At 38.8% G+C, this 72,089-nt stretch overlaps 2 protein-coding genes across 2 annotated transcripts; both read left to right on the top strand.

Annotated features, from left to right (window-relative positions):
• The first annotated feature begins 44,180 nt into the window (after nucleotides 1-44,180).
• LOC138337418 (uncharacterized) lies at nucleotides 44,181-56,371 on the top strand. Its single transcript, XM_069287327.1, has 3 exons — nucleotides 44,181-44,355; nucleotides 45,117-45,595; nucleotides 55,805-56,371. Exons 1-3 carry the CDS (start codon nucleotides 44,181-44,183, stop codon nucleotides 56,369-56,371), a joined length of 1,221 nt encoding a protein of 406 aa, XP_069143428.1.
• A 3,772-nt stretch (nucleotides 56,372-60,143) lies between these two features.
• Nucleotides 60,144-61,226, top strand: LOC138337417 (uncharacterized). Its single transcript, XM_069287326.1, has 3 exons — nucleotides 60,144-60,305; nucleotides 60,413-60,709; nucleotides 61,065-61,226. The coding sequence occupies exons 1-3, from the start codon at nucleotides 60,144-60,146 to the stop codon at nucleotides 61,224-61,226; spliced, it is 621 nt and encodes a 206-aa protein (XP_069143427.1).
• The last annotated feature ends 10,863 nt before the right edge of the window (nucleotides 61,227-72,089 follow it).

Raw genomic sequence — 72,089 nt, 5'->3', positions numbered from 1 at the left:
GGAAAGAATTTTGAGAATAAAGAGGAGGATAATGGGACTTCATGTCGGCCTAGGCCTCCCATGTTGCTCCCTCAACTAGGTGATTTCTCCATAGGACTTTTATGGAGGCCACCTCTTTGTTCCTCAACTGCTTGACTTGGCAATCTAGAATTTCCACCGGAACCTATTCATAATAGAGGTTCTCCTTCAAATACAACCCTTCAATAGGGAGAATAGATATCGGGTCGCCAATACACTTCTTGAACATGGAGACATGAAATACCAGATGAACCAAAACTAGTCCACTAGGTAGTTTCAACTCATAAGCTACTTTTCCGACCCATTTCAATATATCATAAGGATCCACATACTGGGGACTAAGGTTCCCCTTCTTACCGAATCTCATCACCTCTTTCATAGGTGAAATTTCCAAGTAGACCATATAACCTACTTTAAATTTGAGATCTCTTCTTCTATTGTTGGCGCAGGAATTTTATTGAATAAAGTCTATTTTCAACCTATCTCTTATCCCCGATCTTTTTCCAAAGCTAAGATTATTTTTGGACAAATGAGTGAAGACTCACCAACCTCAAACCACCCAACGGGATAACTACATCTCCTACCATAAAGTTCTTCAAAAGGTGCTATTGAAATACTCGAATGGTAGATGTTATTATAAGATAACTCGATCAATGGTAGGTGTTTGTCCAAATTTCCTTTGAAATCTATTAGAAAAGTTCTTAACATATCTTCTAGGGTTTGAATAGTACTCTCCTCTTGACCATCTTTTTGGGGATGAAAAGTTGTGCTAAGCTTGACTTGAGTTCCCTGCCCTTTTTGAAAAGAACTCCAAATATGAGAAGTGAATTGAGAAACTCTATCTGATATGATAGAAAAAGGAATCCCATGTAAGCTCACAATCTCATTAATGTATATTCATTCATAATCCTCCACCAAATAAGTAGACTTTACAAGGATAAAGTTACAGGATTTTGTCAATCTATCCACAATAATCTAAATTGAGTCATTTTGCCTCCGGGTTCTAAGCAACGAACAACGAAGTTTATATTAATTTTTTGCCACTTCAAAGTAGGAACAATCATTACTTGGGTTAAACCACCCGGCTTTTGATGCCCGGCATTATCTTGTTGGCAATTTGAAAACCTAGCCACAAACTCCGCTATGTCCCTATTCAAACCATCCCACCAATTAACCTCTCTAAGATTTCGATATATTTTGGTGGAACCCAGATGAATAGAATATTAGGAACCATGAGCTTCTTCCAGTATTTTTCTCCTAAAATTATCAACATCCGGCACAAACAATCTCCCTTGGAACCTAAGCACACCATCCCCCCTTGGGAGAATGACTCATTGAATTTGCTAAGTACTAATTCCTTCAACTCCATCAATAGTAGATAAAGATGTTGCTCAGACTTCAACTCAACCACTAAAGATGATTTGGAGTTATGTTGAAAAATAAACCACCTTTTGGAGAATCTTCTAACTGAACACCCAACCGAGCTAATCTATGGACATCTTTCACTAGATCTTCCTTACCTTCTTCCACATGTGAAACACAACCCATGGTCATACAACTTAGAGCATCTGCAACCACATTAGCTCTGTCGGGGTGGTAGAGAACACTCATGTTGTAATCCTTCAAGAGTTCCAACCATCTTCTTTGTCGGAGATTCAACTTTTTTTGAGTTAACACATGTTGAAAACTCTTATGGTCGGTAAATACATCCACATGTACACATTATAGGTAATGTCTCCATATTTTCAAAGAAAACAATAAGGACATTAATTTAAGATCATGAGTTGGATAGTTCTTCTCATGCACCTTGAGTTGTCTAGAGGTATAGGCTACCACCTTAGCATGTTGCATAAGGAAATAACTCAAACCTACCCGGGAAGCATCACAATACACCATCAAACCCTTGTAACCTCCGGTAAGGTCAACACTGGGGCAGAGGTAAGCTTATCTTTTAATACTTGAAAGCTTCTTTCACAAGCCTCCGACCACTCAAACTTAACATTATTTTGGGTCAAGATAGTCAAAGGACAATGAATAGATGAAAACCCATCAACAAACCTCTTATAATACCAACCTAAACCCAAAAAAATTCTAATATCGGTCGGAGTCAAAGGTCTAGGCCAATTATTAATAAAATCTTCAGATCGACCTCTATACCCTAACATGAGATAATATGACCAACAAACGTCAACGATCTGAACCAAAATTCACACTTACTATACTTGTAAAAGAGTTGGTTTTCCTTGAGGACTTTAAATACAATCCTCAAATGACCCATGTCTTCACCCTCACTCTTCGAATAGACCAAGATATCATCGATGAAGACAATCAGAAAGGAATCAAGGTAATTTCGGAACACTCTATACATAAGGTCCATAAAAGCCACCGGGGCATTAGTGAGACCGAAAGACATCACTAGGAACTCATAATGACCATACCTAGTTCAGAAAGGCATTTTAGGTATATCTCCACCTCTCACCCTATGTTGTTGATATCCCAACCTCAAATAATTTTTTGAAAAGAAGCTTACCCCTTGGAGTTGATCAAATAAGTCCTCAATCCGACGGAAAGGATACTTGTTCTTCATGGTGACCTTATTGGGTTGACCGTAATCAATGCACATCCTAAAGGTACCATGTTTCTTCATTACAAACAACATTGGAGCACCCCATGGGGAAATTCTAGATTGTATGAAACCTTTGTCTAGTAAATCCTTGAGTTTATTCTTGAACTCTTTCAATTCAGTCAGAGACATCCGATAAGGAGTAATTAAAATAGGATTTGTATCTGGTAATAAGTCAATACCAAAGTCTATTTTCCGTTTGGGAGGAATTCTAGGAAAACGTATCAGGCTACACTTCTAAAAAGTAATTCACTACGGGGATCGACTCTAAAGGAGGAATGTAAGACTTAAGATCCATGACCCTAACAATGTTATAGACACCCCTTAGAGATCATCTTACAAGATTTTAAACAAAATGATACGACCTCTAGGGATTGAGTTACCCCCCCTTCCACTCTAAGATGGGTTCATTAAGAAAATTGAACTTAACTACCCTCGTTCGACAATCGATGGAAGCGAAACAAGCATTCAACCAATCCATTCTCAAAATGACATCAAAATCAACCGTATCAAGTTCTACCAAATACAACCATGTAACTCTATATAGGACAAATCCTAGAGACTCTTTTAGCCACAACGGAGTCACTCATTGGGGTAGTAACCGAAAAAGGTTCAATCAACACATCGGGTAGAACATCAAAATTTCTAGCTACTAGAGGAGTTACAAATGATAATATAGCACCAGGATCTAGTAAAGCATAAAATTCAATAGAAAAGACTTGTGACTTACCAGTGACAATATCGGTATATTTCTCTTGGTCACCCCTAGAGCAAAGAGCATAGAAGCGGTTCCTCTTTTAGGCATCAAAACTAGGACCGCTAGCTTGAGCTTGACCACTCCCTTTCTCTTGACCCCTTACATTAGGACAATCCCTCACCTTATGGCGAATCTTACCACAACCAAAGCAATTATCTATTCCCACCAAGCATTCACCTAAATGTTTCTTACCACACTTGGTACAAGTAGAATTCTCACTTGGTAAGTTTCCAGTTCTTCTCTTTTAAGACCTAGGTTCATACATAATATCCTTTATAGCCTTGGGTAAATTGGAAGGAAATTGGTTTGATACCCTTTTCTTGAACCTAGGCTTGTCTTGAATTTCAAGCCTACCCTTTGAAGTACCTCCCTAATAAGACTTGGCCTTCTTAAACTCTCTATTCTTCCTATTGAGTCTAGTCTCCTAAACTTTTTGAGCATGCACATAAAATGAGAAATGTCCTATTGTCATGAAGCATCGCCGAACGACACTCCTCAAATTGATCATCATACACTCCCATCACAAAGTGGCTCATCTCATCCCTAGGATTGGATACCAAAGAAGGAGCATACTTGGACAATTCAGTGAACTTCGAGGAGTACTTTTGCACACTCATACCTCCTTGAAGAAGGTTGATGAACTCTTTCACATTAGCCTCTCTTTTGTCCCTTGGAAAGAACCTATCAATAAAGACCCTTCTAAGCACCTCCCAAATTATAGGACCCGCTCTCAAATCCATGTTATCTCTATATTAAGTATACCAAGTTTGAGTCACGTCCTTGAGTTGATATGAGGCTAGGTCGACCTTCTCATTAAAACTAACTCCCATAGCATATAGTATCTTGGGAACTTCATCAAGAAACCGTTGGGGGTCTTCATTCACCTTAGACCCAAAGAACATTGGAGGTTCATCCTTGTGAAGACCCTCAAGCGGGAAGCCATGGTACTAGCATTTTATTGAACAGGGGGTCCAACTTCCCGGTTTGCTTGAACCGTCATTGCTTGAGCTTGAATTGCTACGGCATAAGTTTGGGTACTCATAGATTGAGCAAAACTTTTAAAAACCAACCTTATTTCTCCATCCGTCATAGGTGGGGAAATTATCGGAGCTTGGTCTTGTCGAGGAACTTGATTGCCTTGCAGAGGAGCTTGGTTTTCTTGTGGAGGAGCTCCCGCATTAGACAATTATTCCTCCACTATCATTGTGGTTGTACTTCTCGTTGTCATCGCCTATATCCACAAGAAAATGATCAAAAGTAAAAGGGACACATCGAGTTACCACTCTTGAGGCATGACTTTTGAGATTACCAAAAAGTGTAAATTCCTAAGCATCACATAGCCTCTCATTCATAAGTATGGAGTGCTTCATACCAATGGAAAAAATCTACCTAGACGTTGTTTTGTGAGGCACACAATCCTAAGATAACTTCAAATTCATGCTTTGATACCAAGTTTGTCATGATCGAGAAGCACCCCTAGATGTAATTGGTGTCTTCGTCCTCGAAGAGAACTTGGACAAGATATTAGCATTTGTCATGACATATCATAGTTCAAAAATGCAGAAAACTTAAAACTTTTACATAGTGAGTTATACATAGACCTATCACATATCATATATGGAGTTTACACAGACTCCTCACTTGTTGAAGCTTACATAGGATTCTCGTTTAGCATAAACATACGTTAAGAGTCTACCATCTCGTCTCACATATAAACCATCTAAAAAGTATTACAAAGTTAGGCATTATCCCATACACAAGTACCATATGCCATTATAGATTTACAACAATTGTCTCAAACGATAAAGGAAGAAATAAGTGTTTTTAGAGGTAACAACTTCATAACTAAAATAGAAAAATGGTAACATATCCGAACATTAAGGACCTACCAATAACTTGGGAAATTGTCCCAAGACTTCTTACAAAGTGTCCTTCTATACTTCAATGCCCCGAAGCTACATTGTTTTGGAAAAGGGAAAGAATATGGGTAAGTACAAATGACATGTACTAAGTATGGAAATATATGCACATAAAACATTTGAAATCGTGCTTAAAAGGACATTTTGTTCAAACCCATGCTAAGTCACTTTTAAAAGCCTTGCACAATCAACAACACACACAAGCCAATGATCATATATTCACTTAAGGCAAGTCCATATTCAACACAAGACCAACATCATCATAAAGTCAAGTCAACATGGATATCATCAACATAAGGTCATATCAATATGAAATATTCAACATTAATTCATAACAATTCATGTAATAGATCTCATAATATCATAACATACAAGACCCTTAACAACAACCAATCCCAACCCTACAAGTGAAATGCTCATGTGAAGCCCTATAAAGTAACCAAGGAAAGATAATATAAGTAATATCTTGCTTCATATAACATAACATAATGTGTATTCATCATCACATATAGCAATTTACACCAATAGCATATTCATAAATGAAATTTGCATCATATAGGATAACTAACATCTAATGCCAACATATGCATTTCATTCATATCATAAGTGCATAATAACAACCCCTAGGACTTCCCACAAGGCCAACTTGTGCAATATATAAATAGAGTCCCATACCCTACCTACACTATGTAGAACCCCTTAGATCACCCTAGTAAGTGTTCATTTTATTATTCAATTCATACATTTTACTTCCAAGAACAATCTCCTTAACTAAAAATAGACCATGTGAGCGAAATATGGAATCCGGTGTCATGAAACCCTAAACCGAAAGAAAGTGCTCTACTTTCCAAGGTAGACTAAAACATGAACATAGCATTCAAAGTTGATTCACTAGCGAGTATTCTTATGGAGGCAACATACTTAAGGAACTAGGAGATATGTCTTGAACCCTCTACATCCCCATTAACATTGGAGTCCTCATCTCAAGAGAACATTGATGAACCTCCCTTCCATTGGGGATTCAACACCTCTTAATGTCAAGTTCACTCAGTGCTAAGCTAAAGTTCGTTTATAAAATGTCTTTAAGCCTTTCTTAATCATCATATCTTAATATAAGCCATAGGAGACTAACCCCTTGTGTATCATGTCATTATCTAATTAGGTATTTCATGAGAATTTCCTTTCATAAAAACCCTTCATTTGTGAGATAAACACATAATAGTCATATCATATAGTAAGGCACATAAGTGACTCATATTCAACCTTGTATCATCATACCCTTAACATGATCTCACAATTCACATATTCAAGACATTTCATCATAATCATTATATCATCATTTTCTTAATATAATCACATATAACACTTCAATTAAACATCATCCTCAAGTATAAACCATCATCACTGAAGTAAAGAACTCAAGATCATAAAGTCTAACCACATAACCTTCATAAGCCTCCTTCAAGATCTTACCATTAGTCCAACCATATTCATCCATAAATTCACTTAATCACATACTACAATAGTAATATATACAAGAACTAAGTCAAATGTATCATCACTATTTAATTCAAAAACAAATCATACCTTAGGGTTAGGGTAAAAGAGTTCAATCGTGAATTCTTCCATAGAAATAGGTCAAATACTAAGAACTACATCAATTAAACCATAAATAATCATAATCTATCAATAATAGTTAAAAATCAACATCAAATCCAATTGAAAGATCATCATAAAATTGGAGCAAAACCCATCTTTTTGACATTATTGGAAACCAATTTTGAAGAGCCACTTGGGGAAAGAGATCCCAAGAGTGAATAGCTTACATACCTTAGAATTCATTCAAGTTTTATGAAGAAAATATGAATGCTTTAATCCCTAGTGAACCTTGAATCTTGGACGTTAATGGGGTATTTGAATAGAGAGAGAAAGTAGAGAGAAGTTGCAGAGAATTGGGTTTGGGAATTATAGGGGTGTAAGGTTAGTTTAATGAGGTTTAGTCTTTATATAGTCCCCAAAAAACTTAATTAACCACCCTTAATTAATTAAATAACCAACTAACAAATTAAGCAAACCTAAATAAAAAATTCTAGTTAAGTTGATCCCCAAACCACGAGACCATGTCCACTCCCCATAATCCCACGACGGCTCATCCTACAAGGGCATCGTTTGCAATAGAGAGGGTATTTTTGCCTTTTTGGGAAATTTATAAGTGTCAATTATCAATGCCATCGATGGAACATCGATCAAACGACGGCAAGTCGTTTCGCTTGTGGTTACACTCTACCCAAATGATAGTTTTGGGGTCAAATAGAAGGGTCCTCTCTAAAGACCTTTAGGGCGGTCCTTGGGAAGTTGTATCCTGACGTTTTGATCATAAACACACTCTACGACATGTTTAACACCTTTTCACCAAATTACACTAAATTTCGACTCTTAAAACCCTATGAAACATTCCAAGGCACACTAGCTCACATTTCACAATTCTCCGGACGTCATGGTCGTTTCTTGATGTTTGGACTCTAACACTTCCTAATTAGTTTCAATACATTATTTTAGGCTTAGAAATAGTGTTCCAAGTATTATTTCATGTATTGAGGCTCTATACTAAGTCATTGACTTTCAGAGTGTGACACACCTTACTAATTTTAGACTCCGAACCACACATAAAGAAATGTACAACATGCTAGGACACATCAACACATAAAAGATTAGTTTTTTAACGTCTTGGACGTCCCGTGACGTTTGACCTAAAAATTCCTTAAAGCTAACTTCAAGAGCTATTCTTTGCTATTTTAACAATTTATTAACTTATAAAACTAATGTGAAGCTCTAGTTCGTTCTCGTTCATTCTTTTAGGGTTTTACAATACTCCTCCACATGGAAAACATTCATCCTCGAATGACACTTAAATACTTAAAATAGTTTCAAGGTTATAAGACTCTAGACTAGCAGCGCACAACCATACCACACAATATAGAAATACAAAAATGCATATAACCAGGAGGAAATTCAACTTCACATATAAGATACTCAAAAAGACAACAAGAAAGTAGGAACAACATCTACGACTCATCATGCAACAAGACACCACATTTCTCATTTCGCATTGAAGGAACATCCTTCTCCTAATATCATCATGCTCATCACAACATTTCTAACCACGTCATGTCAATTTCTCCTAAAGGCACAATTATGCAATATTTTCAAGATTACATCTAATCATGCTCATAAGTAAACTCATCCAAAACATAGGAAATTTACTATAGATACACATTAACATGAGAAACCAAATCATTAAAGCTCATTTTACCAACGTAAACATAAAATCATGAAAATATGCAAAGTCATAAGGGATTATGAAAACTCACTTTTCACAAGAGACTCCCAAAACATGCAACTACTAAGAAATTCTTAATCTCAAAATAGAATAGAAGAGACAAAATCCATCAACCCAACTATTCACCATACTCCCCCACTTGGGAAAACCCCATCTACCTCACCATGAACAACATAGCAAAATCTCATCACAAAGGTAAGAAATTTTGTAACTTACCAGCACATTCGGATTTGCTTACTTATTACCTTGGAGGCAATAGACGATTCCTCTTTTGACCATCAAGATTTGAACCACTATGAGAAACTTACTTAAACTCCCTTCCTTTAGCCGCAAGAGTAGGACAATCTCTCGCCTTGTTATCATTATTTTCACAACCATAGCACCCACTAGTACCGATTAGACACTTTTTAAAGTACTTCTTCCAACAAGTAGAGCATGTAGGCTTAACAATTTGAGAACCACCACCTCCCTCATGATCAACCTTAGGAGAATTAGAGACATCTTGATTTAGAGCCCTCTTCTCAAACCTACATTGGTTTTTCTCATCAGACCTTCCTCTCTTTAAATCTATACCCAACCTCATAATCTTGGACTCATCTATAAATTGACCATACACCATGAATCTAGATATGCTCATGTCATTATAAAGAATGTATGTACCACACTCTTCTTTCACAAGGTCGGCAACACCGGCCACAAACCTCCACATCTCATCCCTAGGGTTAGACACAAAAGATTGAGCATACTTACACAAAAGGGTAGATTTCAAGGAATACTCATCCACACTCATGTTACCATGCCTAAGATTTATGAACTCTTCAACCTTCACCTCTCTTTTCTTATGGGAAACGTAGTGTCTGAATAATACTTTCTTAAAATCTTCTTATTCTATAGGATCTTATTCAACCATCCAATTATCCTTCCAATGAGTGTACAACACTGAGATACTTCCCTCAATTGGTATAAAGACAACTCTCACCTTCTCCTTATAAGTCACCCCCATAGCACTCACCACCTTATAAACGCCTTAAACCATGAAATATATGAGGACTCGTCCTCATAAATTCCCTCAAACTAGAAACCATAATACTCTCAATAGAATTCACCCTAGCCCCACATATGTATTTGCTTGATCCGTCAAGGCTCGGGCTAGGGAAATAAGAGCTCTTTTAACCTCCTCATTAGACATGTCCGGGGAAACCACCGGAACCTTATTCTCTTTGTTGACCAAAGGTACTTGTTCTCCTTGAGGAACTTGATCACCTTGGGGAGGAACTACCTTATTCACCACACCATCTTCCACTCTTCTTGTGGGCGTCCTTCTTTTATTCATATCATATTAACACAAGAGAAGAGATTAGCAAAAGACACTTATAACCTCAACTATATGGCACGATACAAGAGTAATGATGAAAGTGAAGCATTTATCGTCCTATAGCCTCTCACTCATAAATGTATCGCGAGTCATGCCAATGAATAGGACTCTACTAGAAGTGGCTTTTGAGACATTGAATCGTAAGGACCATTTCATAACCTTGATCTTATACCAATTTAGTAACAACCCGGGAGCACCCCTTAGTCATCACACAGTGTATTCGACCTTTCGCAGGTTAGACAAGCCCTTAAATTCATTCATCCCATTGTCATAAAAATAGTGCGGAATTAAAGATAAGAATATTTCCTTTTTTTTAACACAACAAAACAAGTGAACATTTATGCACTTCAAGAGACTTAAGATAATGGTCTTAGAAGACCTAGGGAACTCACTCTAGCATCTTCAAGGCCTACTCGTGCCATGAGAAGGTAGCATCCCATTCTACTACCTACACGTCATAGCACCTATCCAATAAATAGAATGCACATCCCATATGATGAGAATAGGTTTAAGGGATGTCAAGGGCTTATTTGTACTCTAGCCTCATTCTCAAATAGAACTCTTACCATAAGCATATCCGCTCGGTGCTTTGCCTTATTTCTCATAGATTAAGTTCTTTCATGCATACGTATTAAATAAGGTACCATCAGTTACCCTACCAACTACAATACCATTACTGAGAAGGGATCCACGAGGATCTGTCGATCGAGGTTCATTAGGATAGCTCATATGACTCATCTTGAAGGGGTGCCATCGCCCTGTCAGTCCAAGACTCATCCTTAAGCTTCTTTTCATATTCAAGGTTTCATATTTGCCTAGGTTTCTAGGATACCCTAGAATACCTCAATTTTCATTCATGGAAGGGCACCGACTTTAGTTCTATTGATCCTAGACTTTCATTCATTCACCCATTCAAGACAAGGGTTCCAAAGATTACCAAGTCAAGACACAACATTCATCATATCATATATGTATCAAGTAGGGACAACTAAGTCTACTATATAAACATATAAAGATTTGTTATAGTCTAACATCATCACATGTAAACATATAGAAAAAATACACATTTCATCACATCATATCCATATTATACAAGATCACTCATATAACCTATCATCCTATATTTTATACACCCATATAAGGCATAACATCATAATACTACAATTCCAATAATAATGCTAACAAGGCCACGATCATAACATCTATAACAATTAAGCACCGCCACAATAAGTTGACTTAACAATCAATAACAATCTGATATAAATTCAACATTAAATAAGGGAATTAGGTTAACTTATCACACTCCAATAGCCACAATCACCATTACTTAACATCTCCAACAATTCCACATAACAAGAGCATTTACTCATTAAAATTCCCATAAGGCTAAGACCACCAACTTATACATATATAAATAGAAATCAATATTATCAAGTAAACTATGAACAATTTCATCAATAGCAAACATATAATTCAATGACCCATAGTAATATAAACATGAATCTAAAATATTTAGGTCATGATCAATACCCCGCTTTAAATCCGAAATTGGGGATGCGAGAAATACATGAGTTCAGGGAGTCTTTCATCATGAAATTATCAATTAACATTGAATACTCCATAATTCATCAATTTAAACCATTTAATTCAAGAACCCATGCTTAGAAATCAAAATAGGATTTTTAAGATCTTTTGAACATCCTTTGAATCAAGTCCTTGAATGGGAGAAGAATCAAGGATGAAATCATCATACCTTATTGAAGATCTATCCACTAAATTTGGGTTGAAAATTTTGGAGAATTGATCTTATTCCATGGAACTTGAAGGTCCTTCAATGGAGGATTTGTGTAAAGAGTCAATTTAGAGAAAAGGAAGAGTTCTATTTTTATTTTTATTTTTTATTTCTAATTAGGTGTTGAGGTTTTTTATTGGGGACTGGGTGTAAAATGACTTAAAAACTATAAATTTTAAACCCCTAAAATACCCAAAACACCCTTACACTAGTTGGACCTTTAAATGAAGTCCAACTTGATTTTATTGACGCAGTCACAACTGGGACATGGGTGCGCGTCGCGGAGACACTTCCCATAATTACTTCTCAACAATAATTTGAGGTAGAGCGGTGCATGTCAAGCCCTCAGTGCAGAGGAAACATTTGGCCTCAATATGACAAGCGCGAGACACGGATTGGTTCCCATAAACAATTGGTCAATCTGTCCGGGCAGTTTTTTTCTTTATCATGTTTTGGGTCCTCCTAAAGGATCCTTAGGGTGGTCTTCGGTGAGTTGTACTCTAATTTTTTTACCCTAAACGATATTATTAAGGCATAGGGTCAGTTCCACTGATTTTAGAATCTAAACCACACATAAAGACATGTACAACATTCTAGGACACATCACACATAAAAGACTAGTTTTTGAACAACTTGGTCGTCCGCTGATGTTTGACCTCCAAATTAATTAAAACTCACTTCAAGAGCTATTCTTCGCTATTTAAACAATTTATTACCTCATAAAACTCATGTCATTCTCTATTATGTTCTAGTTCATTTTTAGGGTGTTACACGGTTACAAGATTCCGAAGTTTGAAAAGTTCAGCAGATCAGGAATTCTTTTCTTTCACTTGAAAATTTACTGTGAAAAGTTGATTGGTGTTGAAAACAACGAAGGTATAATAATCAATTTATTTAATCAAAATGTGACTGGAAAGGTCTTTGAGTGGTACTCTAAGCAAGATCTGACCAAATGGCGTACTTGGGATGATCTAGCAAAACCTTTTGTGGATCCCTACAAGTTTCATGTTGAAATCGATCCTGAGAGAATCTCTATTACCAAGATAAAACTAAAGTCAACTATATGCTTTCGAGAATATGACATTCGTTGGAGGGAAGAAGTTTCTAGGGTGCACCCACCTATGGTGGAATCAGAAATGATTACCTACTTCATTCAAGCTCAGGATTCAAAATACTATGAACGAATGGTGATATGAACGAATGGTGACAATAAGTGGAAAAATATTTGCTGAAGTTATAAAAGATGGAGAAATTATTTAAGACGGTCTCAAGATTGGTAGAATATTGAGTTTTACCTCATCTCAATTTGCTAATAGGGGGTATCAAACTGGATCCTTTGGAAAGAAAAAGAGAAATAAGTTATGATTTTAACGACTCGAGGATCTACCTCATATAACCATCAACCACCTCCAGGCTATCCTAATTCACAATATTATGTTTACAACAATCAAGAAACATTTATTTATCTACGACCGATGCAAAAACCTCAAATCGATGCACCTCGTCCTAATTTTGAGAAAAATCCTCCTAGAGTCTTCACTCAATTGTGTTAGACACGGACTCAACTTTGTGAGAGATTGAAAGAGGAAGGAATACTTAATCCAGTGGAATCCAAGATCGTCAATACTTCAGCTAAGTGGTATGACCTAAATAAGCGTTGTGCTTATCATTCAGGAGTTGTTGGACATGATACAGATAATTGTATCACTCTCAAATACAAGATTCAAAAGTTGATTAACAACGAAGTGATAAAACTTGCTCAAGCTCTACTCAATGTGAATAGCAATCCACTAGCCAAGCACATGGAGTAGTAATTGGCATAACCATTTGCGTGGAAGAAGCATCTTATTCTGAAAATCGCACTTAGGACATCTTTAAGTGTTGTATTTGTAGTTTGTTTGATTCATTTCCCAATAATTGCCTTTTATCACTTAGTCTCCTTTGTAATCGTTTGTTTGAATTCGATTTCCTTTCTAAGAAACTTTTGTATGTAATGAACTATATTTGACCTGAATTCTCAAGAATTAGATACGTAGGCGGCCTATGTTGGCTTTTGTCATCCCGTTATCCCTTTTTAATGTTTTCTTGTACTTGAACTACGTTCGACCTAAATTCTCAAGAATGATATATGTCGGTCTCAGTCGTTTCCTTAGTTATTCTTGTTAATTATAAAGATTTGTAGCTAAATTTCACCTGAGTCATGCTCAACGGAATACATAGGTGCCACAACGGTTCGATTATATTCCCGGAAGATTTTCATTTTTCATTATAATGGAAAATGAGGCACAATTTTGAGAGGATCTCAAAAATTGTTAGAAGAGGAATTTTTTTTTAAAAGTTAGGATCAAGGATCACTTTTAAATTCTAACTGGGGCAGAATTTTTGAGATTCGCTCAAAATTTACAAATTTATGTTATGATTTAAGTCGAGGCAGAATTTTTCATGAGGGTCCTCAAAAATTTCATTAAGCGATATTTCGAGATCGGACAAGCTTGAAAATCAGGATGGCAAGGCAAAGACAACATGAATCAGTCTCTCAAAACTAAGAATTTTTCTTTCGATGTAGGAACTATAAAGTTACAAGGCATCATTAGATCCACAAGTGCTTCATCATAACTCAGATGATTTATACTCTTACTCATATTATGAAATTTTCCTTTCGCTTTATTATGACTTACGCCTTCTCAATTTTACAAATGGAATAGCTAGTCATAATTATGTAGACCATAAAACGTTATAGAGACCAATATAAGCTCAACAACTTTAACCTTAACTAATCTTATGCTATATCATTTACTTTGATACTTTTATTTTTTCTTAATAACTCATGACTGATTTTTGCAGGTACCATTTACCAGACTTGAAGGTGAATTCTCAAAAGATCTTCTGGAATTTTGAATGATCAAATCAAACATTCACCAGAAAAAAAAGGAGTCAAGCTTCTTTAAATTTCATTATAAAGGATTCCCGACACCAAGAATCCAATGCAAAGAGCTTCCTCATATCCTCTATTTAAATTGATGAATTTTGCTTTTCTTTGTTTCTAATCTCTTGTTGTTTCTCTGATAAATCTTTCGTTCTCCTTAAATTCTTTTAATATTCCAGTTTGAACAATGTCAGACCTGATTTCTTGTTCCAGCAATATACGTAAGCAATCCGATATAAGGATTTGATCTTCCTAGTGTTTCAAACTACAAACCTTAGAGGAAACAAGGGCTTGTTTTTGAATCAGTCATTCTTCATTTCTTGTAAATTATTTCAGTTAAGTATCCTTGGACTGGAAACAGGGAAAACTTTTTGGAAATAGTTCAAAGTTTTCACAATCAACGTTTAACTTCAAGTTTCAAAGATATCATTTATCAAACCAGTCGTCTCTTTAAAGTAGAGACATGAATCATGTTTGGTCGTTAGCGCCACTTTTCAAGTTATAAGTTTTCAAAGCGTTCTTCTAGAATCTCGCAATGTATAGGGTTACCGGATTGTCATGACTCATTTATAAGTCTTGACATTTATTAATTTATGAATCCTTATCTAACAAATTTTCTATGAGCGCAGGGACGACAAAATTTTAATGACAACCAGAGATATTATCAGCTAGACAAACTACAAGGAGCTAATCAAATTACTATGTTATAGTCTTACCCCCTATTTTTAAAATTTGTTTTTTTATCATTGGGTATTATTATTGGAGCATCACTTTCTTCAATGTTACACATTATTACATTGGATCTTCACTTCCTTCAATGTGACATGTTTTTGTATTGGAGCATCACTTCCTTTAATGTGACACGTTAAATTATTATTGGAGCATCATTTTTGTCAATGTGACACCTTAAATTATTTTGCAGAGTCACTTCCTTCAACGTGACACATTATATTATTGGAGTGTTAGTTCCTTCAACCTGACACGTTATTATGTTGGAGCGTCACTTCCTTCAATGTGACACGTTAAATTATTATTGGATCATCACTTCCTTCAACGTGAAACATTAAATTATTATTGGCGCGTCACTTCCTTCAACGCGACACTTTCAATTATTATTGGAGTGTCACTTCCTTCAACGCGACACATTAAATTATCATTGGAGTGTCACTTCCTTCAACGTGACATGTCATTATTTTTTGAGAGCCACTTCCTTCAATGTAACACATTAAATTATTATTGGAGCATCACTTCTTTCAACATGACACGTTATTATATTGAAGTTTTACTTCCTTCAATGTGACACGTTAAATTATCATCGGAGCATCACTTCCTATAACGTGACACATTAAATTGTTATTGGAGTGTTACTTCCTTTAACGTGACACGTTAAACGATTATTAGAGTGTCACTTCCTTCAACGTGACACATTAAATTATTATTAGAGCATCACTCCCTTCAACGTGACACATTCAATTACTATTGGAGCACCACTTCCTTCAACGTCACACATTAAAATATTATTGAAGTATCACCTTCCTAAATGTGACACTTATATTGTATTGAATCATGATTGTCCTCAAAGTTATACATTATTATTATTTTGTGTTTTCACCTCCCAGAATATGATATGTTATATACATTGGGAAGTCATCTCCCTCAAAGTGACACGTTATTATTATTTTGGGACATCACATCCCTAAAAAGTAACAAGTTGAATCATCACATCATTCAATTTGACACACCCTTTTGATCACCACTTCCTTCAAGAGAAATACACTTGAAATTGGGTCGCCGTCTCCTTCAGTATGACATGTTAAACCAGGTTTACACAAATTATATTTGTATTTACGTTACATTTTCTACTAATAATTATTTCCCAGACTTGCAATACACTAACTGGACTATGTCAAATTGGACCCAACACACCGTGGAACTTTTTTTAAGCAGCAAACTGGAACAGTCCAAAGAGGAATATCAAACTCTTACGGCGTGAATTGAGGAGCGACTTCCACCACAATTAAACCACGTCCATATCCTAAGGTGTGTGGGTATTTCTCGGGGTTTAATAGTTCCAGTTTCGCCTTCAATGAAAATTTTAACTCTCACTGAAGGCAAATATTCAAATTCGAGTGACAATGCAACTAGATCTTTGAAGTTATGCCCATGTAAATTCTTACCTATGGGTATGAAGAGCCCTGCATTTATAGTTTAGATGTTTGCAAACCTGTTTTTCTTTGCTCCATTCTCCAGCTTTTCGGTCTCTCCATACTTGACTGATATGTAGGCGGGCTTAATGATGAAAACTCAATTATACTCCAACAATTTTTTCTTTGCTCCCTTCTCCAGCTTTTTGGTCTCTCCATACTTCAACATCGAAATGACTTTTGCATTCAATCAAAATAGTATTTAAAATCAAGCATCCTTTGAACTACAAGTGATCTGAGTTCTCATATAACCAGAGATATGTAGGAAATTCAATAGTCTATAATTCCTCAAATTTCTTACCATTTAACAATTTCGAAGATATGAACTAGTGGTCAGACAATATTGGATTCGTCAATTTTGTTTGCCTCAGATCTCTTTCATCCATCCAATCAAACGAAGGGCAGTTGTTGACACCCAATTTTTACCCTCCGTGATAGAAATTAACTTTTTGAGTTTCTTAAATTCTAAATGACATGAAATAACTGACTTTATAAAATTCAAAAAGAAATTCAAGTTATTTTAAATAGTTTTAACTTTTTTTTTAATTTTAATGTAATATATAAGTTTTATATAATTTGTATATAATTAGTATATTTTTTAGATATTTCAAACATCATCTCAAAAAAAAATTAGTAAGTATTTTATTAAATTAGTTTAGTTTTTATTACGGTTATAATTTATTTCTTTAATATTAAAAAGATCATAAATTAATTATTTCAATTCGTATTATGATCACTCGTCGAGCTTATTCTATGACCGAGCTTGGCTAAATCTTTAATTTCTAACTGCCCATAATATAAACTCATAAGGTCGAAGCCTAATTAAATTATAACCAAGCTAGTTTTTTATCCATAACCATCTTAAAACAAAAGTTTTTAGATCTCTTGTTTGGCGTTTCCAATAGCCCAAACCCGCCAGCCCACCGATTTCCAGAAATCCTTTCTAAATTGAGGCAGTCCAATTCCTAAAAATTATTTGTCCCATCCCAAAACATTGTTCACAAAAGAACCCCACGCTCTCTAACCGCTAACATTGCCAAGAAAAATGCCCATGCCGTCTCTAGTAGCGAGCAAATGACATCGATTTTGGTAGCAGTGGCGTCAAATTACACAGAGCAACTATTGATTCCAAATGGTGAAATACACAAAAATTTGCAGCACCTGTTGGCATGCAACAAAACATGTTATTCCTTTTCGTCTTGTTCCCTTCTCTCGACAAACAGTACGCCTAGTACTATTCCAGCCTTAAGGCAGCCACGTTTTTCATCCTTGTGGCCGTGACTTGTGAGATCGCTCCAAACATACACTCGAGAACAATTGATCGATTGAGACCCTTCATCTCATTCCAATCCATTCGAATTAGGAATCAATTTGGTATATTCCTCCGTCCTTGGATAGAATTTGAGTTGGAATTCAAAATTTGTGGGCTTTTCTCTGACCCGATTTCACATCTTTTTCCCTTTAAAATCAAGCCTAATTTCCTCTTATTAAAAAGGATCTTCTCTTCAGTTCTTAAGTTGGGGGAAAGGATTTCAAATCTTAAGTCACATAATAGATAGCCCTCAGCTATTTTCTCATTTCCCCTTGTTCGTGGGTTGCTAGGATTCATAGGAACTCCTAAAGCACAAACTCGGTGGTGAAGCCCTCTGTAGCTCGTCGTTGTCTTCATTCACTGCTCAGAAAGAGTCCTCATGGACTCTATTCTTGTGATTTAATATTGGGCCACGGAGGCCCAATTTTTTATTTGAGTCTGACAACCCATAAAAATCGACGAACAGGTTCCAAAATTTAAAGAATTTCTAGCATATAGGAAATTGAAAAGATCGAACCAAAGGCCCACTCTTAATTTCAGAAATTGTATTTTGTTACTTTGGGTATAAGCCGCTCTTCTCTTGCTTATTATTATTTGTTAGCTTTTAGGACAGGTACAAGATGGGCCTAAGCCCAAACAAGTCAATTTCAAGACTAGTCTAGGACAGGGACGAAGTATTGGGCCTTTGGCCCAAAATTTAAATTAGGTCCATTTGCTGATCCAGGCTGACAGAATCAGACTTGGGCCGAAATCTTCTTTCCCTACCTCATTTATTTGTTATTATGTGTTTATTTAATTTTAAGGTTTTCTTAATTTATTCCCCCGGAGATAGTCATTTCGAGATTTACTAAAGACTAAATGAATAAGTGCTTATCTTTTATACTTAAACCACTTTGAAATAGTTTTCTTTAAGTAATCCTCTTATAATATTCCCTTTCTCTTAAGAATGAATTTAAGTTTTAATATTGTTAATTTTGAATTATAGTTAAGTTTCTTATTTTCTTAAAACATCTAACCAACTAGCTAATTATCGGATAAGTGTATGTTAGCGTGCATTTCGGGTGCTATCAAACCGTTCCAAAAATGCTTATATGAACTCCAAATCCTAAAAATGTTTTTCATTAGATTTTCTATTTTAAATCTTTTGAAAAAAAGTTTTCTTTATTTTTCTTCAAAAGTTAAGTGGCAACTCTCTTAAAACATCATTATCTCCTATTTTTTTCAAATAAAACAACTTGCAGGCCTGGGAGTAGTACCTATGGATTCCACAAAAGGAGGAATAATAGTGACGAATGGAGCTGAGTCATCATTAGTGTTAGAAGTGAAATAAAGGCAAAACTAAGATCGTATTTTTCTTAAATAAAAGGCAAATGTTCTAAAGCAAAGAGTATTAGATTTTGATCAAGGGAGAGATGGTGTATTGAGGTATCAAGGTAATTTGTGTGTACCAATGGTGAATGGACTTCAAGAGAGGATCATGGAGGAATCTCATAGCTCCAGATATTCCATTCATATGGGTTCCACAAAGATGTACTGTGATTTGAGAGAGGTGTATTAGTGGAGTAGCATGAAGAAAGTCAATGCAAAATTTGTTGTTAAGTGTCCAAATTGTCAAACAAGTCAAAGTAGATCATCAAAGGCCTAGTGGTTTGGCTCTGAATATAAAACTTCTGGAATGAAAGTGGGGGATGATTAATATGGATTTCATCATAGGTTTACCAAGGTCTCGCGGGCAACATGACTCTATTTGGGTGATTGTCGATAGAATCAAAAAATCAACCCATTTTTTGTCGGTAATGACTACCTATCCAGCAGAAGATTATGACAAGTTATATATTCAGGAGGTGATAAGAATTCATGGGGTTCTAGTCTCCATCATTTCAGATAGAGGTGCACAATTCTTGAAATCTTTTCAGAAAGATTTGGGTTCGAAGGTCAAATTAAGTACTGCCTTTCGTCCTCACACAGATGGGCAATAAGAGCGTACTATTCAGAAATTAGATATATGTTGAGGTCTTGCGTGATTGATTTCAAAGGAGATTGAGATGATCACCTACCTCTCGTTGAGTTTTCTTATAACAACAATTATACCCTAGCATTCAAATGGAATCATATGAAGCTCTTTATGGATTAAAATGCAGATCTCATATTGGATAGTTTGAAGTTGGTGAAGCAGGGCTAATATGGAGAAGGTGCAGGTGATTCAAGAGAGGTTGAAAATGGTGCAGAGTCGTCAAAAGTTCTACATTGATATTAGTAGAAGGTCATTAGAGTTTGAAGAAGATGATTGAGTATATTTAAAAGTTTTACCCATGAAGGGTGTAGTGAGGTTTGGTAAGAAGGGGAAACTTAGTCCCCGGTATATTGGACCTTATCCAATAACAAGAGAATTGGCAATGTAGCGTATGAGTTGGAGCTACCACAGGTGTTACTAGTGGTCCATCCGCTGTTTCACATCTCTTTGTTGAAGAAGTGCATGGGCAATCCTTCATTGATCATTCCAACTGAAAATATTGGGATCAAGAATAGTTTGTCTTATGAGGAGATTCTTGTTCAGATTCTAGATCGTCAAGTTCACAACTTGAGGACAAATGAGGTTGCATCAGTCAAAGTTATTTTGAGAAACCAATTTTTGAAAGAAGATGCTTGGGAAGCTGAAGAAGATATTTCCACATCTCTTTGAATCCAGAGAAAATGTTGACCAAGGTACTAATTCTCTTCTTATTACTCTTTACATTATGAGAGAGCATGTTTTTATGCATTTGTTTGCAGGGTGTTTGAACTCGATGTTACCACCCTTAGCCTAGTAAGAGTAATCTCATTAAAGTAAAAATGACCCCAAGGGGGAGATATTGTAACATTTCGCAAATTGAAATAACTAGGAAGAAGCTTAAATAAGGAAATAGTCATTATTCGAAAGAATTAAAAATATTGAAATTTAGTTAAGTTAGGAATAGTGAGTTTTTAATAAACTTCAAATGACCATAACTTCTATCCCTCGATAAGGTAGTTATACTTCCAGATATGGTTGGGCGATATCGAGTTCGAATGAGTGAGTTATGCCCTTTGGAAGTTTGGCTGTTGGAATAAGGAAATTCCAATTCGTATTTTCAAAGTGTAGTTTAATATTTTATTTACCTACTTAATTTATTTATTTATGGTCATAATTTTAGGGGCTAAACTAAATGGGTTCAGTTTACGCTTTTGAAAAATAGAGTTAGGGTTTTTTTAGAAAGAATGCAAGAGAAAAGAGTAGAGGAAAAGCAAGATTCATCATTTTGAAAGGATTTGATTGAGAATTTTCTTCAAGGATTTGATCACACCACGTATGTGAGTCTCACATAGCATTGGGTTCGTTTACCCACGCGCCAAACATGTTTAATTTAGTGAAATTCGTCCTAAAAGAGTTGAAAAATTGATGTTCTTAACATATATTCTTGAATTCAAATGTTGTTATTGAATCTGGATGAAGTGAGAAGTTTATGAGATCCTTACATTGAGTTTTAGGGTTGCTTAAATTAGTTTCTTGAGTATATATGTTCGGCGTCGGGATATGAAAGGAATTTGAGAGGAATAATAAAGTTAGGACAATTGGGCCAGGAAAAGGAAGAAGGAAAAAGACGAGTACGGTTCATGAAATAATTTGGCATCACGGACTAGTCTCCCAGTGAACAAAATTTTCCTCCACGTCGTGGAGAGGAAGTGGACTCCTTATTCAAGTTAAGTAATGAGTAAAGAGTTGAGTTCATTTATCAACAGTGTATAAGGGAACTAAGTATTCCTTAAGAGTTTGTAAAGGCTTTCACATAAATAAGAAAGGAAACTGAGATTTCCAAAAGATTCATTGAGCTAGTTTTCCCGTAAAGAGGAAACTATGATTTCCATGAGAGAGAGATTTTAAGCTAAGATTGAGCAATTATCTCAAAAAAGAGAAGGAGTTGTTTTTAACAAATATTAGTGAAGTATATTTTGGTAGTAGTATTGGCCACTGATATGGGAAAGAAAGTTCATGTTAACTCAAGCCCCCACAAATATAACAACCCTAAAAATGGCTATTCTAAGTAATGCTTAATGTGTCTAAAATGCCTACGATTATATCGGGTTCACACGGATTGAAGCGCCTCTGAACCTTTGCAACAGCCAATCCAACCAACTCGCTGAGTTAGTTGAGCTAAGAAAGGTTGGGTCCAACCATCTAGGATATCCGAATATGAATATCTACCCGGGTGATTCTTAACCGGATTTAAAAAGGGGTATTCATAAGTTTGGAGGGTCTAGGGGAAAATAGTCTTTTCCAGGTTAAGGGTAGTATTGTAATTATCCTAAATATTTAATTAATTAATTAATTAACAAACATGGTGGAGGGGCAATTTGGGTAGAAAGGGCCAAAATTGGCCCTTTTAGTGAAATCTTGCTCCACCGGTGTTCGAACATAGGTGGGAGCAATGATTTAATTTGATTATTTTATTTGGTAAATTAATTTAATTAATTAATATTTAATTTCTGATTTAAGAAAAATAAAAATCATATTTGTAATTATTAATTAAAATACTTAATCCTAATTTGACTAAGTCTATCCTTAATCTCCTAATCCTAAGCTGACACACCCACATGTTTCTCACCATCTCTCTCTCACATCCACGCTCAACTCTCTGTAAAACAAGAGAACGAACAGAACCAAAAAGGAAAACATAAAGTTCATCCAGAACTTGAACGCTCAAACAAGCTTAAAAACGAAAATTAAAAATCAATTTCTCGATGGATTTTGTTTGTGGTTTCGGTGGTGGGGCATTGTCTTAGTGAGGAGATAGGAAGCACGTTGAATCAATTTTGAACAACTTCATGTATGAGTTTGCTTCCATCTTTGTCCCTTTCCGAGCTTAGATGAATCTACTCGAAAACTAGGCTTGTTCCTCGTTGCATGTCCCTAGTACTATCTCCCTATTATCTTAGGCTGATATGACTTCCGTAGATGATTTTAGGGCTGGTTGCGGTTATGTGCTTGAATGTGTATTCGGAATTATATAGCAATGAAGAAAATGTCTTCGGAAATGTGTGATATGTTGACTTGTGAGTGCACGTGTGTACTGTGACTTGGTCTCGGCTAAGAGCATGAAATTTGGCATGATTAAATTGTTGTATTTTACATGTATGAATATGTTAAAACAATGGTGTTCATATAAATTCAAGGTTGCTGAATTAAATGAAAATTCTTGATTGGAAGTAATCTTGAAAGTGCACCTAAAGATCTCCCTAAATAATACTCGAAATGTCTTAATGGTTAACATGAAAGAGGGTGACAAAATGGACTGCAAAAAGGTGATTGAATTCTTGAAAGTAACCATGAAAACTTACCTAAAGATGCACTAGATTTTACACGAAAATTTATCCTAAATCTAACATTTAAAAGTTAAAAAAAAATGAACTGCAAAGAAGGTGAACAAATTTTCAGCATTCTGCAAATTTGTTTTTTAACAGCACACTGTTAAAAAAATCACGTTCAAAAAAATATTTTTAATGCTTGAGGTCAGAGGGGATTGAACCCAAGACCTCACCCTATACATGTTATAAAAATAAAAAAAATTAAAATGTGATAAGGGGGATTTTAAATGGGGTAAAGTTTAAGTGAAAAAATTAAAGGAAAAATTGAAAGAAAATGAAGTGAGGCGTGTCGGGTTCGAACCCACAACCTCTTCGATGGATGAAGGAGAGAGGAGAAAAAAGATATAAAGAACTAATAAAAAATGAGGTATGTGGGATTCAAACCCACAACCTCTTGGCAGAATAAGGAGGTAAGGAGAAAATGCAATTAAAATAAGGTGAGGTTGTGGGGGTTCGATCCCACACCCTCTTAATCTAAGCAAATGAAGCAAGTAAATAAAGGGGAAAAAAGAATGTGGGCGTGGGTGTTCTATCTTGGGTCCCCCAGGCCGAATTGTTTAAGGCAAAAATCAAAAGAAAAAGAGAAATAAAGTGTAGGTGTGGGGAATGGATATCTGATTCCCTAGACAAAGGGTTTTTGACAACGAAAAGCATAAACAAAAATTAAGTGTTATACGAGAGATTTGAAATAGGGTTCCATTACCCAATTCCGTATTGACACATAAGTTTTACGTGATTAAATACTTAATGAATGCTTCCTATAGGAATCAAATTGAGACCTTGGCATACTTACTAGATGCATAAGTCTTATACCACATAATCTTAGGCAATATGAATCGCTTAAATGAACTATGAATGAAGCCTCATGGCTTTTGTGTGTGGACTCATAAGTCCAGCATACGTTATAAAGAGAGTGAACCTAAGATGGTACGTGATGAATGATGAGACCCCAGAAGGGTTAAGTTAGAGTGCGAAACACACTAAAAGGCCAAGTGCATTGACAAATGATGAAAAGAACATTCACGTAAAGCGGTGAGTAATTATGAATGGTTAATGTCTAAAGAGAAAGGTGAGAGGAATCTCAAATGAGCCTAAGTAAATGTTACCAAGACGTACTCACCTATAAGAGTGTAAAGTTAATGAAGAGAATAGTCTCTATAAACACTCTAATGGATGTATTGAAGTTAATGGATACTTAATACTAATGATGAGATGAGAAATCATCTCATGAGATATGATGCCCTCATGCTAGAAGCCAACTTCTATGATGTATAAGATGAATGTAATGGAACTTTATACTGAGCACCGATAGGCTAGCTATAAGTTGTGAATTCCTTCTTTCGGGAAGGCAGAGTAATTTTCATGAGATGAGAATGTCCGTCCAGACGGGTATGGGTCTCCTTATATCTCCTAGTCAATGAACCTTTATTGTCAATATAGTGTTCTAGAAGGGTTCGACTCCCTATATGCGCTAGCATATTTTGGTTCACTTTGACCGGTTATTCTACCTCTTTTCGGTGTGCAGTTAAACACAAGATTTCATGAAGCTCACATGATCTATGCCGGTTAAGGTAAAAGTTCCCAAAGAAAGAATGAGCCCAGCCTCAGATAATGCACATAATGAAATGAAGGATACCAAAGGTGTTAGGATAGGATGATCAAGAGGTGAGTTATACTTAAGTAATGACACTAGGTCATTCTTGGTCATTGCAAAGCGAACCCGATGAAATTCTTAAACTACATCCTCTGACGAATGAAAATGAAAATGAAGTACGTATGAATAAATGAAGCAGACTCTGTATTTGCTAAAGAAGGCTCCCTAGTTGAAGTCCCATATGTTGAGCCATCATTTTTGGAAGTCTTAATGTCCATGATTCCAAGGTCTCATGGCATATAAAGGAATGATATGAACTCTGTGATATGATATATGCAATATATTATGTGTAGTTTGTAAATTGATATGTATGATGATGCATGTTACTCTCATAGCATGACTTTCCTAATTGGATTTTTCCAAGTCCACTGACATGACTTTCCATAATTCATATCGTTAGGATAGATCTCTTCTTAATCATGCATGTCCTTCGTGTATTCTTGCACATACCCATACTTAGTACAAGTGTATACTAATCCCATACAACTCTCTACTTTAAGGTTCAGGTGCAACTGGACGCTAGAACTTATGAATCAATGTTGAAGTTATCTGAACGTGAAGCTTTCATCCAGATTTGGTAGGCCCTCATACATTAGAGGATGCTTACTATTTTATTCTATCATTAGACGTAGACATTAGCTAGTGGAGTATGTTCCACTAGTGTTTATTTCCAAGTTATTTTTAGGTATTGTATTGGTGCCATTTTGGCAACTCTATATTTTATACAAATATTGACTATGTCTTTCATTTGATTATCTTGATAATAGATGGTTTTTGTGAACGCTCATGAGTTTATGCAGATTGTGTTATGCGAGTCCAAAGTTTCTCACTATGAAGTCTAAGTAAACAAAAAGGCTCAAATTTTCGACAAAAATTAAGGTAGATGATGTAATGATGACGTATGTAGGCTTGTACGCCACTGGTTTTGACTAGGATCTAGACTCCTGTCATAACAAAGTTGGTATCAGAGTGTTAGGTTAAATGCCAAGGACAATAAGTTCACATCAACCACATTAGTAGTTTCGAAGTCATGGTAGTGAAGTGCACAACTATCCTAAGTTAGAGACTATATGATGAGTAGGAAAGATTCCCTTATCCTGATCTTATCGTTCCTTCGCTAATGACTAATTTCTTGGTGTTATGAGCGTATGTGACATCAATACTTATCTTTTTTAGAAAATGAACACAAGAAGGAACGCTAGTCGGGGAAGAGGAGAAGCAGTTTTTGGGGATAAACAAGTTCCACCCCAGGCTCCAACTAAAGAAGTGGCCATGCCGGTTAACCCAGCTGGGTTGACTGATGTGAAGGTGCAGACGCTTTGGCTCAGATGGCTCAAGCCATCACTATGAAGGCGCAAGCTATACCGGCCCATGCCAACAAACAGGATGTTCAGCGGGAGAACTGATATATATAGTGGTTTCACAGTGTGTCCAAAAGCCTTTTTGTGCTAATTTTTATATAAGTTTCTCCTTATTTGCAGGAAATTTGTCCAAAGATGAATGCGGAGGTTTTTGAGCAAAGAAATGCAAAAGGGACCACCTACGGAACTTGTGACGGTCCGTAGGTGGAAGCGTAGTGCAGCTGCTGAAGGAAGATGGGGAAGTCTGATCAAGTGTGGGGTTACGGAAAGCGTGACGGACCATCGTGTCCATGATGGTCCGTCCTGCAGATTCATCATGAAGTTCAGAGAAGTAGTCCAGTACCCATATTCCAAGAGTTCAAGTGTTTTGGAACAGAGACACTCGACGGACCATTGTGCCTGTTACGATCCGTCATACCTGCCGTCGAGGGTAATGAAGAGAGCACTAGAAGAAATTGCACAAGTATGGGATGACGGAGTCCATGACGGTCCGTCGTGACCACGACGATCCGTCGTGACCACGACGATCCGTCGTGACCACGACGATCCGTCGTGACCACGACGATCCGTCGTGACCACGACGATCCGTCGTGACCACGACGATCCGTCGTGACCACGACGATCCGTCGTGACCACGACGATCCGTCGTGAGGTCTTTAGATCCAGTCGCGTTTTGACAGATTTCCAGCAAATAGAATCCTTGTTTAATTAGGTTTTTATTTTCTATAAGTAGTTCTAAGAACCTCGTTTTTTAGGTTAGACTCTGGATTATTTGGTTAGGCCCTTGATTATTGTTAGAATCTTTTTTCTTCAATTAATTTTAGTGATTGATTATTGGTTATTGTTGTTGATTAATCAAGCGAACTTTCGGATTTTACTCTTTCTCATTGAAGTAAGTGCATGAATTCTTATATCATATATTTGAATATTGTGATTATGACTATGGGTAACTAAACTCCATAACTAGGGTTGTGGGAACCATAGGCAAATAATGAGGTAAAACCTAACTAAAATAACAATTCTAGAATAGTGTCTTGCATGTATTGATAATTCTTTCGCTTAGAAGTATTTTAACGGATGGCCTACGTTAGAACTCGCCTTAATGCTACTTGCCGGACCAAGGAGGTAGATAATAAAAAAAGAATTATCAACATAAATTTAGTGTATATTATCTGATAGGCTAGTATTAATTGGTACGAGGTAATAACTTAGTCAAATATCGAATATGATGCTTAATATGAGGTAAAGATAAGGGTTAGGATAGCAACATACGTAGCCGGACCAAGGTGCAGAGTGAAATTTTCTAGATGCCAGACCAAGGATTTAGAAATACATAACTTATCACTTTGCATGCAAGATACTAGGAAAGAATTGTTATAGTTAGACTTATCAAGTTATGAACCTGTGGGGAACACGTAAACCCTAGTTACTTTAGTTAATTGATTAAACTCCAACATTTGAAGCTGTTAAGTGTCTCTTTCAATTTCGCTAGTTATTTTCATTTATTTAGGAATAGAAACCCCCCTTTTTGTCATTTTTGCTTTCCAAGGAAGTAATTGACTGAACAATAGTAATAATAGATTGAAGTTAAGTCTAAACTATTTTCCTCGTGGGAACGATCCCAACCTCATTAGTTGGGTTATTTACTTGACACGACCGCTTTACTTCTTATTTGAGAAGTAAGTTTGAGCGTATCAAATTTTGGTGTCGCTGCCGGGGAAAGTAGCTTTTAGATTAACTTAAACTTATTACTATAGTTTACTTGATATTTTCTTAATTTTACTTTATTTTATTGTTTTTGATTCATGCAGAACCACCCTCCTTTTATGCCAAATACACGGAGAGGAAGAGAACCCTTATTTCCCTAAGATCAGGAATTAGAGTGTACACTATGCAACATGAGTCGTAACTTGGGAATCAATGATGATGATCAAAACTAGAACATCCTTGCTCCGGTTGATGCTCATGGTCAGTTGTTACCCGATGCCCCGGGTGAACACCAACAGAGGGGACAAAATCCCGCTTCACGTCCCCAAGCATACTACAGAGGCTATGATAACATAGCAGACTCCGATGGGCCACTTGTCTTGCCTCCTCTACCACCAGGACACACCTTTGTGGTAACTAGTGGCCTGATTCAAATTCTCACTGCCAGAGGTTTATTTTCAGGGCTATCTTCTGAGGATCCACATGCCTATATAGCTAAGGTAAGGGCAGTGTGTAAAAGTTGTGTAGGGAGGCCTGACTTGGACTTGGATGTAATAGGTCTTAGAGTATTTCGTCTCTCACTGACGGGAGAGGCTGCTATATGGTTCATTGAGCTCCCTTACAATTCCATTTTCACTTGGAACCAACTAAGGGATGTTTTCTTAGCACGCTACTATACGATCTCCAACAAACTAAACCACAAAGACAGAGTGAACAACTTTGTGGCACTACCAGGAGAGTCAGTTAGTAGTTCTTGGGAAAGATTCACCTCGTTCTTGAGAAGTGTCCCAAATCACCGTATAGATGATGAGTCACTGAAGGAATACTTCTATCGGGGACAGGATGATAATAATAATAATAAAGCGGTGTTGGACACTATAGCAGGTGGATCTTATGGGGAGTGTCCTTATACTGAGATTGCTGAAAATTTAGAGAAAATCTCCCGGAATAATAAAGCTTGAAGTACTAGGAAGTCAGATACCGGGAGAAATACCTTCGCAGTGCAGTCCACTCACAATCCAGCCACAGATGAGATTCGTGAAGAAATGGCTCAGATGAGAACTAAGCTTGGGTTGGTACTAAAACATATCACTGGGGGTGCAGAAAAGATAAATGCAGTTAACTACTTGCCTAAACCACCACCTCCTAATGATGAATGTTATTATGCAGAGGACTCTTGTGCAGTAAATGAGCAGACGGGGGGTTTTCGACCGAGTGCCCAAGGCTCAAATCAGGATAAATGGTGCCAAGATCAAGGGAGCCAAGGTCGGATCTATGGTAACTATAATCGTGAGGGTCATTATGTCCGAGATGGAAACTACAACCGCAACAACAACTTCAACAGGGGTAACTACGGTAACAGATATGATAGGAATGGGCCCTATGTCCCTCCTCAAAATCGTGAAGTTACTCCTAGGGATGATGGAGATAGTATGGCGCGAGTTGAGGATATGTTGCACAAAATGATGAGGAGGTTAGATGCTAGTGATGAGCACATTAAAGAGTTAAAAGGTGTGATTTAGCAGGTATTAGGCAAAAAGTCGATACACATTCAATATTGATTAAGCAGAACGAGTTGAAAATGGCCCAATTATCTGCGACAGTGAACACACGGCAACCGGGCACTCTTCCTAGCAACACTCTCCAAAATCCAAAAAATGATGCGCACTGTATGGCAATCAGCACTCGGGGTAGTAAGAAAACCATTGAACCACCTATGTCATCTAATGAGAAAAAGGTTAGAAAGGATGATGATAAGGTGGTAAAGGGTAGTGGTGAAGCAGAAGAGAGCATTGGAAGAGATGCAGAAGTCCCTATGAATGTAATTTCCATGCCTAGACCACCACCACCCTTCCCTCAGAGATTAGTAAAAAATACCAATGATGGTAAATATCGGCGTTTTATAACAATGCTGAAGCATCTTTCTATCAATGTCCCTTTGGTAGAAGCTCTTAAACAAATGCCCAGTTATGCCAAGTTTATGAAAGATCTGGTCACAAAGAAAAGATCGGTCACTTTTGAGGATGATGATAGACTGCAGCATTGTAGTGTTATTGCTACAAGATACCTCGTACAAAAGAAAGAAGATTCGGTTGCGTTCACTATTCCTTGTACAGTCGGGTCATTACATTTTGCGAAAGCATTATGTGATCTAGGGGAAAGCATAAATCTCATGCCCCTCTCGATTTGCAAGAAGTTGGGTTTGGGTGACCCAAAATCCAATGCAATGCGGCTACCGATGGCTGATTGAACAGTGAAAAGGCCTGTAGGGATACTCCATGATGTGCTAGTAAAAGTGGAGACATTCATATTTCTGGAAAATTTTGTTATTCTTGATTGTGAAGTCGATTTTGAAGTGCCTATTATTCTTGGGAGGTCATTCCTTGCTACAGGTAGAGCCTTAGTTGATATGGAAAAGGGGCAGATGAAATTTCGGTTGAACAATGAAGAAGCTATCTTCAACATTTGTAGGACCATGAGGCAGAGTGGTGAGCTCCAATCGGTATCCGCCATATCCCACAAAGAAAAGATGAAGAAGGAGAAAGAAAAAAATGCAGAATAAGAGTTTATGGTTGGGGATTTGGTGCTTTTAGACAGTTCTGGGTTGCCTTGTCTTCCGGGCAAGCTCAAGTCCAAACGGACCGGCCCTTACTTGATTACCCAAGTACTCCCTCATGGAGCAGTTGAGCTAAAAACCAAGGATGGAGTGCGGTTTAAGGTGAATAGAGAACGAATAAAACTCTATTTTGGGCATACTGCATCTGTGAATGAAGTGATAGAGGCATACCATCTTGATGAAGGCTGAGTAATAAAGTATCCTCAGTCGTGCCGCGACATTAAATCAGGTTCTTGTTGGGAGGCAACCCAATACTTATAGTTTATTTTCTATAGTAATTGTAGCATTTTCTACTAATGGGTTTTAAATTTGCTGGCACATCACCAGGAAATTCTGTAGAAAATTACTCTACAACAGTCACTGACGGATAAAACGACGAACCGTTGCGACTGCGATGGACTGTTGCGACTGCGACGGACCGTTGCGACTGCGACGGACCGTTGCGACTGCGACGGATCGTTGCGACTGCGACGGATCGTCGCATAAATCCTTCATGCCAGGTACGTCTTTCTGTTATTTTCAAACTAGGGCACACACGATGGAACCAACGACAGTTTGTCACAACAGAGATAGACCGTCATCGGGAAATCGTCGCGTCATTAATGAGGCGTACCCGACCCGACCCGGCTGGGGGTTTTTAAAAAAAAATCAACATTTAAAATCCCCAACCCTTCATTTCACCCCATTCCTTCACTCTTCCTCCTATTTCCCTCCTTTTTCAACTTCCAAAATCATCTCCCTCTTCAACCGATCATTTTTCCCCCAAATCCTCCAAAGTCCTAAAAGTCATCATCTTCTAGTCGGAATTGATGTTGTAGGTGTCGTCTTGATCACCAAGTACCTTTCCCTTTTGTTTTTCTCAAATTCTCAGGCATTTGTCTCTAATTTCTACTCATTTATATTGCATTTTTGTTTATCAACTAGTATTAGCCTAGTTCTTCTTGATATGTTCATTCTTTTAATAAAATTCTGTCTAACCTAGGTTAAAAATTATCGTGTTAAAACCCTAGCAATAGGTGCTTTAGCATTGCTAGTTCACTAGGTATTTGGGTTAGACAAAATGTAGGTTCAAACACTACCAATTCGATTTGGGTCATAGGGGATGAATGGGGAACCCCTAGTTCCGTTACTAAATTAAATAACGAGACCCCGATGATGGACCGTCGTTGGGTCCATTCCAACAACCCTGACACCCACTGTCCAATTTTCTCCAAGTGTCAACCAATGGCCACATGCGACGGATCGTCGTTCCTACGACGGTCCATCCTGCAAAACCATTCTGGTTGTCACAGACCCTATTCCTAAGGGTCTCTCACTTTTTTCCAAGTGTCCTCCAACGGACACATGCGACGAACCGTCATACCCACGACGGTCCGTCCTACATGACCGTTATGATGGTCAGAGACCCCTCTCCTAAAGGACTCCATAATTTTTTTCAAGGGTCCTCTAACGGACACCTACGACGGACCATCGTACCTGTGACGGTCCGTCCTGCACATACCATCATACTTGTCAGAGACTCTCCTTCAGGGTTCTCCATATGAACAAAGTCTAAGTAAGACATGACGGACCCCATGACGGTCCGTCATAGTCACGACGAGCCGTCACTTGGCCCGTCGTGTTTCACTGTTACTATAGAAATGTCATTTTATTTTAATTATTTTATTTATTTTGTGTGGTTTTGCTTGTCTAGTTTGCTCCTTCAAGTACTAATATTATTCTTTTACAGGTACTATCTACTATGGCACCAAAACAAGATCGAGTCTATGCACGCGGGCGATCGAAGTATGTCGCCCCATCTGCCCGCCTGGTCATTGGCTCTGATGATGAGTGTGACCCCGAGTACGTGCCCCCAGGCACTTCCACCCCATCCCGTGTTGCACGTGCTGCCAGAGCCACACCCAAAAAGGTGGCGTCCAGCGAAGTCACTGCCTCCTAGTCTCATGAGGAGCGCACACTGACTGGCACACCTTCTGGGTCAGCCACTAATGAAGAAGGAGTGTTTGTATCCTTAGGAGTTTCGTGGTCGTAGGAAGCCTCCGGTTCTGTTGAGGTTCCCGCACCAGCCATCGCTGCAGCGTCGGCCTCGTCTGATGAGGTTGACAGTTCGGAATCCACACCCGATTCACCAGCTCATGCTCTCACCCCGGTTACTGACCAGCCCAACCGGTGGTGTGTTTACGGACAGTTTGAAGTCTATTCCGATGTAAAGTTCCTGAATGACCAAGGAGTTATGACTCGGACACTTACATTGGAGTGGCGGGTCCTTACGGGAAGTCTCCCGACGATGCCTGAGATCCATAATCTCTTCACCAGACATCGACTGGAGTGGACAGCACGTCCGTTGGGACGTATAGTGAAGAGTTGGTCCGAGAGTTCTACGCATCCTACGTAGCGACTCTCCAATTGCAGATTGATAGGCGGGCTGCCCCCGCCAAACAGGACCCACTGGAGAAGGTCCGAGTACGTGGCGTTCCGGTTGATATCTCCCTGCCTGCTATCCGCCGGTTTCTATACAGAGAGAATGTTGATGCTAATCGGACCCCCCCCCCCACTGCCGAGTTTGACTACTGATGGCAGATTGTCAAATATGGCCAATTTCTGCGTGAGCCATCGCTGAGAGGGACCACCAAGAGGTGGATGGACCTGTACTTGTCCGTTAATGGAGAGGGTGCCGACTGGGTAACTTATCCGAAGGAGGCCATCAAGAAGGCCAACCTGACTTTTACGGTGAAGTTTTTGTGGTTGATTGTCCACTACTGCCTTTCCCCGACAGCCGCTGATAATATCGTCACATGGGATCGAGCAGTACTGATGGCGATGATGATAGCCGGGTTTGAGGTGTACTTTGTGTAGCTTCTATAGGCGGTCATGCACGAGAGGGCTTTTAAGGTCACAACTACTTACCCTTTCCCGTGCATGATATTTTCTCTCTGCAGGTCCGCAGGTGTGCCTATATGGCACGTTGATCAACTCAAGACCCCTCTGGGCACTGTTGATATCGGACTAATCAGAGATGAGGCCAATGAGTTGGCTCCACGCAGAGGGCCCCATCCATAGCTGCCCCCACTTGTTGACAATCTGGCTGATACGGTAGCACAGGCCCACACGGCTATGCAGGTGGCTTCCACTGACAGTACCCCGGTCGAGTCTATCCCAGGTAGTTGCACTACCTCGAGCTTCTCTCGCTCAACCGTTTTACTCGCTCTGGTCCCGCTTGCTAGGTTCCACAAATTAGAGGCGCAAATGGCTACACTTCTGCATCATATCCAGCCTTGGATGCAGAGTTCTTTTACCAAGGCAGAAGAGCGCCTGGAGCGGAGAATGGTCCAGCACACAGAGCGGAAGATCGTTGAGGTTCATCAGCGCTTGGACGCTTTTGAGTTACGGGTGCTAGCCCGGCCAGCTCCCCCGGTGGATGTGTCGACCCTTCAGGCTACGGTCGACAGTCTTCGTGCAGATATTGATATGATCTTAGAGGCTAGGGTGCCTGAGTATGAGACCCCTTTTGTAGAGCTTGCTGAAAACACAGTGATGGCGGCCCTATTCGCCACTTCAGAGATTCCACCATCTCCCCCTCGAGAGCATGCCAAGATGCATAGGGGTCGAGAGGAGGATGAGGCGCGAGCACGGAAGAAGGAGCGCCGTGAGATGGAGGCTGCGAGGAGAGCCTCGCTTTCATAGGAGGAGGCGCATCAGATGAGAGCAGAAGAGTTAGGTGCTGGGGCATCTAGCTCCAGAACTGTGGAGATAGGGGGAAGCACTGCTGATAGTGCTGTTGATGTTGAGTATACCACAAAGGGTGTCCAGATTACTGAGGTAGTGGGTTCCGGGGAACCGGACCCACCAGCTTGCTGATCGTCGGCGCTTTGCACCCCAGGTTTGCTTCACCTACCACTCTAATATTTCAATTTTTTTATGCATTGGGCATAATTGCATGTCTTTTTGTTGGGGGTGGGGTAAATGGAAAGTGAGTGCTAGCGTGAAGTCTCAGTATCCCAATTCACTATCCTCTTTTGGGGTTTTCTTGCCTGTGTTCTTTTTCCCTAAGAGACTGATTACTATTTTTGTAAAACCGGCATGGCTATATCTTGTGTACATAGTTTAATTCTGGAGCATAATGGCTAAAATGATATCCTGATAAAATGGAAAATGATGTATGACTAGACATAGTAATTGATAAATGTGTGGCTCTAAGCATGATGTAGAGGTACACCACTGCATGACCCAAAGTCTAAAATTCGAACTAGGTGTCTAATAATCTGGTAGAGTGATGAGATGTCAAGTGAGTGTGAAGAAGATTTGAATAGTCCACTATTTATACTGAGCTAGAACTTGCCTGGTTAGTCCTGCTAAAAGTAAGTTGTATTTGACAATTACGAAAGGATCATAGGCCCTTATTCAATAAAGCCCATTTTTAGCCTTAATAAAAGAAAATCAAATGAAATTTATCCTTCTTTGATCCAAATGATTTGAGCTTAAATTAGACCTTTCTTTTTCACCCCAACTAATCTTATCGGGAATAATGTGTTGGCCGTGGTCCCTCCTTAAACATGTGCACCTCAGCTTATGCCAAAAGCATAAGTTGACGGTGGCTAATGCAGTAAACAACCTTTTTATGGCCCTGACCCAATTGGGTATTGTGTACATTGACTCACGGCAAAGCCATGAGTTGAGGGTGTCTATTATGAGGAATGCTCTGGAAAGTAGGGTTGAAAGAACAAAGAGAGAGAAAGAACAAAAGTAAAGTGACTCAAGAATTAGTTTTAAAAAATTACAAGAAATACAAGCAACAAAAGAAGAGAGTCACTTACACAAATGAAAAATAAAAGGAAAATATCAAGGCGAAAGAATATGGGTAACTGGGCAAAATAAAATGATAGAAAATAGTATGTTTAGCCGATATGTCAAGGAGGGCAAAAGGTCACTAAAATATACCTAAATATACCCTACCTGACCCTGAGACTATGTTACAAGCTAAGAAAGTCCTATCGTGATCCTAAGGGTAGTATAGCGAACTTAAAGTAGTGAAAATAAGGGCAAGCTTATGGCAATAGATATGAATGAGTGTGAATTTGTTCTGAGAGTGAGCGTTGAAATGTAATCCTTATACACAAACTGAAATCATTGTGAGAAAAATGAGGATTTTGTTTTGAAGTGAGGACACTAGTTGCATTACCGGAAATATTAGCACCTCGGTGAGAAATTGAAGAGGATAGGTGTTAGTGCATGGTGAGTATGTGTCATGGTCTGATTCCACATAATTCAAGCCTAATAGTGATAGCATGAATAAATATGATGAGATTAATCGGGATTGATAGCCAAATGATTGCAAAGGATAAAACATGGATACTATTGTACAAAGATTGTGTATTAAGTCATAGTGTGTCGCTTGAGGACAAACAACGAATTTAAGTTGAGGGTGTTGATATACCGTTGTCTCACGGAATTATTAATACTTTTTCCTTAAGTTCAGTGTGTCCAAAAGCCTTTTTGTGCTAATTTTTATATAAGTTTATCCTTATTTGCAGGAAATCTGTCCAAAGATGAATGCAGAGGTTTTTGAGCGAAGAAATGCAGAAGAGACCACCTACGGAGCTTGTGACGGTTCGTCATGCTCGTGACAGTCCGTAGGTGGCAGCGTAGTGTAACTGCTGAAGGAAGATGGGGAAGTCTGACCAAGTGTGGGGTTACGGAAAGCGTGACGAACATTCGTGTCCATGACGGTCCATCCTGCAGATTCGTCATGAAGTTCAGAGAAGTAGTCCCAGTACCGATATTCCAAGAGTTTAAGTGTTTTGGAACGGAGACCATCGATGGACCATTGTTCCTGTGACAATCCGTCATATACCTACCGTCGAGGTAATAAAGTGAGCAGCAGAAGAAATTGCACAAGTGTGGGACGACAGAGTCCATGACGGTCCATCGTGACCACGACGATCCGTCGCGACGTCTGTAGATCCAGCCGCATTTTGACAAATTTCCTACAAATAGAATCCTTGCTTAATTAGGTTTTTATTTTCTATAAATAGTTTGAAAAACCTCGTTTTGAGGTTAGACTCTGGATTATTTGGTTAGCTCTGGATTATTAGGTTAGACTCTGGATTATTTGGTTAGGCCCTTGATTATTGTTAGAATCTTTGTTCTTCAATTAATTTTAGTGATTGATTGTTGGTGAGTTTTGTTTATTAATCAAGCGAACTTTCGGATTTTACTCTTTCTCATTGAAGTAAGTGCATGAATTCTTATATCATATATTTGAATATTTTGATTATGACTATGGGTAACTAAACTCCATAACAAGGGTTGTGGGAACCATAGGCAAATAATGAGGTAAAACCTAACTAAAATAACAATTCTAGAATAGCGTCTTGCATGTATTGATAATTCTTTCGCTTAGAAGTCTTTTTAACAGATGGCCAACGTTAGAACTCGCCTTAATGCTACTTGTCGGACCAAGGTGGTAGATAATAGGAAAAGAATTATCAACATAGATTTAGTGTATATTATCTAATAGGCTAATATTGATTGGTAAGAGGTAATAACTTAGTCAAATATCAAATATGATGCTTAATATGAGGTAAAGATAAGGGTTAGAATAGCAACATATGTAGCCGGACCAAGGTGCGGAGTGAAATATTCTAGATGTCGGACCAAGGATTTAGAAATACATAACTTATCACTTTGCATGCAAGATACTAGGAAAGAATTGTTATAGTTAGAATTATCAAGTTATGAACCTGTGGGGAACACGTAAACCCTAGTTACTTTCGTTAATTTATTAAACTCCAACATTTTAAGTTGTTAAGTGTCTCTTTTAATTTTGCTAGTTATTTTCATTTATGTAGGAATAGAAACCCCCCTTTTTTATCATTTTTGTTTTCCAAGGAAGTAATTGACTGAACAATAGTAATAATAGATTGAAGTTAAGTCTAAACTATTTTCCTTGTGGGAACGATCCCAACCTCATTAGTTGGGTTATTTACTTGACACGACCACTTTACTTCTTATTTGAGAAGTAAGTTTGAGCGTATCAAGAACCCACCAGCACGTAGCATGGCAGACAGACTACGGGACATCACGAGGATGAATCCTCTTATTTTAACAAGGTCCAAGACTTCAGAGGATCCTCAAGAGTTTATTGATTAGGTGCATAAGATTTTAGTGGCTATTGGGGCACTAGATACTGAAAAGGCTGAGCTGGCTTCCTACCAGCTCAAGAATGTTCCATAGTATTGGTACAAGATGTGGCAGGATAGCCAAGCTTTGTTAGGAGGTCCGGTCACATGGGAGTTGTTTAACACAGCCTTCCTGGATGTATTCTTCCCCGGGGATATGAAGGAGGCCAAGGTTGAGGAGCTTATCAACCTTAAACAGGGATCGATGACAGTCGGGGAGTATTCCCTGAAGTTTGTTATATTGTCCAGGTATGACACTTACCTTGTATCTAACAGCATGGATGCGAGGAGTAGGTTCCTCATAGGAATCTCAGGAGATCTGGAGGAGAAGTGTCGGCCTGCGTTGCTCCACGATAGCATGGACCTCTCAAGGTTGATGGTACATGTCAAGAAAGTAGAGGACATGAGGAGGAACTGGGGGTTGATATGCTCAAATTTACTTCTCGAAACCAAGTAAAAGAAGTTGCATCAAGTCAAGAACCCAACTAGTGAGATTGGGATCGTTTCCACGAGGAAAATGGTTCAGACTTAACTTTATTCTATTATTACTTCTATTTAGTCAATTATTTCCCGAAAACAAATAACTAATAGGGGTTTCGACTAATGAAATCAATTAGCTAAACTAAAGTAAACAAGTGACAGGTTCAAGTATTGGAGTTTAATCAAGTAATGAGAGTAACTAGGGTGTAAGTGTTCCCCACAAGCTCCTAACTCGGTAATTCTAGCTATAACAATCCTTTCCTAGTATCTAGCATGCAAAGTGATAAGTTAGGTATCTCTAAATCCTTGGTCCAACATCTAGAGAATTTCACTCTGCACCTTGTCCGGCTACATGTGTTGTTTTACTAAATCTTATTTTTACCTCATATTAAGCATCATATTCGATATTTGACAAAGTTGTTACTTCGTACCAACCGACACTAACCTATTAGATAGTATACACTAAATCTATGTTGATAATTCTTTTTATATTATCTACCTCCTTGAGCCGTCAAGAAGCAATAAGGCGATTTCTAACATTGGCCATCCATTAAAAAAACTACTAAGCGAAAGAATTATCAATACATGCAAGACACTATTCTAGAATTGTTATTTTAGCTAGATTTTACCTTGTTATTTACCCATGGTTCCCACAACCCTAGTTATGGAGTTTTGTTACCCATGCTAATAATCACACAATTCATAATAATAATGTAAGAATTCATGCACTTACTTTGATGAGAATGAACAAAATCCCAAAAGTTACTTGAATAAATCACAAAACACTAATAATCGATTCTGGAAAAGTAATATCAAATTCCAAATCGAAAGTTCAATACTAAGACAATAAAACTGAAAATTATCCAAGAGTCTAACCCCAAAACGAGGTTTTTTGGACTATTTATATGAAATAAAACCTAATAAAAGAGGGAAATCTATTTAAGGAAAGATCTGCCCAAAACACGTCTGAGTCGAAGACCCTCGTGACGAACCATCATTGACTTCCATCGCTCCATACTTAGCTCATTTTTTGCTTCTTTTCTTCATCAACTCTCTGTTACCCTTGGCGGACATGTGTGATAGATTGTTGCATGCACAACGGTCCATCAAGGGTCTTCGTTCCACGACACTTAGAATCTTCTGAAGTTAGGTATTGAGACTACTCTCTGTTAGCATTGACGAATGTGCAGGATGGACCGTTGTGGCTCTGACGGTCTATCATGAGCTTCTGTACTCCCACTCTTGGTCAGAATTCCTCAACTTTCTTCAGCAGCAATTATCTTCTCACGGCGGTTGACCCCTACAGACCGTCACAGTCACGACGGACCGTCGTGGGGTCCGTAGGTGGTCGCTCTGCAATTTCAGCTCAGAATCTTCGTGTTCTACTTTGGACATATTTCCTGGAAATAAATAAAAAACCAAATCAAAAATCAATACAAAAAGGCTTTAGGCACACACTCAACTTAAGGAAAAGGCATTGGAAGTACCGTGAAACCATGGTACATCAACATCCTCAACTTATATTCCTTGTTTTTCCTCAATTGACGCACTATGACTCACTACAAAATCTTTGTACAAGATTATCCATATTTTAGCTTTCGCAATCATTTGGCTATCAATCCTGATTATTCCTATTATGTTTTCATGCATTCTATAACTATTAGGCTTGAATTATGGGGATCGGACCATGACACAGACTCACCACAAACTGACACCTATTCTCTTCGATCTCTCACCTAGGTGCTAATTTTTTTGGCATTGCAACTAGTGTCCTCACTTCAAAATAACATCCTCATTTTTCACATAATGATTACAGTTTGAGTATAAAGATTACTTTTCAACACTTTCTCTCAGAACAACTTCACAACTAATTTACACATATTGCCATAGGCTTGCCCATATTTTTACTACTTTAAGTTTGCCATAACAACTCTTACGATCACGATAGGACTTTCTTATCTTGTAACATAGGCTCAAGGTCAAGTAGGGTATATTTAGGTATATTTTAGTGACATGTTTCCCTCCTTGACTTATCAGCTAAGCGTCCTACCTTTTTATCATTTTATTTCGCTCTATTTCTCAATTTTATTTCAACTTGCTATTTTCCCTTTCTTCTCCTTATGTGTAAGTGACTCTTTTCTTTTCGTGTGTTTATATTGTTTTTACTCTTGAGTTACTCTTGAGTTACTCTTGTTTTGTTCTTTCTTCCTCTTTATTCTTTCAACCCCACTTTCCAGAGTATTCCTCATAACAACCACCCTCAGCTTATGGCTTTGCCATGAGTCAAGGTTCACAATACCCAAGATTGCATCAGGGACACGACAAGGTTGTTTTCTACATTAGACATCCTTAACTTATTCTTTTGACATTAGCTGAGGTGCACATGTTCAAGGAGGGACCAAGGCCAACACATTGTTCCTAAAAAAGATCAGATGGGGTGAAGAAGAAAGATTTATTTTAAGGTAAAACTATTTGGATAAATAAGGGATAACTTCATTTGGTTTTTCTGTTATCTTAGGCTAAATATTGACTATTTTTAACATGGGCCTATGATCCTTTCCTAATTGTCTATTACGGCTTGCTTTTAGCAGGACTAACCAGGAAAATTCTAGCTCAGTACCAATGGTGGAATATTCAAATTTTCCTCACTCCCACTTGACATCTCATTACTCTACAAGATTGTCATACACCTAGTTCGAATCTTATATTTAGGGTCATGCCATAGTGTATCTCTATGTCATGCTTAGAGCCACACATTTATCAATTACTATGCCTAGTCATGCATCATTTTCATTACATCAGGATATTATTTGTGTTTTAGCCATCATGCTTCAAAGTTATACTATGTACAAAAGATATAGATATGTCAGTTCAACAATAAAAATAATCAGTCTCTTGGGGAAAAAGAGCACAGGCAAGAAAACCCCAAAAGAGGAACATGAGTTGGGCTACTCATACTTCACCATAGCACTCACATTCCATTTACCCCACCCCCAACAAAAAGATATGCAATTATCCCCAATTCATAAAAGAATTTAAAAAAATAGAGTTGTAGGTGAAGCAAACCTGAGGCACAAAGCTCCGGCAATCAACAAGTTGGTGGGTTCGATGTCCCGAAACCCACTCCCTCTATAGTCTGGACTCCCTCAGTAGTCTCCGTATTTCACCTTCCCCATGAATATCAGGAAATACATGGTTATGAGCATCGACCAATGGTGGAGTACACGTCATTTAACCTGAGCACGAACTAGAGCGTACTTTAAGAAGAAAGAATCAGAATTTGGGCATCCAAGGTGATGAGGTCGACCCGCAAATGCCACCATTGGTCAACACTCATGAACCTGTATTACCTTATATTCGTGGGGAAGGTGAAATAAGGAGACAACCTGCCTCTCCACGCCCTCAAGAGTACTGTAGGGGCTATGAAAATATTGCACACTCTGATGGGCCACTCGTGTTGCCCCCTCTACCACACGGCCACACTTTTGTCATAACTAGTAGTCTGATGCAAATTCTCATTGCCAGAGGTTTGTTTTCAGGGCTACCTTCTGAGGATCAACATGCCCACATCGCTAAGATAAGGGCAGTGTGCAAAAGATGTGTAGGGAGGCCCGATTTGAATATGGATGTAATCGGGCTAAGATTTTTTTCTCTCTCACTGTTGGCAGAAGCTGCTATCTGGTTTACTGAGCTCCCCTATAACTCAATCTTCACTTGGAATCAACTGAGGGATGCTTTCTCAGCACACCACTACCCGATGTCTAAGAAATTAAACCACAAATATAGAGTGAACAACTTTGTGTCACTACCGGGAGTGTTAGTTAGCTGTTCTTGGGATAGGTTTACTTCATTCTTGCAAAGTGTCCAAATCACCGCATAGATGCCGAGTCTCTGAATGAGTATTCCTATCGGGGAAAAGATGATAATAACAAAGTGGTGTTGGAGACGATTGCAGGTGGTTCTTATGGGGGTGTCCTTATTCCTAGATCGCTGAAAAGTTAGAGAATATCTATGAAAAAATAAAGCTTGAGTACTAGGAAGTCGGATACTGGGATAAACACCTTCACAGTCCAATCCGCACACAACTCAGTCGCAGATGATCTTCGTGAGGAGATGGCTCAAATGAAAACTGAGCTTGGGTTGGTGTTGAAATATGTTGTTGGGGGTGCAGAAAAGGTAAATGTCGTGAACTACTTGTCTAAACCACCACTGCCAAATAATGAATATTACTATAAGAAGGACTCCTATGCGGTGAATGATCAGACGGGGGGTTTCCGGCCAAACGCCCAAGGATCCAATCAGGTGATTCGGCGTCAAGGTCAAGGAAACCAAGGTGGTAACTATGGCAATTATAACTGCGAGGGTCATTATGTCCGAGATGGGAACTACAACCGCGACAAAAACTTCAACCGGGGTAACTATGGTAACAGAAATGATAAGAGTGGGCCCTATATTCCACCTCAAAATTGTGAAGTTGATCCTAGGGATGGCGGACATAGTATGGCGCGAGTTGAGGATATGATGCATAAAATGATGAGGAGGTTCAATGCTAGTGATGAGCACAATAAAGAGTTAAGGAATGACTTAATGGGTATAGGGCAGAAAGTTGATACACATGCAATCTCGATTAAGCATCTTGAGTTGTAAATGGCCCAATTGTCTACAACTGTGGACACACGGCAATCGGGCACTCTTCCTAGTAACACTGTCCAAAATCTGAAAAGTGATGGGCATTGTATGACAATCACTAATTAAGGTTGTAAGCAAACCATTAACCCACCTATGTCGTCTAGTGTAGAAAAGGTGATAATATATGATGATATGGTAGTGGAGGTTAGTGGTGAGTTAGAAGATAAAACGGTAAAAAGATGTTGAGCTGATTCAAAAGGTGACCCCCATGCCTAGACCACCACCTACTTTCCCACAAAGGTTAGTAAAAAAACTGAGGATGGTAAATATCGGCATTTTATAATGATGTTGAAACAACTTTCTATCAATGTCCCTTTGGTAAAAGCTCTTGAACAAATTCCCGGTTATGCAAGTTCATGAAAGATTTGGTTAAGAAAAAAGATCAATCACTTTTTAGGATGATGATAGAATGCAGCATTGTAGTGCTATTGCTACAAGATCTCTAGCGCAAATGACGAAGATCCGGTGCTTTCACTATTCCTTGTACAATCGGGTTATTACATTTTGCGAAAGCATTATGTGATCTTGGGGCAAACATAAATCTCATACCCCTCTCGATTTACAAGAAGTTGCGTTTGGGTGACCCAAAGCCCACTGCGATGCGGCTACTGATGGCCGATCGAATGGTGAAAAGTTCCATTGGTATACTCCATGATGTGTTATTAAAAGTGGAGTCGTTTATATTTTTAACCAATTTTTTATTCTTGATTTGAGGTCAATTTTGAGGTGCCTATTATTCTTCGGAGGCCATTCATTGCTACGGGTAGAGCCTTGGTTGATATGGAAAAGGGGCAGATGTAATTTCGATTGAACAATGAAGAAGTGACCTTCAACATTTCTAGGTCCATGAGGAAGAGTGGTGAGCTCCAATCGGTATCTGATATATCCTACAGAGTTGAAGAGTCATCTGAGGTACAAATTGAAAAGCGTCTGGGTGTAGAAGCATTGGCGGCAGTGATCATGAATTTTCATAGTGAGGGCATTGAAGAGTATGGTTCATTGGTCGCGGTACTTGATCGAGGTAATGTTCATTTTAAACCAAAGAAATTTGAGTTAGATATGCAACATCGCGAATCTTCATTTGCAAAACCATCTATTAAGGAGGATCCAAAATTAGTAGTTGGGTATGCCCTATTCAGTGTGTACCTAAGAAAAAGGGAATAAATGTGGTCCCCAATGAGAAAAATGAGTTTGTTCCAAAGAGATCGGTGACTTGTTGGAGGGTGTGTACGGATTACCGGAAATTAAATGCATGGACCAAAAAAGACCATTTTCCTATGCCCTTCATGGATCAGATATTGGATAGACCTGCCGAAAAGGGGTTGTACTGTTTTCTTGATGGTTATTCGGGGTATAAACAGGTTTCTTTTGCACCGGAAGATCAAGAGAAAACCACCATTACTTGTTAATATGGGACCTTTGCGTTCAAGAGAATGTTGTTTGGGTTGTGCAATGCACCCGCCATATTTCAGAGATGTATAATGTCGATATTCTCCGATATGGTGGAAGACACTACTGAGGTGTTTATGGATGATTTTTCTGTGGTTGGTGACTCCTTTGAGCGGTGTTTGAGTCATTAACTTGAGGTTCCTAAGAGATGTGAAGACTGCAATCTAGTACTAAATTAGGAAAAATGTCACTTCATGGTGAGAGAGGGTATTGTATTGGGTCATTTCATTTTAGAGAAGGTGGTAGAGGTTGATCGAGCTAAAGTCAAGGTAATAGAGAGACTTCCCCCACCTATTTCTGTAAAAGGTGTGAGAACCTTTCTTGGGCATGCAGATTTTTACCGGAGGTTCATCAAGGATTTTTCAAAAATTGTGCATCCTTTGTGCAAGTTGCTTGAGAAAGAGTGTAAATTTTATTTTGATGAATCCTGTCATAAGGCATTTGGTGAGTTGAAAGAAAAGTTTGTCTCTGAACCTATCATTATTTCGCCGAGTTGGAGCAACCCATTTGAGGTAATGTGTGATTCTAGTGCGGTTGCTTTTGGTGTGGTATTGGGGCAAAGAAGGGACAAAATCCTTCACCCCATTTACTATGCTGGTAAAGCCTTAAATGAAGCCCAAAAGAACTTCACCTTGACTGAGCAAGATCTCCTTGCAGTAGTCTTTGCTTTTGAGATATCTCAATCCTATTTGCTTGGCACTAGGGTTAGATTGCATACTAATCATTCTACTTTGAGATATTTGATGGCAAAGAAGGATGCAAAACCGAAGTTGATTCGTTGGGTATTATTATTGCAAGAATTTGACTTTGAGGTAATGATAGAAAAGGGACCAAAAATCAAGTTGTTGATCAGTTGTCCCATTTAGAATATGAAGCAATAAGATAGTTGGGAGATAAGAATGAAATCGATGATACTTTTTCCGATGAGCATGTATTGTTGCCTCTCAAGACTTGATTCCCTGGTTTGCAGATTTTGTGAATCATCTAGCTAGCGATATCGTCCCATATGACTTGTACTTTCATCAAAGGAAAAAATTCATGTATGATGTGAAAAAAATTCTATTGGGATGAGCCATATTTGTATAGGATTTGTGCCGATGGTATTATTCGGCGTTGTGTGCCAGAAGTTGAGATGTTGAGTGTTTTGGAGGCATGCCATTCTTCACTCGTAGGTGGACATCATAGTGGTATCCTGACCGCTCAACAGATCTTGCAATGTGTATACTATTGGCAAACCATCCACCAAGATTATCATGAGTTCGCTAAGGTATGTGATAGATGCCAAAGAGATGGTGGCATATCGAGAAAGCAAGAGCTCCCTTTAAATCCCATTCTTGATATTGATCTATTTGATGTGTGGGGTATTGACTTTATGGTCCCTTTTGTGAGTTCTCATGGGATTAGGTACATTCTAGTAGCGGTTGATTATATGTCTAAATGGGTGGATGCTATCGCACTCGCAAATAATGAAGGAAAGAGTGTCACCGCGTTCTTGTAAAGTGAATTTTTTTATTATTATTAATTTTTTCTTGATTCATTTCATTATTGTAGATGAATTTCTCAATCAATTTGTTTGTTGATTTAAGAAAGAGTTGTGTAGTAATTCTAGGAATATTAATGATAGATAAATATATTTTCCCGAATTTGCACCCTAAGGGCAATCATTTGTCACGACCCAAATCCGGGCCGCGACTGGCACCCACACTTACCCTCCTATGTGAGCGAACCAACCAATCTAAACCTTAACATTTCAAGGTAATATCAACATAAAGTAATGCGGAAGACTTAAACTCATTAATAAAATCAATAACTATTATTATTCCCAAAATCTGGAAGTCATCATCACAAGAACATCTATAATCAAATTACTAAACTAAGAGTATTCTAAGAAGCTAAAAATACATAAGAAGCTAGTCCATGCCGGAAGTTCAAGGTATCAAGACTTGAAGAAGAAGATCCAGTCCAAGCTAGAAGCATTAGCTCACCCTGAATTTCCGATGTAGTAAGACTGGCTTGAGTTACTGTTGAGTCGAAGGTGACGGCACGTTTGCTGCACTCCACAAATAAACAAGAAGAAAACAATAAAAGTAGGGGTCAGTACAAAACACGGGTACTGAGTAGATATCATCGGCCAACTCAAAATAGAAAACAGTATGTATTAAGCAATATCATAAAATCAACTACTATCCTTAGCATGCAGCATTTACAGTTACCATAACCCTTGGTTACAACACCAAGCACATCAATGAGGACTCACACCTCCTCATCATACTCATTTGGGAATTTAGTTCATTAGATTGGATATATTAACATATTTCAAGATTCATTATCTTTATTCCCCTCGTGTCGGTACGTGACACTCCGCTCCTCAATATACTATCCTGGTACCGGAACGTGGCACCCAATCCATATTCTATCCTGGTGTCGGAACGTGACACCCGATCCTCATATACTATCCTGGTATCGGAACGTGGCACCCGATCCATATTCTATCCTGGTGTCGAAACGTGACACCCGATCCATATTCTATCCTGGTATCGAAACGTGGCACCCGATCCATATTCTATCCTGGTGTCGGAACATGACACCCGATCCTCATATACTATCCTGGTACCGGAACGTGGCACCCGATCCATATTCTATCCTGGTGTCGGAACGTGACACCCGATCCATATTCTATCCTGGTACTGGAACGTGGCACCCGATCCATATTCTATCCTGGTGTCGGAACGTGACACCCGATCCATATTATATCCTGGTACCGGAACGTGGCACCCGATCCATATTCTATCCTGGTGTCGGAATGTGACACCCGATCCTCATATACTATCCTAGTACCGGAACGTGGTACCCGATCCCCTAATCTCACCACTTTCGTTCATCAAGCCTTCTTTTATACCAAGGTATCATCACTAACAAAGTAGATTAGGGTTTCTTTTCAAGATTTGGGATTCAATAGCTTCATCATGCTTATTTATTCACAATTACATAATCACATCATTCATGCAAGCATACAATTAAGCATATAGAAGGTTTACAATACTACTAACACATATCATTCGCTATTAAGAGTTTACTACGAATAGCATGAAAACCATAACCTACCTCCACCGAAGAATTGAAATCAAGCAAGTTAATCCTCAAAGCTTGGTGCTTTCCTCTTCTCTCGATCGTTTCTCTCTCTCCCTTCTTGTTCTTTCTGTTTTCTTATTCAAACCCTCTTTCTTTTACCCAAATTAGTATATAATTAAGAATAAAAGATGGCAATAATACCCCACTAATTAACTTAAGGTTACCTCTTTTAACCCCCAAGAATTTGAGTTATTAATATTGACCCACTAACCTTATAATTAAAGCAGGAATAGTCAAAAACGTCCCTTAAAATGTATAAAGAAATCCGATCCGGACTGGGATTGCGCAACCTGCGACGGCCCGTCGTGCCTGCGACGGCCCGTCGTGCCTGCGACGGTCCGTGCTGCAGGTCGTCGCAAGGGTCAGAGACTCAATTTCCACTGAATTATCTGTGACGGTCCGTCACGCCTGTGACGGTCCGTCCTGCCATTCCGTTACGAAGTTCAGAGAGTCGATTTTCAGTACCCAATTTCAGATTTTCTAAGTGTTTTGAAACGAGACCCTGCGACGGTCCGTCGTGCCCATGACGGTCCGTCGTTGGGTTCGTCGCCTCTGCCTGTTTTTCCAGAAATAAAATCTGCTGCTCAAAACGACTAAACAGGTCGTTACAATAGATACCAATTTACCCATCGTTCGTCCCCGAACGATCACAAGAAGGAAAACAAGGGCGAAAAGGAGTACCTGAATCTGTAAACAGATGTGGGTATTTTTCTCGCATATCCGCCTCTTTCTCCCAAGTGGCTTCTTCAACGGGTCGATTCTTCCATTGCACCTTGATGGATGCAATCTCTCTTGACCTCAACTTGCGAACTTCTCTATCTAAAATAGCAACAGGCTCTTCCTCATAAGACAAGTTCTCATCAAGCAAAACTGAATCCCAATGGATAATGTAGTTTCCATCCCCATGGTATCTTTTCAACATCGACACATGGAATACCGGATGTACTCCGGACAGCCCTGGAGGCAAGGCTAACTCATAAGCCACCTCTCCTACTCGCTTAAGTACTTCAAATGGTCCAATGTACCTTGGACTTAGTTTACCCCTTTTACCAAACCGTATCACCCCTTTCATTGGTGAAACTTTCAACAAGACTTGTTCACCCTCCATAAACTCTAAGTCTCTAACCCTTCGATCTGCATATTCTTTTTGTCTACTTTGCGCCGCTAGAAGCTTTTCTTGAATAGACTTCACTTTTTCCATCGAATCCCTCAAGAGATCAGTACCCCAAGGTCTAACCTCGAACGCATCAAACCAACCAATGGGAGACCTACATCTCCTACCATACAATGCTTCAAATGGAGCCATATCAATGCTTGAGTGATAGCTATTATTGTATGAAAACTCCGCTAAGGGTAGGAAGCTATCCCAATGACCACCAAACTCTATCACACATGCACGAAGCATATCCTCAAACACTTGAATCGTTTGCTCAGACTGACCATCGGTCTGAGGATGGAACGCAGTACTAAGGTCCAACCTAGTACCCAATTCCGCATGCAATGTTTTCCAAAACTTAGAAGTAAACTGCGTACCTCTATCTGATATGATGGATAGTGGAACCCCATGCAATCGAACGATTTTTGAGATATAGATCTTGGCTAACTTCTCAGCATTGTAAGTCACCTTAACCGGAATAAAATGAGCAGATTTAGTTAACCTATCAACAATCACCCAAATGGAGTCATACTTACCCATTGTCTTTGGAAGACCAACCACAAAGTCCATTGCAATTCTCTCCCATTTCCATTCCGGAATGGGCATTCTCTGAAGTGTTCCCCCGGGCCTTTGGTGTTCATACTTTACTTGTTGACAGTTTGGACACTTGGCAATGAAGTCAACAATATCACGCTTCATTCTACTCCACCAAAAGTGTTGCTTTAGGTCACGATACATCTTGGTTGCACCCGGGTGTATAGAATACCTTGAACTATGAGCCTCTGTCAGAATAGTGTTGATCAAATCATCGACGCGGGGTACACATACCCTTCCCTTGATTCTCAAAACACCTTCCTCATCAATTTGTGCTTCCTTAGCCTCTCCTCGCAATACCTTATCTTGAATTCTGCGCAGTTTCTCATCATCAGACTGTTTTCCCTTAATCTTGTCAAGAAAGGAAGATCTTGCCTCCACAGAAGCCAACAACCCTCCCTTCTCATTTACTTCTAATCTCATCAAGTCATTAGCTAGAGTTTGAACCTCTCTAGCCAGTGGGCGTCTAGAAGCTTGCAAGTGAGCTAGACTTCCCATGTTTCCCGCCTTTCTACTTAAAGCATCCGCTACAACATTTGCCTTCCCCGGATGATACAAAATAGTGATGTCGTAGTCCTTCAGTAGTTCCATCCATCTCCTCTGTCTCAAGTTCAAATCCTTCTGAGTAAAGACATACTGAAGGCTACGATGATCCGTGTAGACCTCACACTTAACCCCATATAAATAGTGTCTCCATTGCATTAATGCAAACACTACCGCAGCCAATTCCAAATCATGAGTTGGATAGTTACGTTCATGTACCTTTAATTGCCTTGAAGCATAAGCAATCACACTCTTCTCTTGCATTAGTACTGCACCCAAACCAGAATAGGATGCATCACAATAAACAATGAAGTTCTTACCCTCTACTGGCAAGGTAAGGATAGGTGCGGTAGTCAACAAAGTCTTGAGCTTCTGAAAGCTTTCCTCACATTCGTCTGACCATACAAATGGAACATTTTGCTTAGTCAAGTTCGTCAGTTGGGAAGCAATAGAAGAGAATCCCTTGACGAATCGGCGGTAGTAGCTAGTTAACCCAACAAAGCTCCTTATTTCTGACACATTAGTAGGTCTTACCCAATTCTTCACTGTCTCAATCTTAGAAGGGTCCACCATCACTCCATCCTTAGAAACCACGTGCCCCAAGAAGGACACTGCATCTAGCCAAAACTCACACTTAGAGAACTTGGCATAAAGCTTTTTCTCCCTCAACATTTCCAATACCATTCTCAAATGCTCTTCATGTTCCTTCTTGCTCTTTGAGTATACCAATATATCATCCACAAATACGATCACGAAGAGGTCCAAATATGGCTTAAAAATCCCGTTCATCAAGCTCATGAACGCAGCAGGGGCATTCGTAAGACCAAAAGACATCACTACAAATTCGTAATGCCCATACCTCGTTCGAAAAGCAGTCTTTGGCACATCCGTTGCCCGTATTTTCAATTGATGATAACCGGATCTCAAGTCAATCTTAGAGAAGACACAAGCACCTTGTAACTGATCGAACAAGTCATCAATGCGGGAAAGAGGATACTTGTTCTTTATAGTTACCTTGTTTAGTTGTCTGTAGTCTATACACATTCGAAAACTCCCATCCTTCTTCTTTACAAACAAAACCGGAGCACCCCAAGGGGATGCACTTGGTCTAATGAAGCCTTTGTTCAATAACTCTTGAAGTAGTGCCTTTAACTCTCTTAACTCTGCGGGAGCCATTCTATAAGGGGGTATAGAAATGGGGCGTGTGCCCGGTTCGAGATCGATACAGAAGTCAATATCCCTATCTGGTGGCATACCAGGAAGATCTGCAGGGAACACATCCAGAAACTCACGGACCACTGAAACCGACTCAATCGAAGGTACTTGGGTAGTGTCATCCTTGAGATGTGCCAAGAAAGCTAAACATCCTTTACTAATCATTTTCTTAGCACGAAGAAAGGAGATGATACGAACCGGATTGGAAGTGTAGTCACCCTCCCACACTAACGGATCTGTCCCAGGCTTGGCTAACATCACCGTTTTAGCATTACAATCCAAGATCGCAAATTGCGGAGAAAGCCAAGTCATACCCAGAATTACATCAAAATCATCCATTTCTAAGATAACCAAATCTACATAAGTGTTGCTCCCCACAAAGTTCACCAAATAAGACCTATACACCTTTTCAACTACCACAGACTCACCCACCGGAGTAGAAACACGAATAGGCATATCAAGTAATTCACAATGTAGATTTAGACCATTAGCAAATGAGGAAGATACATAAGAAAATGTGGATCCGGGATCAAACAATACAGAAGCCATGCAATCACAAACCAAAAGATTACCTGTGATGACAGCATCAGATGCCTCCGCTTCAGACCGCCCAGGGAAAGCGTAACAATGGGCCCTATCGTTCGTCTGTCCGTTGCCCCTACCTTGTTGTGATGTAGTGGCTCCAGTTTGCCCATCACCTCGGCCGTTTTGGTGACCACCATTTCCTCAACCACCACGTCCTCCAGAATAACGGCCTCTGCCATGACCACCTCTACCTCTAACATTTGGAGGTCTGTAACTCTGTTTTGGACAATATCTCTTAATATGTCCAATCTCCCCACATCCATAACACTCTCTGGGTTCATGCATAGGTCTCTCATAGAAGTGTTGACCGGTCGGAGGTGGACCCCCAACTACAGTCTGTAGTGAAGACTGAATTGGTCGGACTGAGTAACTTCCCGAGCCCTGTCCTCTAGTGTAAGCACCATTAAACTCACCTCCCTTTCGAAACCTTTTTGATGTCGATGTCGGGGTGAAGTCGTCTGGCTTCACTCCTTCCACTTCTATCACAAAGTCTACTACCTCTTGGAAGGATTTTGCCGTTGCCGCTATCTGTAAGGCCGAAATCTGCAATTCTGACCTCAACCCCTTCACGAACCGGCGAATTCGCTCTTGTGGACTGAAACACAGTTGGGTGGCATACCGGGATAATGCACGAAACTTAGCCTCATATGCATTGACCGACATCCTACCTTGCTCTAGGCTCAAGAACTCATCCCTTTTCCTATCCCTCAAAGTTCGGGGGATATACTTCTCCATAAACAAGCTAGAGAATGAGGCCCAAGTCATAGGTGGTGCCTCTGTTGGTTGACACTCAATATGTGACCGCCACCACATTTTGGCGTTCCCTTGAAACTGATAACTCATGAACTCAACACCAAACCGTTCTACTATACCCATCTTGTGTAGTAGCTCATGACAGTCAACCAGAAAATCATAAGCATCCTCAGATTGCGCACCCTTGAAGACTGGAGGTTTCAATTTCAAGAACTTACTGAAAAGTTCATGCTGATCATTTGTCATTATAGGTCCAGTAGTCAGACGTGGAAACGTGCCTATTTCCAATGGAACATCCATGCGGGGAGCCATAGTAGCCGCATGTTGTACCTCCGGAGCCTGAGGTGCTGGTGCAGAAAACATTGGGGGTGTATGGCCCTGATCAGATAACCCGCTAAGATAAGCCAAAACCTGATTGATCATCTCTGGGGTAGGTTGGGGTGGCAATCCCTCATTCTGCACTTGTTCAGTTTCCCTATCCTCCCCTTCTCTTATTACTTCCTCAGTCGGTGGAGGAGTCACTGCCCTAGTATCAGATGGGCTAGGCGCTTGTCCTCTTCCCCTAGAGGACGTCCTCCCACGACTTCTACCACGGCCCCTTGCTGTTGTTCTTCCTCGAGCCACAGCCCCAGTGGCTGGCTCAGTTGTTTCTTGTCTAGCCGGTGTTGGTGTTGGCGTAGTTGTTGCTCTAGTTCTAACCATCTGCAAAAGAGAGTGAAGACGGTCAGATACCAGTTCATATCGCCTAGATACCAATTGGACTCAAGTAGTAGCACGAAAGAAAGAATGAAAGAGTGAAATTTTCCTAAAGTCTTATAGCCTCTCAAGGAAAAGTAAAGGCGTCCCCCTACCGTTCCTTAAGACTCTACTAGACCTGTTCTTGTGTGATGAGACCAACGAACCTAATGCTCTGATACCAAGTTTGTCACGACCCAAATCTGGGCCGCGACTGTCACCCACACTTACCCTCCTATGTGAGCGAACCAACCAATCTAAACCTTAACATTTCAAGGTAATATCAACATAAAGTAATGCGGAAGACTTAAACTCATTAATAAAATCAATAACTATTATTATTTCCAAAATCTGGAAGTCATCATCACAAGAACATCTATAATCAAATTACTAAACTAAGAGTATTCTAAGAAGCTAAAAATACATAAGAAGCTAGTCCATGCCGGAAGTTCAAGGCATCAAGACTTGAAGAAGAAGATCCAGTCCAAGCTAGAAGCATTAGCTCACCCTGAATTTCCGATGTAGTAAGACTGGCTTGAGTTACTGTTGAGTCGAAGGTGATGGCACGTTTGCTGCACTCCACAAATAAACAAGAAGAAAACAATAAAAGTAGGGGTCAGTACAAAACACGGGTACTGAGTAGATATCATCGGCCAACTCAAAATAGAAAACAGTATGTATTAAGGAATATCATAAAATCAACTACTATCCTTAGCATGCAGCATTTACAGTTACCATAACCCTTGGTTACAACACCAAGCACATCAATGAGGACTCACACCTCCTCATCATACTCATTTGGGAATTTAGTTCATTAGATTGGATATATTAACATATTTCAAGATTCATTATCTTTATTCCCCTCGTGTCGGTACGTGACCCTCCGCTCCTCAATATACTATCCTGGTACCGAAACGTGGAACCCGATCCATATTCTATCCTGGTGTCAAAACGTGACACCCGATCCTCATATACTATCCTGGTACCGGAACGTGGCACCCGATCCATATTCTATCCTGGTGTCGGAACGTGACACCCGATCCATATTCTATCCTGGTACCGGAACGTGGCACCCGATCCATATTCTATCCTGGTGTCGGAATGTGACACCCAATCCTCATATACTATCCTGGTATCGGAACGTGGCACCCGATCCATATTCTATCCTAGTGTCGAAACGTGACACCCAATCCATATTCTATCCTGGTACCGTAACGTGGCACCGGATCCATATTCTATCCTGATGTCGGAACGTGACACCCGATCCATATTCTATCTTGGTACCGGAACGTGGCACCCGATCCATATTCTATCCTGGTGTCAGAACGTGACACCCGATCCTCATATACTATCCTGGTACCAGAACGTGGCACCCGATCCCCTAATCTCACCACTTTCGTTCATCAAGCCTTCTTTTATACCAAGGCATCATCACTAACAAAGTAGATTAGGGTTTCTTTTCAAGATTTGGGATTCAATAGCTTCATCATGCTTATTTATTCACAATTACATAATCACATCATTCATGCAAGCATACAATTAAGCATATAGAAGGTTTACAATACTACTAACACATATCATTCGCTATTAAGAGTTTACTACGAATAGCATGAAAACCATAACCTACCTCCACCAAAGAATTGAAATCAAGCAAGTTAATCCTCAAAGCTTGGTGCTTTCCTCTTCTCTCGATCGTTTCTCTCTCTCCCTTCTTGTTCTTTCTGTTTTCTTATTCAAACCCTCTTTCTTTTACCCAAATTAGTATATAATTAAGAATAAAAGATGGCAATAATACCCCACTAATTAACTTAAGGTTACCTCTTTTAACCCCCAAGAATTTGAGTTATTAATATTAACCCACTAACCTTATAATTAAAGCAGGAATAGTCAAAAACATCCCTTAAAACGTATAAAGAAATCCGATCCGGACTGGGATTGCGCAACCTGCGACGGCCCGTCGTGCCTGCAACGGCCCGTCGTGCCTGCAACGGTCCATCCTGCAGGTCGTCGCAAGGGTCAGAGACTCAATTTCCACTGAATTATCTGTGACGGTCCGTCACGCCTGTGACGGTCCGTCCTGCCATTCCGTTACGAAGTTCAGAGAGTCGATTTTCAGTACCCAATTTTAGATTTTCTAAGTGTTTTGAAACGAGACCCTGCGACGGTCCGTTGTGCCCATGACGGTCCGTCGTTGGGTTCGTCGTCTCTGCCTGTTTTTCCAGAAATAAAATATGCTGCTCAAAACGACTAAACAGGTCGTTACATCATTAGTGATGGGGGATCCCACTTTTGCAACAAATTGTTTAAGGGATTATTGGATAAATATGGGGTTCACTATAATGTGGTCACTCCTTACCATCCTCAAACTAGTGGGCAATTTGAGGGGTCAAATAGAGAGATTAAGCACATTTTGCCAAAAACGGTGAATACTAGTAGAACGGATTGGTCAAGGAGGCTTAATGATGCTCTTTGGGCCTACCGGACAGCATACAAGACTCCCATAGGTATGTCCCCATACCAACTTGTATATGGGAAGGCTTGTCACTTACCGGTTGAATTAGAGCATAAAGCCTTGTGGGCATTCAAAAAGTTTAAAATGGATTGGAATAAAGCTGCTGAACAGAGGTTAAATGGGTTGAACGAGCTTGATGATTTTCGCCTAAAAGCTTATGAAATTTCAGCCCTCTACAAAGAAAAGATGAAGAAGTACCATGACCAAAAGATTGAGAAACGTGATTTTATGGTTGGAGATTTGGTGATTTTATTCAATTCTAGGTTGCATTTGTTCCCGGGAAAACTCAAGTCCAAATGGACTGCTCCTTACTTGATCATCCAACGATGCCCTCATGGAGCGGTTGAGTTGGAGAACAAGTAGGGTGTGTGGTTTAAGATGAACTGACAATAAATCAAAATCTATCTGGGGCATGCTGAAACAGCGAATGAAGTGATCGAGGCATACCATCTTGATGAAGCCTGATTAATCAAGTGTCCTACGTCGTGTCGCAATGTTAAATCAAGCGCTGGTTGGGAGGCAACCCAATATGTATCCTCTAGCAACCTATAGGTTTTTCGTGATTTTTGAGTTATAGTAGCATGTTTCTTTACTTTTATTTCCTTAAACGTCCCACCTAAATATTTGTTTTCTTTACAGACCATCACGCTTGCGATTGATCGTCACGCTTGCGATGGACCGGCTCAAGCATCCATCATGCCCAGGTATGTTTTTCAAATTTTTCTAAGTTAAGACACGCATGACCAACCCATCGACGGACAGTCGCTGAAGGACCGTCACAAGCATCCGTCTTGCCCAGGTATGTTTTTCAAATTTTTTTAAGTTAGGACACGCATGACGGACCCCCATGACAGACCGTTGACGGGGACTCATCGCATCAAAACCTGTAAACCCGACCCGACCCGACCGGTGAATATTAAAGTTTTTAAAACTTTTTGACTTCCCACACTACTGAGGATTTCCAGACTACAGAGGGAGTGGGTTCCAGGACACCGGACCTACCAGCTTGTTGATCGTCGGCGCTTTGTGCCTCAGGTTTTCTTCACCTACCACTCTATTATTTTAGATTCTTTTATGCATTAGGGACAATTGCATATATTTTTGTTGGGGGTGGGTTAAATAGAAAGTGAGTGCTAGGGTGAAGTGTGAATAGCCCAACTCACGATCCTCTTTGGGTTTTCTTGCTTGTGTTCTTTTTCCCCAAGAGACTGATTTTTTTTTTGAACCGGCATGTCTATATCTTGTGTACATAGTATAACTCTGAAGCATGATGGCTAAAACACAAAAAATATCCTGATGTAATGAAAATGATGCATGACTAGGCATAGTAATTGATAAATGTGTGGCTCTAATCATGACATAGAGATACACTATTGCATGACCCTAAATCTAAGATTCGAACTAGGAGTCTGATAATCTGGTAGAGTAATTATATATCAAGTGAGAGTGAGGACAATTTTAATATTCCACCATTGGTACTGAGCTATAACTTATCTGGTTAGTCCTGCTAAAAGTAAGCAGTAATAGACAATTAGGAAAGTATCATAAGCCCTTGTTTGAAATAGTCAATATTTAGCCTAAATTAATAGAAAAACCAAATTAAGTATTCCCTTATTGATCCAAATAGTTTGAGCTTAAAATAGATCTTTCTTCTTCACCCCATCTAATCTTTTCTAGGAACAATGTGTTGGCCCTGGTCCCTCCTTGGACATGTGCACCTCAGCTAATTCCAAAATCATAAGTTGAGGGTGGATAATGCAAAAAACAACCTTGTTGTTTCCATGACCCAATCTTGGGTATTGTGAACCTTGACTCATGGCAAAGCCATGAGTTGAGGGTGGCTGTTATGAGGAATACTCCAGAAAGTGGGGCTGAAATAATAAAGAGGAATAAAGGAAAAAACAATAGTAACTCAAGAGTAAAAACAAAATAAACACAAGAAAAAATAAGAGTCACTTACACATAAGGAGAAGAAAGGGAGAATAGCAAGGTGAAAGAAAATTGAGAAATAGGGCGAAATAAAATGATAAAAAGGTAGGAAGCTTAGACGATATGTCAAGGAGGGCAGCAAGTCACTAAAATATACCTAAATATACCCTAACTGACCCTGAGCCTATGTTAAAGTCTTGTCGTGATCCTAACAGTTGTTATGGCGAACTTAAAGCAATGAAAATAAGGGCAAGCCTATGGCAATATGTGTAAATGAGTTCTGAAGTTGTTCTAAGAGAAAGTGTTGAAAAGTAATCCTTATACTCAAACTGTAATCATTATGTGAAAAAATGAGGATGTTATTTTGAAGTGAGGACACTAGTTGCAATACCGGAAAAATTAGCACCTAGGTAAGAGATAGAAGAGGATAGGTCTCAGTTTGTGGTCAGTCTGTGTCATGGTCTGACCCATTTAATTCAAGCATAATAGTGATATTATGCATGAATATAATGATAAGAATCAGGATTGTTAGCCAAATGATTGGGGAAGCTAAAATACGGATACTCTTGTACAAAGATTTTGTAGTGAGTCATAGTGCGTCTTGAGGACAAACAACAAATTTAAGTTAAGGATGTTGATGTATCGTGGTTTCACGATACTTTCAATGCCTTTTCCTTAAGTTTAGTCTGTATCTAAAGCCTTTTTTGTATTGATTTTTTATGTAGTTTTCTATTTATTTCCAGGAATTCTGTCCAAAGGAGAACGCAAAAATTTTGAGCTGAAATTGCATAAGTGACCACCTATGGACCCCACAAAGGTCCTCGTGACTGTGACGGTCTGTAGGGGTCAACCATCATGAGAAGATAATGGCTGCTGAAGGAAGTTGGGGAATTCTAACCAAGTATGGGACTATGGAAGCTCATGACGGATCGTCATAGCCACGACGGTTCGTCCTGCACATTCATCAGTGCTAATAGAGAGTAGTCCAGTACCCAACTTTAGAACATTCTAAGTGTTGTGTAACAAAGCCCCTCAACGGACCGTCGTGCTTGCAACGGTCCATCGCACCTGTCCGTCGAGGATAACAGAGAGTTGATGAAGAAAAAGAGCTAAGTATGGAGCGACGGAAGACCATGATGGTCCGTCGTGTCCATGACGGTCCGTCACAAGGGTCATCGACCCAGACACATTTTGGGCAGATTTTTCCTTAAATAGATTTCCCTCTTTTACTAGGTTTTGTTTCTGATAAATAGTTCGAAAAACCTCATTTTTGGGGTTATACTTTTGAATAATTTTCAGTTTTATTGTCTTAGTATTAAACTTTCGATTTTGGGTGTTTTGTGATTTATTCAAGTAAATTTTTAGATTTTGTTCATTCTCATCAAATTAAGTGCATGAATTCTTACATTATTATTATTATGAATTGTGTGACTATTAGCATGGGTAACTAAACTCCATAACTAGGGTTGTGGGAACCATGGGTAAATAACAAGCTAAAACTTGGCTAAAATAACGATTCTAGAACAGTGCCTTGCATGTATTGATAATTATTTCGCTTAGAAGTTTTTTTAATGGATGGTCAACGTTAGAACTCGCCTTATTTATACTTGCCGGACCAGCGGTAGATAATAGGAAAAGAATTATCAACACAGATGTAGTGTATACTATCTAATAGGATAGTGTCGGTTGGTACGAAGTAACAACTTAGTCAAATATCGAATATGATGCTTAATATGAGGTAAAGATGAGGTTTAGTAAAGCAACACATGTAGCCGGACAAGGTGCAGAGTGAAATTATCTAGATGTCGAACCAAGGATTAAGAGATACCTAACTTATCACTTTGCATGTAAGATGCTCGGAAAGGATTGTTATAGCTAGAATTACCGAGTTAGGAGCCTATGGGGAACACTTACGCCCTAGTTACTCTCAATACATGAGTAAACTCCAATACTTGAACCTGTCACTTGTTTAGTTTAATTTAGTTAATTGCTTTCATTAATCAAAACCCCCCTTTAGTTATTTGTTTTCGAGAAATAATTGACTAAATAGAAGTAATAATAGAATAAAGTTAAGTCTAAACCATTTTCCTCGTGGGAACGATCCCAACTTCACTAGTTGGGTTCTTTACTTGATGTCACTGCTTTTACTTTGTTTCAAGAAGTAAATTAGAGCGAATCAGGTATATCAGGTGTCCGTGAGGTTAGGATGCCTAAACCTTCTGATCAGGCAGCTCCTAGTAACGGTGGCGGCAGGAACAACTTCGGCGTCCGTGAGCAGCCCAGATTTAAAAAGGGGCATCAGAGTTCAGGGAACTCTAACTCTCGAAAGCGTGCATCACCTAAAGGAGGAAGACTCGAGCCCAAGAAAGTAAATGGAGGTGATGTGCAGCATCCCAGAAGAGAGTGTGCCATGTGTGGTCATACTCACAGTGGAGAGTGCAGACAGTGCACTAATGCTTGCTCGGTTTCGGGAAGAGCGGGCACATGGTCAAAGATTGCCCACAAAACAGGGGTCAGGCTAGAGGTAAAGCTCAGCCTAGGCCTAATCCACAGATTGTAGCAGCAGCCGAGCCTCCTAAGAGGAACAGATTCTACGCCCTGAAAGGCAGAGAGGAGCAGGAGAAGTCCGCTGATGTAGTCACAGGTATGCTGCAAGTATTCTCAGCTTCTGTTTATGCCTTACTTGATCCAAGGTATATGCTTTCCTTTGTAACTCCTTTAGTTTCTCTCACTTTTGAGATATTTCCTGAAGTTTTGCATGATCCTATAGAGGTTAGTACACCTTTAGGAGAAAATGTAAGAACTGATAGAGTTTACAAGGATTGCCCAATAGTTGTAGGTGGTAGGACTATGTGGCATACTTGGTTGAGTTACCTATGAACGATTTTGACATCATTCTTGTCATGGACTTGCATCGTAGTTTCTATGCTTGTGAGGATTGACGTAGTAAGGTTATGAAATTTCGTTTCCCTAATGAAGTAAAGCTGGTCTAGAAGGGGTACAACTCAAGTCGTCCTAATCCCTTGATTTCAAACCTTAAAGCCAATAAAATTATGCCCAAGGGCTTACTATGTGATTTTGTGAGTGTAATGATCTAGATCATGATATTCCTTCCATAGACTCACAGCCTGTAGTGAATGAGTTCCAAGATGTGTTTCCTGATTATTTCCCTAGAGTTCCTCCCCTCCGAAAGATTGACTTTGGTATTTACTTGGAACCCGACACTAAACCAATTTCGATTCCTCCTTACAAAATGGCTTCAGTTGAACTCAATGAGTTGAAGGTGTAGTTAAAAGATCTCACTGATAAGGGTTTCACTCAGCCGAGCATATCCCCTTAGTGCGCTCCAGTGTTGTTTGTGAAAAAGAAAGATAGAACCCTTATAATGTGTATCGATTATCGGCATCTTAACAAAGTCACTATCAAGAATAAGTATCCACTTCCTAGAATAGATGACTTATTCGATCAGCTTCAAGGGTCTAGTTTCTTCTCAAAGATTGATCTTCGTTCATGGTACCATAAGCTTAGGTTTAGGAATGAAGGTATCCCAAAGATAGCCTTTCGTACCCTGTATGGTAATTATGAGTTCCTAGTCATGTCATTTGGTCTCACTAATGTACTAGCTATATTTATAGATCTTATGAACAGGGTCTTCCGTGAATACCTTGACTCTTTCGTCATAGTATTCATTGATGACATTCTCATCTACTCTAAGACCAAGGAAGAGCATGAACAACATTTGATACTAACCTTGCAGCTACTTAGACAACATCAGTTGTATGCCAAATTCAGCAAGTGTGAATTCTGGCTTAGATCAGTGACCTTCCTAAGTCATGTTGTGTCCGACAAAGGTGTGGAGGTAGACCCGAAGAAGACTGAGGCTGTTAAGAGCTGGACAAAACCTCTTACTCCCACCTATATCGGTAGCTTCTTGGGATTGGATGGTTATTATCGCAAGTTCGTGGAGTGTTTTTCTTCCATTGCTGCCCCACTCACAGCTTTGACGAAGAAGAAAGTCAAGTTTGAATGGGCGGAGACTTGTGAGAAGAGTTTCCAGGAGCTCAAGGACAGACTCACTTCAGCCCCAGTGCTGACTTTGCCTATGTCTGGTGAGAATTACACTATTTATTGTGATGCATCTAAGGTTGGTTTGGGTTGTGTTCTTATTCAGGGTGGTAAGGTCATAGCTTATGCATCCAGACAGCTCAAGGTTCATGAAAAGAATCATCCCACTCATGACCTGGAGTTGGCAACTGTGGTGTTTGCACTAAAACGTGGAGGCACTACTTGTATGAAGTGCATGTGGATGTGTTCACAGACCACAAAAGTCTCCAATACGTGTTCACGCAGAGGGAGTTGAACCTACATCAGCGGAAATGGTTGGAGATGTTGAAGAACTATGACATGAATGTCCACTACCATCCAGGTAAGGCTAATGTTGTAGCTGATGCTTTGAGAAGGATGAGTATGGGGAGTACATCCCACGTTGAGAATGAGAGAAAGAGTTGGTGAAAGATGTACACATACTGGCTTGACTGGGTGTGCGGTTGGTTGACTCTACTAGTGAAGGTGTTTCAGTTCATCCTAGTTATGAATCATCCTTGGTAGTTGAGGTCAAGAAGGGTCAGCATCTTGATCCGGTGTTGATGGAGTTTAAGGACTTAGTGTTGGTAAATATGAATGTCTTTTCTTATGGGAGGTGACGGCATACTTAGGTACCAGGACTAGCTAAATGTACCAGATGTGGATGATTTGCGGACCAAAATTGTTGCAGAGGCCCATAATTCCAAATATTCGATACATCCAGGTTCCACCAAGATGTATCGTGACCTTAAGCAGATCTATTAGTGCGATGGCATGAAGAAAGACATTGTTGAATATGTGGCCAAGTGTCCTAATTGTCAACAGGTTATAGAAAAACATCTTAAGCCTCGCGGTCTTACTCAGATGATTGAGGTTCTAACTTGGAAGTAGGAGTCCATTAATATGGACTTCGTGGTTAGTCTTCCGAAGACTAGGAGACAGCATGACTCCATATGGGTTATTGTGGACAGGAAGACTAAGTCTACCCACTTTATCCCTGTGAAGTCTACTTATAGAGCCGAGGATTATGCGAGACCCTACATTGATGAGATTATGAGATGGCATGAGATTCCTTTGTCTATCATTTTAGATAAAGGAGCTCAGTTCACTTCATATTTCTAAAGATCCTTCAGAGGTAGTTGGGACGACCATCTGCCTTTGATAGAGTTCGCGTATAATAACAGTTATCACTCAAGCATTGGGATGGCACCATTTGAGGCATTGTATGGTAGAAGGTGTAGGTCTCCATTTGGGTGGTTCGAGATTATAGAGTCATCCATTTTGGGTCCAGAGATCATTCATGAGGCCATACAGAAGGTCAGGGTGATTAGCGACAGGTTGGATACTGCTTACAGTCGGTATTAGTCCGATGCAGACAACAGAAAATAGCTTTAGAGTTTGATGTTGGTGACTAGGACTATTTGAAGATATCACCTGTGAAGGGGGTGATGAGTTTTGGTAGGAAGGGGAAGTTGAGTCCGAGGTATGTTGGGCCATATGAGATCCTACAGCGTGTGGGTGAGGTGGCCTATGAGTTGGCGTTGCCTGCGAAGCTAGCTTTTCTTCATCCAGTTTTTCTTGTCTCTATGTTAAAGAAGTGCCTTGGTGATCCAGCATCGATTCTGCCTGTTAAAAATTTGGGAGTTGATGAAGACTTGTCTATGAGGAGGTTCCTGTTGAGATTTTATACTGGCATGTAAAGAGGTTGAGAAACAAGAAGGTTGCCACAGTGAAGGTATTGTGGAGGAACCATCTTGTTGAGGGTGTTACGTGGGAGGCCAAGGCCGATATAAGATCCTGCTAACCTTATCTCTTCAGCTCTTGAGGTTAGATTTTCTACTCTGAAGTCTAAGTTTCCTTAACTCCTCCATTCCTGGTTGTTATTAATTGACTCTGTATAATACCTATGTTATGATATGACTGGCGTTGTGCTAGATTATAAGAAGTGTCATTTGGGGACGAATGTTCCTATGGGGGGATAATGTAACAACCCTAAAAATGGCTATGCTAAGTAATGTTTAATGTGTCTAGAATACCTACGATTAGGCCGGGTTCACACGAATTGATGCGCGTAGAACTAGACCTCTGAACCCTTGCAACAGCCAAGCCAACCAACTTGGTGAGTTAGTTGAGCTAGGAAAGGTTGGGTCCAGCCATGTAGGTAGGGTTGTGTATCGGCTGGTTCGGTTCGGTTTTGAAGTTTATCAGGTTCGCTTATTGGTTATCGGTTTGTATAGATGCTAACCATTATGGAACCATAAAGATATTGGCTTATTGATTATTGGTTTATCGGTTTTGTATCGTTATCGGTTTGGTTATCGGTTTAACCGTTAATATTTGACACAAAAGAAAAACATTGAAAATCACTTAAAAACAAGGTGACAAACCAAATAAACCATGCACTTGAGTTCACAAGTTACATCTTGCTCAAAAGCAAACACTTTTACATTGTAGAATAATCAAGTGTTTGAGACAACCAAAAATAAAAGTAGGAAATTAAACACCTAGTCGAGGACTTAATATACAAAATGGTACAAATATAATTATTTAATTACTATCGGGTTATCGGTTAACCCATTAAGAAAAAATTTTAAACCGTTAAGAACCAATAACCTGATAACAAAAAAAATAAAAATTGTTATCAAAACCACTAAGTCAATAACCCAATACTATAAACCAATAACTTTTTTATCGGTTCGACTTATCGGTTTCAGTTCGGTTTTGAACATCCCTACATGTAGGGCACATGAAGATCTACCTAGATGAGTCTTAACCGGACTTAAAAAGGGGTAATCTTAAGTTTGGAGAGTATATGGTAAAATAGTCTTTTTCCAGGCTAATGGTAGTATTGTAATTATCCTAAATATTTAATTAATAAATTAATTAACATGGTGGAGGGGCAATTTGGGAAGAAAGGGCCGAAATTGGCCCTTTGAGTGAAATCTTGCTCCACCCGGGTTCGAACCTAGGTGAGAGCAATGATTTAATTTCATTATTTTATTTGGTGAATTAATTTAATAAATTAATATTTAATTGATGATTTAAGAAAAAGGAAAAATCAGATTTTTAATTATTAATTAAAATAATTAATCCTAATTTGACTAGGTCTCTCCCTAATCTCCTAATCCTAAGCTAACACACCCACATGTTTTTCACCATCTCTCTCTCACACATTCACGCTCAACTCTCTGTAAAACAAGAGAACAAACAGAACCAAAAAGGAAAACATAAAGTTCATCCAGAATTGAACGCTCAAACAAGCTTAAAAACGAAAAAGTAAAAACCAATTTCCAATGGATTTTGCTTGTGGTTTCGGTGATGAGGTGTTGTCTTAGTGGAGATATAGGTAGAACGTTGAATCACTTTTGAACAACTTCAGATATGGGTTTTCTTCCCTCTCGGTCCCTTTCTCAAGAGACCCTTAAGGCTCAGATGAATCTACTCGAAAACTAGGGTTGTTCCCCGTTGCGTGTCCCTGGGTCTAGCTGCCAATGATCTTAGGTTGGTATGACTTCTAGTAGGTGATTTTAGGTTTGGTTGCGACTACGTGAATGAATGTATATTCGGAATTATATAGAAATGAAGAAAATGTCTCCGAAAATGTGTGATATGTTGACTTATGAGTGCACGTGTGTACTGTGACTTGGTCTCAGCTAAAAGCATGAAATTTGGCATTGTTGTATTTTATGTGTATGAATATGTTAAAAACGTGATGTTCATATAAGTTCAAGGTTGCTGAATTAAATGAAAATTCTTGATTGAAAGTAATCTTGAAATTGCATCTAAAGATCTCCCGAAAAAACTACTCGAAATGTATTAATGGTTAACGTGAAAGCAGATGAGAAAATAGACTGCAAAAAGGTGATTAAATTCTTATAAGTAACCATGAAACCTAATCCTAAATATGCACTAGATTTTACACAAAAATTTATCCTAAATCTAACATTTAAAAGTTGAAAAAAATGAACTGCAAAGAGGGTTAACAAATTTCCAGCATTCTGAAAATTTGTTTTTTGGCAGCATACTATAAAAAAATCACGTTAAAAAAATATTTTTAATGCTTGAGGTCAGTGGGGATTGAACCCAAGACCTCACACTATACATGTTATAAAAATAAAATAAAAATGAAATGTGATAAAGGGGATTTGAAATAGGGTAAAGTTTAAGTGAAAAATTAAGGGAAAAACTAAAAGAAGGCGTGTGGGGTTCGAACCCACAACCTCTTGGATGGATGAAGGAGAGAGGAGAAAAATGATATAAAGAAATAATTAAAAAAATTATGTATGTGGGATTCGAACCCACATCCTCTTGGCAGAATGAGGAGGTAAGGAGAAAATGCAATTAAAATAAGGTGAGGTTGTGGGGGTTCGATCCCGCACCCTCTTAATCTAAACAAATGAAGCAAGTAATAAAGGAAAAAGAAAATATGTGGGCGTGGGGGTTCAATCTTGGTCCCCCAGGCCGAATTGTTTGAGGCAAAATCAAAAAAAAAGTGTAGGTGTGGAGAATGGATCTCGGATTCCCTAGCCAAAGGGTTTATGACAACAAAAAGCCTAAAGAAAATTAAATAAGTGTTATACAAGGGATTTTAAATAGGGTTCCCTTGCCCAATTCCGTATTGACACAAGTCTTACGTGATTAAATACTTAATGAATGTTTCCTAGAGGAATCAAATTGAGACATTGGCATACTTAAAAGATGCATAAGTTTTGTACCACATAATCTTGGGCAATATGAATCGCTTAATGAACTATGAATGAAGCCTCATGGCTTGTGTGTGTGGACTCATAAGTCCAGCATACGTTATAAAGAAAGTGAATCTAAGATGCTATGTGATGAATGATGAGACCCCAGAAGGGTTAAGTCAGAGTGTGAAACACACTAAAAGGTCAAGTGCATTGGCATATGATGAAAAGAACATTCACGTAAAGCATTGAGAAATACGAAGAGTTAATGTGCTAAAGTTAAAGTATGTGGTGACAACATGATAAGAGGCTAAAGCGAAAGGTAAGAGGAATCTCGAATTAGCCCAAGTAAATGTTACCAAGACGTACTCACCTATAAGAGAGTAAAGTTGATGAAGAGAACAGTCTCTATGAACACTCTAATGAAAGTATTGAAGTTAATGCATACTCAATACTAATGATGAGATGAGAAATCATCTAATGAGCTATGATGCCCTCATGCTAGAAGCCACCTTCCATAATGTTATGATATGAATGTAATGGAACTTTATACAAAGCACCTATAGGCTAGCTATGAGTTGCAATTCCTTCTTTTGGGAAGGCAGAGGTTCGTGTAATTCTCATGAGATGAGACTGTCCTTCCGTACTGGAATGGGTGTCCTTATATTTCCTAGTCTTTGAACCTATACAGCCAATATAGGGTTCTAGCAGGGTTTGACTCCCTATATACTCTAGCATGTTTTGGTTCAGTTTGGCCGGTGATTCCACCTCTTTTCAGTGTGGGGTTAAAAACTGGATTTCATAATGCTCACATGATCTATGTCGCTTAAGGTTAAAGTTCCCAAAGAAAGAATGAGGTCAACCTCAGATAATGCACATAATGAAATGAACGATACCAAAGGTGTTAGGATAAGATGATAAAGAGGTGACCTAGACTTAAGTAATGACACTAGGTCATTCTTGGTCATTGCACAGTGAACCCGATGAAAGTCTTAAACTACATCCTAGGTGTGGATGGTGTTTACACTAGCTTACGAACGAATGAAAATGAAGTGCGTATGAATTAATGAAGCAGACTCTGTGTTTTCTAAAGACGGCTCCCTAGTTAAGGTCCCATATGTTGAGCGCTCATTTTGGGAAGTCCTAATGTCAAGTTTATGATTCCAAGGTCTCATGGAATATGAAGGAATTATATGAACTATATAATATGATATGTGCAATATGTTATATGTTGTTTGTAAAATGAAATGTATGATGATGCTTGTTACTCTCATAACATGACTTTCCTGATCAGATTTTTCCAAGTCCACTAAATTGACTTTCCACAATTCATATCGTTAGGAGATAACTCTTCTTAATCATGCATGTCCTTGGTGTGTGGTTGCATATACCCATACTTAGTACAAGTGTGTACTAATCCCATACAACTCTCTACTTTTAGGTGCAGATGCAGCTGGACTCTAGAACTTACGAATCGACGCTGAAGTTATCCGGACTTGAAGCTTTCATTCAGATTTGGTAGGCCCTCATACTTTCGAGGATGCTTACTATTTTATTCTAGCATCAGACGTAGAAATTAGCTAGTGGAGTATGTTCCACTAGTTTTTCTTTCCCAATTATTTTCAGATATTGTATTGGTGCCATTTTGGCAACTCTATATTTTATACAAATATTGACTATGTCTTTCATTTGATTATCTTGATAGTAGATGGTTTTTGTGAACGCTCATGACTTTATGTAGATTGTGTTATGCGAGTTCAAAGTTTCTCACTATGAAGTCTCTAAGTAAACAAAAAGGCTCAAATTTTCTGCTAAAATTAACGTAGATGATGTAACGATGACGTATGTAGACTTGTCTGCGATCTCTGAGAGGTCAACGATGCCAGTTTCGGCTAGGGTCTAGACTCCAGTCGTGACAACAAATCATGTAGTCATCATGGGCAGAGAAAGGATCATACTTTTTAGATGATTCTTTAGTGCTTTTTTAGCATAGACTAGTGGATCTACTTAGTATTTCAGGTTCTATAGGATGGTCCTTGGAAACGTGAGCTAATGTTTTGTACCATTACTTAGTCTTATAGTGATGTTTGTCGGTTAGAAAATCTCCCCAGAAGTTATTGTATTTTTATAAGCATCAGCTTATTGTATTTTTACATACAATCAGAATTATGTTTTATCCTTTTATATAAACAGATTTGACATCATGTATTTAAATAGGCTTTTCTTTCTATTGCATCTGTTTTAACCTGCTTTATAATGAAATGAGTTTAGTTAAGTAATCATGAGTTGAGAAGAGTCAGGTAAATGTTTCTTTCTGAATCTCTTTCAAGCCTATGTTTTTAGCATTCTAACTTACGTACTTGTACATTCAATGTACTGATGTCAGTTGGCCTGCATCGTATTATGATGCATACGCAGTTAACCAGGATCAGTATCCAGCGCTTTGTTCATCAAACTTGAGCATTCAGAGTCTTTTGGTGAGCCTTCTTGCATTCCTGAGGACTCTTTACTTGCTTTCTGGTTTAGATCATTAGGATGTTGTAAGGTTTGTCCAAACATCCATCTTAGTTATGTTAGAGTCTTCGTAGATAGTCACATGTTAGTCCTTTGGGTCTTTGCATTATTATTTCTATTGTTAAGACATGGGTTGTCATTTTTGGCCAAGTTGAATGTTTAATCTTTAAAACATTCTCATTTAATTTAATATTCAATTCAATTAAGTTCATTGATCGTTATAGATATGAATATTATCTTTTGTTGAGTTAAGAAATTCAGGTCAAGGGTTTGCTTTGGGCTAGCAATGCTCTTCGAGTGCCAGCCACGTCTTGGGTGTAGACTCGGGGTGTGACAGTCTGTTCTTCTTAAATAAAACCCAAACCCAATCAACACTTATTCATAAAAAAATTTTAGAAATTTTGAGACTTTTACATATCTAATTAAGGTGATTTAATATTTGGTACATTTGGAAACATTGATGTTACGAGGATGATCAGTCGAGGAATGTCAAAGAGGCTTCACTTGAGCTAAATTATGTTGTTTTGGGATTGCATTACCTCTTTTATATATTATTCTTTAAATTGTGAATTATAACATGTTGATTGTTTGAATTATTTCAAGACTAGGATTGTGTTATGTTTTAGAACATAAGTTTTGAGAGTTAATTAGGACCTTTTGATAGAGTAGTGTCAAGAAATTTTAGTGCGGGTTCCACATTTCTCATTTTGATTCTAGTTTTGTTCCATATCCATTGTAATTGAATATAATATCTAAACATTATTATTAACATAGTGATTCTATAATTGATAGTGTGGCGACTTTCGAAGGTCATTCATAATGAAAAAGATCCAGAGACGTGATTTAGAGCTCGCGTAGTTATCCTAATTATATCGAGCTTGATTATGTGAAAACATGTTGATTTTTGTGAATTTGGGGCAGGTACTTAGTTGATCATGTTAGCTTACTTGTAATTCATGTTTTGGGCTAATTTCAAGCTTTTCCAGGAGAAGAAGCATGTTAGTAGCTAATTGTGATTGTCCTTACCTTGTGGTATTCCTTCATTGTTTTTATCATTGTTGTGTTTGAGCATGTTCGCTAAGCTAAGACTAGTGTTTTTCATACACTTGCAATATTTGGAGTCGTTTTCCTTATTCTAACCTAACATTGTTTGGATGGTATAGTTCCTTTTAGACTGATGTAGCAGACTTGTTCTGACAGAATTAGCCTTAAATTAGGCAGTCACTTAGATGCAATGACCTTCCATCTATTTCTCCCTCTTTCTATGGCCCCCTATGCTATGACTGAGATATCAGTCTTCGCTTGGCGACTTGGAACCGCATTTTTGTTCGAACTTAGAGTATCGTACTTATTATCTAGGAATCTATGTCATTCTATGATGGTTTTATGTTAACGAGTTGATTCGAGATCCTTCAACAACCATTATAGTCGTAGATTAAAGGTCTGACCATTTGCTACTTATCGTTTATAGAGTTTATTATATTTGGTTGCACATTAAAGGTGTTGATATCTGATCTTCAATCGCAATCCATGATGGGGATCTTTATTCTCTACGGAGTTGATACACACCTGCTAGAGCTTATTGCCTCTTTGAAGAGTATCCACGGTTTCAGGTCTAGGTTTCACGCTCCTTGTCTATGGGTGATTCTTATTGGTTATTTGGGAGGCTATCCGTGGTTCAAGGGTTGGACTAATCTTTCTACGGCTCAAGACTGATCGACACTTGTTATTAGTAGATATAGCTCTTCTGGTTACCCTTCGGGCATATGTGTCCACTTTGACTCTTACTTAAATTTGTGCACGAGTGTATACCTTTTAGGTTGTAAGGTCCATTTAGGTTTTGTTAGTTTTATGTAGTTTATTTCTTAGTACACTCGTGTGCATATTTTTAAAATTTTTCTTTTATCTATGTTATGTCTAGATTCTAGCATTTTATATTGCTTTTACTTTTCTTGCTCAGTTGGCCTATGATACCTACTAGGTACCTGTTGTTTTGGTACTCATGTTGTACTCCATATTTTTTTCGTGATGCACGTCCGAGTACCAACTACCTGTGTTGATATTCGAGCCTATTGCACTTGTAGTTTAGAGGTGAGGGTAAGCACATGACATTCTAGACTTACCTGTCTCTATCTGTACTTTGTTAGATAGTATTTTGTCTTTTTAGATAAGTCTTGTATTTTGGGTCCACTTTTGAGACTTGTTCTCTTTTTATATTAAAAGCTATATACTTGTGACCTCTAGGTTCTGGAAAGGATATTTTATATAGATTATTTTGGTTTGCTTCAACATGTTGTTCTATTTATGTCGTTAAATTGGAACTTCCACTTTCTTTCTATCCTTATATTCACTTGGTGTTTTGGATTACTGGTTGGCTTACCTACTGGTGGATTATAGTAGATGTCATCTTGACTCGAAAAATCAAATAATGACATGTTCACCATTAATTTTGAACTTCAACTTTTTCAGATATAATTTACATATTAAAAATATTGAAGTCCTTTACTTTAGAAAGACCGAATCAAAAGAAAAAAAATAGCACTTATACACGATAGATAAGTTAAAATTGCATAAAATTTCACGTTGAATGATCATTCGACGTACCATATGAATAATATAATTTATACTACGATCATTCTAAAAGTTGAAAATAAAGGTGAAAAATCTTGATATTTTTGTGATATAAGAATCTCAATTGTCTAAATATTAGACTAACAATATGACTATGTAATATACTTCTATCATAGTTATATTATAGGGTAAAAAAACTTTAAGTATACAATTTAGTAGCTTTAATTACACGAATATAGCAATATTTTTTTTTCAATTGAATGGCAATATTTTTTTTTCAAAACTGGAATTTTTATTAA

The sequence above is a fragment of the Solanum lycopersicum genome, chromosome 7 (assembly GCF_036512215.1).
Source record: "Solanum lycopersicum chromosome 7, SLM_r2.1".
Lineage (NCBI taxonomy): Eukaryota > Viridiplantae > Streptophyta > Magnoliopsida > Solanales > Solanaceae > Solanum > Solanum lycopersicum.
Note: the sequence above shows the minus strand (reverse complement) of the source record. Positions and strands in the feature narration are given on the sequence as shown.

What these genes read in the sequence shown, in the direction of transcription:
- LOC138337418 (XM_069287327.1), top strand. Translation starts at nt 44,181, where the DNA reads ATGAGGAAGAGTGGTGAGCTCCAATCGGTATCTGATATATCCTACAGA. An exon ending in GGTCGCGGTACTTGATCGAG is followed by an intron (nt 44,356 to 45,116) that starts GTAATGTTCATT and finishes TTGGGCATGCAG; the next exon opens with ATTTTTACCGGAGGTTCATC. An exon ending in TGCAAGAATTTGACTTTGAG is followed by an intron (nt 45,596 to 55,804) that starts GTAATGATAGAA and finishes AAATTGTTTAAG; the next exon opens with GGATTATTGGATAAATATGG.
- LOC138337417 (XM_069287326.1), top strand. Translation starts at nt 60,144, where the DNA reads ATGCCTAAACCTTCTGATCAGGCAGCTCCTAGTAACGGTGGCGGCAGG. An exon ending in GAAGACTCGAGCCCAAGAAA is followed by an intron (nt 60,306 to 60,412) that starts GTAAATGGAGGT and finishes GGTTTCGGGAAG; the next exon opens with AGCGGGCACATGGTCAAAGA. An exon ending in TTTTGCATGATCCTATAGAG is followed by an intron (nt 60,710 to 61,064) that starts GTTAGTACACCT and finishes ATAGACTCACAG; the next exon opens with CCTGTAGTGAATGAGTTCCA.